Source organism: Haemaphysalis longicornis, unplaced genomic scaffold (assembly GCF_048455015.1).
Source record: "Haemaphysalis longicornis isolate Haplotype H1 unplaced genomic scaffold, Haemaphysalis longicornis Haplotype H1 scaffold_7, whole genome shotgun sequence".
Classification (NCBI taxonomy): Eukaryota; Metazoa; Arthropoda; class Arachnida; order Ixodida; family Ixodidae; genus Haemaphysalis; species Haemaphysalis longicornis.
The window spans coordinates 172,926,990-172,998,867 of record NW_027526422.1 but is presented as its reverse complement, the minus strand read 5'-3'; the positions used below and the strand labels follow the sequence as shown (position 1 = coordinate 172,998,867).

General features: G+C 50.2%; 1 protein-coding gene and 2 long non-coding RNA genes across 3 annotated transcripts; 2 read left to right on the top strand and 1 right to left on the bottom strand.

Moving 5' to 3' along the window:
• The first annotated feature begins 21,031 nt into the window (after positions 1-21,031).
• On the top strand, positions 21,032-46,539 carry LOC144145532 (uncharacterized). The gene is made up of 3 exons (XR_013317515.1): positions 21,032-21,191; positions 33,561-33,661; positions 46,278-46,539. It is a non-coding gene; the product is annotated as an uncharacterized LOC144145532 (long non-coding RNA).
• LOC144145531 (uncharacterized) lies at positions 28,214-45,443 on the bottom strand. The gene is made up of 3 exons (XR_013317514.1): positions 45,196-45,443; positions 30,477-30,534; positions 28,214-28,419 (listed from the first exon to the last, which is right to left on the bottom strand). It is a non-coding gene; the product is annotated as an uncharacterized LOC144145531 (long non-coding RNA).
• Positions 46,540-64,041: 17,502 nt separating the features above from the next.
• Positions 64,042-65,898, top strand: LOC144145530 (uncharacterized). Its single transcript, XM_077677180.1, has one exon. It carries the CDS (start codon positions 64,042-64,044, stop codon positions 65,401-65,403), a length of 1,362 nt encoding a protein of 453 aa, XP_077533306.1. The 3' UTR covers positions 65,404-65,898.
• Positions 65,899-71,878: the final 5,980 nt, after the last annotated feature.

The following is a 71,878-nucleotide window of genomic DNA, read 5'->3' as shown; positions in this document are numbered from 1 at the left end:
TTTGGTGGCTTTTCTGGGTTGTTGTTAGGAATTCGTATTTAGGAATTTATTTGGTGGAAGTCTGTTTGCTTTGTGTTTACTTTGCTTAGGGGTTGTAGCTGTACATAATAAAGGTGTGCTGTGGTAAATATGCCAACGACTCTCCCGTGTCCATTCTTCTGAGCTGGTCGAGACGTGCCACGAGACGTGACAATAGCCTCAATTGCACTCACGGAGAAGGAGATAAACTATCTCAACAGGACACGTGCCGATACTGGTTTACTGCGGTGTTGGTTCTATGCTTTTTCATGCCGGTGTTTTTTTGTTTTTTTTTTCATGTTTTGTTTTCTTCAATTTCGTTTATATTTGCCGCCATTGAAAAAAATAAAATCCAGTTGTAAGTCAGCGCATCGTGTGTCCTCTTGCTTTCGTCCTTTGTCTCCACTGTGGTTCAGCATGGGTCACCAACTCGCCCAAGTTTTCGCGTTCCAGTTACACTTCGGAAATTGTAAGGTGTCGTTACATTAACGTTAGAATTGATTTTTTTAAATTAAAATCCAGTGTCGGATAATACTAAGGCGAAATGAAGTCAGCAATTTAACATTCACATTGAACTACGTATATTGTGTGAATATGAACAACGCCGGTAGCAGATTATCTGGAGATAAATGAATTCAAAGAAACGCTCCTAGACGATTTTTTTTCAGGGAGCAGCGGCCCCATTCCAGACATGTTTAACTGAAAGTGTGGCGCTCGTTTATTACAAGTGCAACACATATGGCGCTTTCCTTTTGGGTCTTGAAATGCGCACTCAGGATACTGCGCTTCAGATATGCAAAAAGAAAGTTACTCAGCTGCACGATCATACATGTCTTGCATAATAAACCCCATTGAAAGGAACAATTCCTAGGCGTTTTGATTCAATACTAGAGTATGAGTGAAAAAAGAATGTCCAGAATACCTATTCACAACTTAGTAGAGTCCTTTGTTTAAACTCAGCACGAGTTGCATCTCGATGTTGGTGGAACACAGACGAACCCGTTTTCTTCGTCAACACTTCGTTGGCAATGTTGAAGAGCCGTACCACAAAGCTCTTGAGGGTACTACCGTGTTATACTTGAGGATAAGTTGATTCAGTCCCTCAGGCTCACGAGACTACCCCCGCATGCGCTCATAGGCATGTGCTAGCATACAACACACGCTTGACATGGAGAGTGGTTGCTTTGTGTATATTTTGTTTGACGCCCGCTGAAACACTATGTGGTGCCGTGCCCATAACTTTGACCGTACTTGATTGCTCCGTAAATTCTGGCACGCGCCGGCATCTGAGCCAGAGCGTCGATAACAGATCTTCAGAGTGTTAGTCTGCGGGATTGAGAGTTCATGGTGATCTTTTTTCCGCGGCCTTGTCTGCTGTAACATTATTCTACACTTTTTAAGTTTGGCCTCCGGGCTCTAGCTGTCGGAACGAAGGAACTCTGCCCGGCAGCAGCCACCAGCTTAGGGTTACCAGCAATGAAGGAAGTCGCGACTTCGCGACTTTCTTCAATAGAGGAAGTCGCTAAGGGGGAAAGGGGTGAGGTAGCTGACTGCAACATAGGGAGGCAACAAAATTAGCTTTTTATGGCGGTATCTTCGAGACAAATTCATTGTTTCTTAATGGTTGCGGCCTCTTGAAGTGGTACTTCATCTGGCTACATGCAGTTTGCAACAATTACTCTAGCGGGAGAATGTACTCGTAAATGTTGTCGCACTTCAACTCGAAATTCAGCATTACCTGAAGCTCTGCCTGGACAAGTTCGCGCTAACTTTGTGTTCCGGAGCGTGACGAGCCTTGTTCAGCGTGCTATGGGTCAAAAAAAGGTCCTAACCGGACGGTCCAATACAAATGCAGGACCTATACCTGGGCCGACAGGGACGGCGCGGGACTCGGGACGTTGTATGAAAGGTCGGGACAGCCCCGCACAATCGGGGACGGCTGGTACTCCCACGTGAGAATACACTACTCGGCTCGCCATCGGTCCCCGGCTGAGTGACTGGTCGGAACCGGTGAGTAACAATATACCACAGTCGTTGCACTGCTATGATGCGAAGGAAAGGTGGCGCAATGATTCCCAGCAAAAATCCAAAACCCATCTTCAAAGAAAACCTGGCAGTGGGCACATCACGAAACACATGGTCCGCTTGGTCTGTGAGAAAGTTTACCGCTGCGCGTTCGATCGCCATGGCCGTGCCGTAGGGCGGTAGAACGTCCGAGGTAAGATTCGGCTTGCATCTCTCAGGGGTGGTTGCTGTTCCGCATGACAGGACAGAGCTCTCACATTGCTTTGGGCGGCAGCAGCAATATTTCAAGAATCTGAGGCTAAGAACTTGACGCCCTTTTTTGCACGCGGCGAGCGCAACGTCGGCGTCCCTGATGTCCATTGACAGACAGCACAGAAGTCTCGTACGGCCCCTTCTGCTGGCACGGCTGCCTGTGGTGTAGATAACACGTGTGCGATGAACACGGTGCAGTCACGTCTCCTCCAGCTCGGCTTTCGCGTTTCACTGTTATGCACGACAGAAGGAGGGCGCGGCAGAAGATGAATCAAAAGGGCGCCGAAACACCTGTCTAATGCGCATCCGCAGCCGACGTGGTGACAAGGCCGTGCGCACCCGGTGCAGCCTGTCCGACAGGCTGCGGCATCGCTGCGTGGTTATTCTGTCTTTGACGTTCCAGGAAGCACGCTCTACGAAATGACGGGCATATTTGGCAGGATAAAGGAAGATAAACACAGTACCGGCTGGCGTGTGGCTTTTTGGACTAGCATGAGGGCCCTAAAGCCTTGACATCAAAAACAGCCAAATCCTAGCGATTGAACGTTTCCAGAAGGAACGCCGTTCCCTCTGTCACTCCTCCACAACCTTAACGAGTTACCGTTACAGTTCCACCCCGTCTTAATGGAACGTTGAGTTCCTCCGTTCCTCCCAAAGGAACTAGTTCCAGGAACGCCGTTCCTTGGAACGTCGTTCCGTACAACACTGGTTGTAAGACATGGCCCGTAGTACTTCGCCTTGATTTTTCCAGTAGTAGCAGCTGCGCCGACACTTCCGGATGACTGGTCGTCGTGGCACGCTTACAAAATTTCGTCTCGAAAGTCTGCGGGGATTATTGAGGAACTAGACCCGCGCCATGGCTCTGCTGAGAACACCTCTTTAATCTTCTCTTCTTTACTCGCTCATGATGATGATCTGCCCATTGGCAATTGATCCTCTTCCTTTTCGCAACATCCTCCCGCCCGCGACAGTGATGCATCTACGAATAAAAAAGACTTGAGGAGAAAAAACATGCCAGAAAAATACAATTCTAGTCAGTTCAGTAGCCTGGTTCGAATCCGCCTAGCCTTTCGGTCACCGTTCGTCAGCAGCTTAATTTTCCATCGGTGCTTTGACGCCTGATGCTGCTTTCTAATGACGGTCTTCGTTAGGATCGGCGATGAAGGTAGCGAAGCACTCTGTTGTGTTGCAGCGAAGAAAGTTCTGGCTGTCTTGCGTCGTCTTTCGCATTGTCTTTGTCGGGGTCGCACTTGTCTCGACTGAACCACCCGTGTCTGAACACGCCTTGTAAATGTGGAGGAACTAGTTGCCCCCCGCCTGACAGAATCGGGTCGTACCTTAGGCGAATGTCCACAAACTCTGCGTCTGGTGTTTAGCTTGGCAGTCCTTTTCTGTTTGCTAGGCTTGTCCCGAAGTCTTCGCCTCTTGCGCCGTTTCATGTTGGTGTTCATGGCACCACTGTTCGTGATCAGATGCATCAAAACAACGGGCTTTTGATGATTGTGCACGTACTCTGTAGGTTCTGTTAAGCGTTCTTCACTCTGTACAGAATCCATCCGTGATCCCAGCGTAGCATTTGTGGACGCGCTCAAGGTTTTTACTGGCAGTGGGATGATTTCCGCCGTTGCAGTATTCGTTGTGAGTAATGGGTCTTCGCACTCAGATACTTCATTACGGGAAGCTGTAGAGGTAATCAACGACCTACATGATGTTTGGACGGGTGCGACTTGAGTGGGTTCCAAATTATTGACGCACTGCGGGATTATCTTTTTCCGCATCAAACTCATCTTCGATATCTTATCAGTAAGCAGCCACTTTGCACTGAAAATCATATATAAGTACTCGTCAGATTCTTCGTAATCCTTTTCGTAATCCTCGATATCTAGGAGGTCTCGTATCTGTCTGTCAAGATTATTTATGTTTTCAAGCACTTCTGTAAGTGATTCGAGGAGAATTTTAAGCATACTAATTCTCGGAGTTGGTGATTCTACAAGGTTGTCTGTTGTTCTGACGAGTTCGGTTATCTTAGCACGGAGAGTGTCCATCAGCTCTTTCAGTTCACTCACGGCCTCCCTGTGCTCAGTAGGCTGAAGGTCCACAGGGAGGGTCTTCTGTATACGGTGCTGCTGCTGGACACCACCGGGTTCCCAGTGGTCGGTGCGGTGCGTCGAGCAGCCAGCCATGGGGGGCGCCGTTCGAGGGCAAGGCCCACGGGATCAGGACATCAAACGGTTTCCCGGGCTTCGCGTGCCTCGAAGTCGCTGTGCGCTGTCATCTCGGGTCCACCAGGCCGTTCCTCCCGGGTTTCACGGCACCAAAAATATTGAGGAACTAGACCCGCGCCATGGCTCTGCTGAGAACACCTCTTTAATCTTCTCTTCTTTACTCGCTCATGATGATGATCTGCCCGTTGGCAATTGATCCTCTTCCTTTTCGCAACAGGGATGACAAGGTGATAATTTGCTCCCGTTACGGGGTGAAAAATTTTCTTCACAAGGACGAGTTTTTGAGGCTGAATCCTGGTAAGTTGCGTTTGAGGGGCCTAGACACGGCGACGTTGCGACCTTGGAGGTAGTCAATCATGATGCGTATCTGGGGGTCGGCACGCTTCTCGGCGCGGCCCCTTTGTGTTTCGACTCCGAAAAACGCGCTGTCGACTTGAGGAGACCCGAGCCCTTTTTTTACATAGAAGAAAGCGAGATCTTGAACACAAACTGGTACATCGCATACACTATTAAGGACAGACACACACACACGCAAAAAGAAACACTATAGGAGAGAAAATAAAGTAGAAGTACATCAGTAAACATCAAAATGCCTTAATCGAAACTTAGTCATATTTAGAAGTGCGCTACATGAACGTACATTGCATAAAGAAAGGACACATGTCATAACCCTGAGAAAAAAATACCCTAAAAAACAATAACAAAGTTCATTGGTGCCAACATACAGTTTTCACTTTCCAAATTTGCATGGGTACTACTGCGTTCTACGCTAATTTTGTTCTAAAGTACTTTACATTGGGGCGAGTAAGTACGGGGGCGAGTAAGTAAGTACATAGCGGCGAGTATAACGAAGCATTCGCCGACAAAAATCGGTTCTCCAGAAAGGAGCGTACCGGTAATCTTAGTTCCGAGTTCTATTGACCGAAAGAGTTATTTTCAGGAGAAATTGACTGAAAAATAGGAATATCTCTGTCATAAAATCGCTAAACACGAAAGTGAAAGGTGCTTTCATAGGAGCAGTTCAAATGTTAACGGAACCTCCTTCGCAAAGGGTTCGCGAGAATGACTGGCCCAGACGAACTGACGCCGACACGCTAGAAACAGAAAAAATGTGCATGATTCCTCTTTCATAGGAACCGGGAAAACACAAAAGTGAAATGTGCCTCCACACGAGCAGTTGAATGTTTATTGCGCATCGATATGAACTAGCACATCGCTTTTTATATTTCGTCAATATGGCACCGTTATACGCATCAACGTTACACACTAGACTGCACGCGCCTGAGCATTGCGTATTTCACACTGAAACGAGAGGCGCTCGCAAACCGGCCGCCCGAAAGAAACCAAACTGGTTGTCAGCGAATCGTTTGGTGAACACACGGTCCGCTGCAGAGAAAGGAGCAGCGGACCGTGCCACGAGCGCAACATTCGCAATTCGGCGTCGACTTTACTCCGCGGTCGTTGCTTTACAGTATGGTCCCTAGAAGGGACCATAATTACAGGCTTTTTCGCAGGTTACGCAGCACGTCCCTCGTACACGTAGGCACTGCCATCGAGGCGCCTAACTTTCCTCGCATACTAGCTTCATGATGCAGTCCTTTGCTTCGCCTTTCCTAGACGGCACCACCATCGCGTTTGTCGTCTCGTTTACGCGTCCGCTCATAGCGCAGTGGGGTGCGCGTTTCGTACCTCCCGTTGCGGCGAAAGAGGATCGTGGTTCAAATCCAGGCGCATCCGCGTCAATCTAAGTTTTTCTGGCCATGTCATTTCCGTGACGGATAAGACGTCAGTCAGGTCGTGGTGGACGTCGACATAAAACACTTTCGTGTTAAAAGCCAACCGACGGCACTCTTCTCGCTTCAGAATACTTCGCGCATGTACGTGAAGTTAGAGGCCATCAGTTGTCTTGGGAGTGGAAACTAATGTGTAATTGTATTGCAGGTGCACCAAGTTTTGATACAAGTGAATGCGCCTCCTCTGCGCGCACTGTTTCTCGTAACGTGAATTTGTAGTTGGATTGTCGTTTTATAATTGCCTTGTTAACTGTTTAAACGTCGATTCACGTTTCCTGTCCATGTTTTTTTTTCTTTGTTTTGTGCAGCATGTTTGAGGCTTCGTTGAGGCCCCATGTCAAGGACGGTTTGGGACTTCATAAGACGTTTCCTCAGGTGACTCTTCTCAACCCCTCCAAAGTCATCACGGCGCACGTGCTCACAAAGAAGGCAGGCTCAACTGTATGTGTTTCCTGAGATTCACTGCCTACCTACTACCACGGCGATTGGTGGAATGGAGGTGCTACGCCATAACCAATTTTCCCTGCACCATCTTCCTCCAAAATGTATATTTACCGCGAAACTGCTGCCAAGCGTTGCTTCAGTGCTCCAAAAAATCGGACGCAATACCGCGGTGTTCACTGCCGTGGAAGGCCAGCCCTAAATGCATGCGTTGTCTGCTGCCGCCGTTGCAATCGTTTCGCTCATTGAAACAAAAAATTGTGGTTGATCCCTCTTTCATAGAAATCGGTAAAACACGAAAGTGAACGGTGCCTTCAGAGGAGCAGTTGATGGTTAAAGAAACCTCCATCATATGCGAAGAGTTCGCGAGCCTGACCGAGCCAGGCGAAGTGACGCCGACACGCAAGAAACAAAAAAATAACCGGCTCATTCCGGGACAACAAAGCCAAAAATGACATGCACAGAAACAGCAGCTTGAAACACAACGGTCACGGGAAGAACACCACAGCGGAGCCTTGCCTCAATTCACGAGCGTCCCCCGTACACGAAGGCGCTGGTATCGAGAGGGCAACTGTCGCGCTCATTAGCGTCATGATGCGCTACTTCGCTCCGCCTCTCCTAGACGGAGCACCATCGGAATGACTTATAGAGAAGGACATAAGGCGCGTTCGTAGAGCTGCTCCCGTCGCTGCTCATAGCGCAGTCGGTTGCGCGCCACCTACCTCTCGTTGCGGCGAGAGGGCATCGGCTCGAAACCGCGCTCCGCAGCGTCAATGGCACTTTTTCTGGCGACTTCACTTCCGTGACGGATATGACGTGAGTGAGATCTTGGTGTAGCCGGGCATAAAACAATTTCGTGTTAAAACACTTGCTGTAGCGACGCAGCAAAGCCAATACTTTGTTCCATTTTTTGCGGTAGCGAAGGTTTTACGTCGAAGGGATGCGGTAGCTTGAAGGCATCTTCGGGTGCGCGTCCTAAGTCGGCCAGCGCGATCACGTCACTTGATTCGTGCGTTTCTTTGAGGAACGCAATTTCAGCACACTCGTGTAAAGGCTGGTTCTCTTGGGTAAATTTGGTGAAAAAACGTGGGATTTGTTTTTCTTAAAGTGTGCCACGCCTCATGTGATGGAGACACCATGGTCGAGAAGCGAACTTTGGTCACCCTCTACGAAGCGTCGACCGGCAGACACAGCATCTAAACAGTATACGGTGATACTGAAGCTTGCGCTTGGTGGCAAGGTGACATAATCATCGGCGATCCTTACGGCTGCACGGTGTTCGGGTTCAGTGCCGACGTCATCGAGCAATCGGAGGAAAGAGTTTTTGACTTGGCCTGTAGATCAATTATTGCACCGTTGTCCATCAAATAAAAATTCCCCCGCATTTCCCCGAGGGGGAGAATGTGAAAGTGCGAATGCACGGTTGTCGGCCCGCTTGCGGCGCTTGCGCTCGACCCCCGCAGCCCACCGCCTCGCCGCCTTCTCTTCCATCTCTTCCATCGGGTTTGTAGTATCACGTGTACACCACGCAGTTATCAAGCCGCTATAATGCCGCTGAGTCGCCAACGCACGCCGCTGACGACGTAGTTTGAATGCGTTAAAGATATAAGGCGCGTTACTCACACTGATATCAGCGTGGCGTCCGTGGCTTAGTCGGTAGCGCGTCGCGCTGCGGCCGCAAAGTCCTCGGATCGAAACCTGGCACCGGATGCTGTTTCTTTTTTATATATAGAGGAGCACTGCGGACGCCGCCGCCGCCGCCGCCGGCGGTGGATGGTTTGGGGTCGCTTATAAAGTGCATTCGCACTTAAAAGTCCAGTCCGCGAGTAACTTCAGGGGAGAATTTTAGCAAAATGATGAACGCAGCAGGATACGTCGTGTCGTCTATGGTGACGCGCGATGCTCACTTTCTACTTGGAGTTAAAAGATAGCCACCTGCTTTGCGTATGTTTCGACCGTCCCATCTGGTCGTTACTTTCTTCAGCTTAGACGCGCTTGATCCGCCCATTACTGAGTAGTCGGCCCCCGTGTCTACATCACAGTCGCGGACGGTCAACTCGACGCCGGACGCCGCTTTCCTGGAGTTCCGGGTGCAGCGGGGCGTTGAATCTCGGCTTTTCCGTGTTGACGGTCGGGCACACGTGGTCGTCGTCTTCTCACCAGCCGGCCCGTTCACGTCGGGTACGCGTCGCACCATGTGGCTGTCGTCGTGTTCGGGAGTCATGTTAGGGTTAGATCGTGTCGTCGGGATCAGAGAATTCGTGAATCACAGCGTTCGGTGCGTCCTTACGTCATAGGAGTGTTTTCGTTTTTCTGCCGTTGTGCAAGTTTACCTCCAAAGGTTGCTGCTTTTAGTTTCCCCTGCGTGGGCTGGGAGACTTTCGGCGTGCGATGTCAGCATTTCTACGGTGGCTCGGTGATTGGTATAGGTAGGCCGATGGCGAACGGTTGGAACAGGCTGGGCCACGGCTGGTGTTGGATAGGTAGTCGTCGTTTTCACGTGGTCTTTGGCCAGGGAGATGGCGAGGTGCGTTGACGGAGAAACTACGCAGTCCAACCCTCTTGTATGGGCAGCGATGATAGATATGGTCGGCGTTTTCGCAGTGGTACCACAGCGGCCGATTATCGGTGGTTCGCCAAACGTCGGTCTTCCTCGGCGTCCGGTTTTGGCCTGTGGAAGGCGGTACGGTGGACGGTGGACACAGTGCACGGTGGTACGGCAGGGCTTCTCGACGACGGGTTGGATTAGGGCGGGCTTGATGAAGAGCCGCGGAGTTGGTCATAGCCTGTGGCTCACTGTGTGTTTCGGATAACAAAGAAGTGGCCAGACCGGGTTGAACATTTTTGCCGGATCACGCCAGCCAGGGAAGTGACTTGAGGTGTTGGCGTCTTCGGGAAACGCTTCCACAGCTCGTCCCTCCCCACTGCACGGACGGTCTCCATATTGTGTCGGAGCTAATAGCCCAGGCACCAATCGTCTCCAAAACCAGCGCATTGATTGGGCGGTCGTACTGCCTCGTTCCAATTTCAAGCGTCTTCTCCAACGTGGCTGCCTCAGGCACGAATTCGGCCACGGTTTTCGGGGGGTTGTGGACAAGGCATGCGAAGATTGATTGAGGGGGTTTAACGCGCCGACGCAACGCAGGCGATGAGGCGTGCCGTAGTGGAGGGCTCCGGATTAATTTTTGACCACCTCGGGATCTTTAACGTGCGCCGAAATCTCGCACACACGGGCGTTTTTGCTTTTCGCCTCCATCAGAAAAGCGGCCGCCGCGGCCGGGAATCGAACCCGCGACAAGGCATGCGAAGAGCTCTTGCTTAAAGGGACACTGAAGTGAATTTGTCAAGCTCCCGTTTTTGCTTGCACTGCGTAGACTGGCTCAAATTAGCACACTTTTCATCGTTTATCCGGTTGACAAATGGGTAATTATTTTACAAAGCGCGAAAGAAGAAAAACTACCATGCGCGGTTTGCGGCGGCCGCACCAACTAAAGCTGTGACGTTAGGAGGAGCCGCACCGTGATTGGACGATGCCCAAGGTGAGCAACCTAACAAGTTTCGGTTTCGGTTTCGGTTGTGTAAAACACAACCGGTGGCGTTGTTGGATGGGCATTCTCAATAACTCAGTAATCATCGTACCGCGCTTCTGCCATGTTGTCACCTGTAAAAATGCATACAGATAAGCCTCCCAGGACGGCTTGGAATCGTAGCATTCACTAGCCGAGGCCTACGCAGTGCATGGACGCCCTCCGCGTACCCGCAGACGCCCAAATGTCATGCGCTTTTCCCCCATATTTGGAGCTTGCCTCACTCATGCCTGTACCGTAAAAAGCGTGTTCGCACCAGGCCAAGGGTCTGTTCATTCTGGCCGGTGCCCACTGTCCGCAAGCAGTCGGTGCTTATGGCAACAGCACGCCAACGAGAACTCGCTAGCGCGCCAGTGCCAGCCTGCGCGCGTTCTGTGAACTAGTTCGTGGAGCCATGAACGTTGCGGCCCAAAAAAAGGTGAACTCAATGTAGAAAACATCGGCAGAAAACAAAAAAGTTAACTTACAAAAAAAAGCACGTACCCGCGGGGACTCGAACTCGTGACTTGCAAAACACTTGCTGCAACATACCTAGCGCCTCAGAGCACTCGGCCACGGAACGGGCTCTTCTGACCATGGTAATATAAGGTATATATTGTACAACAAGTTTACACTTTTATTTAGTTTTGGCATTTCAAGCAGCTTAGGTGACTATTTGTTGTATTGCGCTCGTGCAGTAAGCGTCCCCCGAGTTTCCACAATAGCTCAGGTCTAGCAATTGCATTTCGTAGACGGAGAAGCGTTCGCAGAAGCGTAGTCGTGCTGCTGACCGCTGTGCTTGTTCGCCCGGCGCAAAAAAGTGCTTCCCGCACCCTATTTTTACGCTGTACGGTAAAAATATCAGTTGATTTTATTTTTTTAGTACCTATATTGAATTCGCTGACTCTTCTCCCGCCTTCAAGAGGCCTTATATTTTCCTACTGGCGTACCAGTCAGCGAAGCGTCGCATGTGCGCTTGTGCAGTGCTTGTGTGAAGCGACCTTGACTTGGAGCTAGATACAGTGTACAAACTATCCAAGTAAAGAAAGGCCCATTCTTCCATTCCCAAACGTATCCTGGCTTCGTTTCAACTGAGCGAACGAATTGCGACGACCCGTCGGGGGCCGGCGGACGAAACGCTGGGCCGACTGACTCTGTCGAAGGCCGGGGAGCCGTGCAGTAGCGCAGCCAATTGCGAGCTCGGCTCCTCTCGACGTCACACGAAAACGCCGCAGAAAATGGGCGAGCATAAAGAGAGGAGGACAGCATTTTCTAATTAATTTTTCTACTTAAGAAAATCGCGTAAACGCGCCCAGAGTGGTCGTAACATGGCCTGGGGACTCCGGACTACAATTTGCGTAAGTAATCCCGCAATGTTTACATATCACTTCAGTGTCCCTTTAACCCCTCGCATCAGAAACCTTAGTTTCTTTTCTTCACTCATTTCTGGGTCCGCACGGTGAAAAAGTCGCTTCAACTCCTTGAAGAACACGAGCACGCTTTCATTGGGATGTTGCTTGCGTGTCTGCAGCAGATGATCGGCCCGTTCCTTGCCTACTAGAGCCGTGAACGTTTTCGGAACCTCGATTTTGAATAACTCCCAGGTTGTCAGCGCACGTTCGTGGTTCTCGAACCAAATCCATGCGGAGTCAAGGTAGAAAAAAACTTGCCTGAGCGTTTCGTTTTTATTCCATCGGCTAAACGTTCGCATTCTCTCGAGATGCGCCAGCCATTCCTGAGGATCTTTCGTAGATGACCCGTGAAATGACAACTGAAGCCATTCCTCAGGATCTCTCGTAGGTGACCCGGGATTTGGCATCGCCAGCCATTCCTCGGGATTTTTCGTAGATGACCCGTGAAATGATGGTAGCTTCCGGGGTTGCTGTAGAACTGCAGGAGTGCTTCCTGCGTTGGTCATCGTGGATGAGTTGTTCATAGCACTACTCGTGACGTCTTCCTCCTTCACTTTATCCGGTAGTAGTGCAAACGCCGCCTTTAGGCGTTGCTGTCGGCGGCTGACACCAGTGGGGCATAGTTGTGGACTTGAAGAGGGTTTTGATTGCATGTACCCAGCACCTCCACAAGATGTCATGGAGCCAAAGATGATGCAGTTGGCTTGAAGGAAAAACACGTTTATTGGAGCGAAGTTGGGCGCCCCTTACAACTCAAAGAATACGCAGGCGGCGAAGCACCAGTCAACAAGGTGGCGTACGCAGGGGAGTGCCAGTGAATCGATTGCCGCGGCGTCTGCTCTGCAGGAGTTTATCTTTGGGCGTGGGTGTTTCTCGAACCGTCGAATTTCATCGAGAACACTGTAGATCAAAGGTGGCTACTCTAGGCCGTTGAAGTTAGTTCAAAACGCTCTCCCTATCAAAAAAGATAACACGTGAGGCATAAAAATAAAGAATGCAACACGCGCTTCACTTGGCATACAGATAACGCAGACCGGCGCAGCCCGGCGGTAAAAACAAAACATAACTAATCAAACCCAATGCATGAATCGCGGCAATATTTCGTACTTGTTTGTGAAAAATCAAGGTCTTTGATAAAAAAATCTGTGCCAATCCATACTGCGAATGTAGTTGGAAAGCAAAGCTGTAAACAGCACCCACAACGCTTACCCATGCGACGTCACTTAAATTCACTTACTTGGCCCTACAAATAGTGAAACCAGAGAGGACTGAAATGCACTTCCCCACACCCTTCATTAGTTCAAAGAGATATTCTTGGTAAGGTTAAATCAATGCATTATGCATGATCGGTGGTTTGTTTAGTTGTATTTGTGTAGCACCTGCTTGGAAACACTTTTTTTATAAACTGTGACGAAACTCAAACCCGGTGTTAGACGATCTAACTTCTCCGTCTGCCGCTGCGGACGGAGGCGACGAGATCGGCGGCAGAGACGAGGGAGGAGGAAGCGTGGGAGGACATACTTCTATTCAGATTTCTGAACGACCCAGAGTGCGGCCTAGGGGAATGGTTCCTTCTTCACTGGAGCCCATGGGCAGACCGCGCCGCCTGTGCCCTGTCCACCAGCTGAAGCTGGGCAGGCAGAGAGGGGCTGGGCAGCAAGGTCCCCATTTTTCGTGTTGGGTAGTTGACGGAAAGAAAGGAGGGTATTGAGGGCTATAGTCGCACACCCCGATCATCTGGCGGAGTGTTCCTACTTTTGAGCAAAATCTACATTCGGCGTCGTAGCCATTAGGGTGCATTAAGTGAAGACGCGTCGGGTGTTGGAAGGAGCCGGATTGTATGAGCCGTAGGGTAGTTTGTTGTTCTCTGGAAAGGTCAGGGTAAGGCGAAGGTCGGGTCTGTCTCTGAAGGCAATAATGCTGGGTTATGTCGCTGAAGGAGACAAGTTGGTCACTGTCCTCGTGCAGCTCCATAGCACGGAGAATAAAAGCGCAGGCTTGTTAGTGGGCGTATTTGTTGCCCACCATAGCAGCATGAGCGGGTGTCCTGATGAGCTGAATAGAACCGTTTGGGGAGTGGGGTTTTAGCACACGCAGTGAACGTCAGGGCACCCAACACGACTGGCACTTATGGTAGGCTTGTTGGGAATCGGTGACTACCTTCCGAACCCCTGGTTGTGTGAGAGCCAAGGCGATGGCTGACTCTCCTGCTGCCGTCATGTCATGGGTCTTGAGTGAAATACACGCAAGGAGGTTGGTTCTGGAGGTAGCCACGATGATGGCGTACTGCTGCCTTCGATGTTGGGAGGCGTCTGTGTAAATTATCCTCACCGCGAGTGGTGTTGAGCGCTTGAGGCCTTGCTTGTCGGCGACCCTCATCGTGTGAGGGGTTCATATTTCTAAGCAAAGGGAGAGTTCTTGTCGCCAAGAGTCCGGGAGTACATCAAGTAAAGTGAAATTTTGTGCTACTCAGCCAATCTGCTGAAGGATGCGGCGACTCGCCACAGTTCTACTCAATCGGAGCTTCTGGTTCGAAAGACTGCCCTCAATCGGCTCTTCCACCGTGTTGTGGAGCCACGTTCTAAGCAGCCTCTCTATGGACGCACTCATGAGAAGACCAAGGGCCTGCTCAACGACCTTTCTAATTATATAAAGCATCTTTATGTCCTCCCTGCCGAGAAGCAGACAGGCTGGTTACGTCAGGGATTCTCGAGAGGCAAAAAGCTTGAATTAATCGAAAGCTATCGGATTCCTTGAGGCCTCACTTCTTGGTGGCAACTCGCGTGATCATGTGTATGATATGATTGACGCTGTGTTTGAGGCGCTGCAAGGATACCTCACTGTTGGTGTTGACCTGGGATGTAGGCCCATGATCTTGATGCTGGGGCTGGGGATGATGGCCTGGCCATCAAGGAGTATTAATGTCTTCCTTGATGTGTCGTGTGGCACGACAGTGGACGACAAGGAGCTGTGATTTTTTACGTGAACACTGGAGGCCACAGGCTTTAGTACATTGGCGTACTAGAAGTCAGATGCCATGCGTCGGTGGGAACTTCGTTTAATTTTTTAACTTTTAGCACATTCCTAAGGCGTCACAGGGCCACTATACGTACCGTTTTCGGACCACACAGGGGTGCGAGAGGTCACGTGACGCTATCCCGTGGCATTTAACGAGAATGCAAGGGGTAAACCCGTAGATGTGCTTCACGGGTGCACCACCTGTCTTTCCCGTTTCCGCGTCCGCTCGTAGCTACATTGGTAAGACGATGGGCTCTTGCTTTGTTATTCTAGTAGGCACAGGTACGATTCCTGGCGGGGGAAGTAAATTCTTTTATTTGTTCGCGGCAGGTTTCTGTTGACACCAATGGTCGCGAAAGAAGAACCCTTAGTGGTAGGGGTAAAAAGCTTTGCTTTAAAATCTGTCCAGAGCATCACCTTCATTTTAGCCAGCGGAAAGTGTTACAACTCACCGCATCAGTCTTTACAAATAATGGGCAGGCTACGGCTTCTGAAATTCTCCATGTATTCTCTGCTTGAGGCAGGCACTGCTGAGCGCCCTTAAAGGGACACTAAAGGCTGAATGAAATTTTCTTTTAACTGAAAGGTCATACCTTAAGTAACTCTCTTGGTTTTGTTCGACGAGCTACGATGCATTATTTGTGTAGAAATTAGTAAATAAAGGTGGCATTTTTCTCTCCGGTCTCCCTTCTATTTTTCGCAAGGTAGCCATTGTGTCACAAGGTAGTTGCGACGTACCTGTACGGTCATGGGCGCAAAAAGCTGGCGCTACGCGCTCGCACACTGCAACGGTAGCTTTTACGTCTCCAAGTCATGGCCGACGTCGACAACGTTTCTCTGGCCAAAAGGCTGGCTTGGACTTTTGTGATTTTTCTCCGACGGAACGAGAAATTATTCTAATTGCTCGAGCAGCCGCTGCGTCCACCTACCCTGTTCACTTATACCCCATCCAGCGGCATCGAGCGAAGCCCAGAATGAAGCAACAAGCGCCGTTTTGAATATCGTGCAAGCGCAGCTGCCTGGCACTCAGTTCGAGCGGACGCCTTCCCCTCACCCCGTCTGGCGATCATGGCCATCTCTATTCCATCTCTCGCGCAAATCTAGCGTGAATACGCACCCTGTTCCCGGCCACCGTGTCGACTAGTACTCGTAGGTCAGAGTCCCTATAGCTCAAACATAACAATAAGGATAGAGATAAGGGATACAAGCTTTACGGTTGGCTCATTGACAGCGGCTTGCGCCGAACCGAAAAACACAAGGTCGGATCGGTCGGCTAACCGCCTCCAGTATATACCCTGTAGCTTTCACGGGCAAAAAGGTTCAAAACGGGTGCGGGCACGCTTTGCCGATAGCAAATTCACCGCGCAGAAAGGCAGATTAGTTCAGGCGTGTCTCGTAACTACCTGCGGCACATCTTATTCCTTTTGCCACTCCCTCCCTGAGTTATTGTTTGCAAAGGCTCGGGGATTCCCCGTCGTAGGTAATGGACTTTGGTAATAGTGCAATAATGTTTTCCCAAAACAAAACTGAAAGCACGATGGCTGACCAAAGCGTGAGGGATGCAGCCTGTCTCGTGATGTCTTGTTACGATGACGTTTAGACGTTTGGGGGGGGGGGCGGGGTGCGAGTAGAGGGGTTTATTTACACAGCCTGCGTGAGGACCGTCACTGAGCGTGGTGTCCGAGCCCTGAATACCAAAAAATCACCTTGTTGCCCCGGTGTTTTCGCCGGCGGGATTTGCCTGTGATACAGTCAATGTCATCTACCGAGCAATACATTCAACCAGTTCTGTAGCCTTACAATATTAAAGCTGTAGTCTGTGTTTTTTAATTGATATCAGCTCACGGAAAGCTTTGATTTACATTAACTTCACGTTGTTAACCACTCAGGCACTCTTTATTTTACGCAAAAATTTATATATGCATCTTTAATACGCTCTCACCATTCTCAAGAAGTTCTTGCCGCTCTTACAGAAGTTGCGGCACACCCCAACTTGTCTCGACCATTTCGGGTCGCTAAGAGCTCGGGTCAACCGTTGATCGCCGTATTAGACTTAGAAGACGAGGTGAACGTAATCAGAAAGTGTGTGGTGCCTAAATACGATGCTGCGCATTCGCAGATAAAGCTTCCGGGAGAGTTCGGGCAAGAACAAATAGTAGAATTGGCTTACGGGCCGCTCACAAATGCCGAAGGACGTCCCTACGTATTTCGAAGGACGTCCCTACGAAGAACGTCCCTACGTGGTTCAGTCAGCCTTGTTGTGTACACTCACTGATGCGCTACTGAATGTAGATCAAGCACTGATCACGCCCAACGATTACGTGCAACTTCTCGAAGAAATAGTTAAATCTGACGGGGCGTCATATAAGCGGCCTGCAGTGAAATAGACCGAACTGGTAGCGGAGGCGTCAGGCCAGAGGTGCCTGGAGCAACAGGTGACTACGTGTTTGTAATGACCGATACAAACACCGAAGGCTCTTATACGGTCAATGGCAAACGAAGGAAGCTCCGGAAGACTCAGGAGGCGGGCCCGGAATCGCGGAGTACTTGGGTGCGGGCAAAAACCGGAACGCATGATATGGCCCTTAAAGGAGTACTGACACGAAATTTCAAAGCGGAGATAACTATGTAAAACGCTTCCTTTTTATCAGGAGATATCTCCCAGCAAGTTTCAACAGCAACCGTTCGGCTAAACATATTTAAAATCAATTTTAATCTTCGCCCGCACGAGAAAGCCCAGAGCGGGCCGACGTGACATCATCTGCTACGTGCCCCAAACTGCCGACGTCGGGGCTCCCGTGACGAAGCCGACGCGCTGGTTGTGGTTGGCACGCGCTGCTCGGGCGTGTGTCCACGTCATGGTTTTGGGACTGACGTCACGCTGCCCGGGCCTGTGGGGACGGCGAAGACCTCGGCCGGTCTGGACGCGCGCGTGCGCTCGCTCGCGCGCGCTTCCAGAGAGGCAGCGATACGGCAAGAATGGTGACGCCATGTGATACATGCTGTCATGGCGGCCGCTCGGCGTTTTTTTGTCGAAACCGAAACTGGCACGAATAAACGACGCCGTAAATGAATGTTTACGCTGTGATCGACCGTCTAATCTGTCATTCTATGATTAGTGGGCTGGTAGGAACGCATAGCAGCGAAAAAAACGTAACATAAAAATTTCGTGTCAGTACTCCTTTAAGGAGGAGGTATTGTATCACCAGGCGCCCATCACGGGTCGCGTGTGCAAGCAGCTAGCTAGCGCTTGCACATGACTCACGATTTACCATGGGCGCGTCATTGGCTGAAATGTCGGACGATTCCTGATTTAGGAGAGCGAAAAACGCTGCAGTGGGTGAAAAGCTCATTTTACTAGCCACGTCCGCCCCCAATACGTAAAGGTAGACTGTAGGTTGTTCAACGATAGCCAAGTGAAACCTCCGGAAAGGCAGATATAGAGGGTCCCGATAACGTCCTTGACAAGGACTGGTGCGCCGTTTCGGGCGGTAAACGTGGGATTGAATCGGCCCTCTATACCCACCTTCGGCTTGGACTCACCGCTACGGTCGTTTAGTCGTAGATTTACGCACCAGATGGCCGGATGTAGCATGCCTCCGTTCACTAACGGCAAAGGCTACTTGCGATGCGCTACCGCAGATATTTTGTCTGTGAAAGGTACCGGAGACAATTTGCTCTATACGACTACACGGCGGTCACCGTTCTTGCAGATGTACGGGAGGGTGCCGAATGGCCCCTCTCCATTCACAATAAACTTGGTCAGGAGACTAATCAGTACCGGAAATATTTGGTATACCGGCAGGATTATCTTGCAAGACTACGAAATAGCTTGGCGGAAGCTAGTGAGGAAACCGCTCGACAGATAGAGGCCGCTCAGAAGTACGTGGGACACTAGAACTTCGGAGCCACAGACAAACAATTTGTCGCAGTGGACCAGTACTATGGCTGGAGGTGGAAAGTGAAGGGAAGCTAGTGGCAAACGGAAGGGACCGGTGACTGGAATTAATAAACTGCGGCCTACAGTTACCCTGCTATGCTTGAGTACGGTTCGTGCAAAGCCGTTTACGTTGAAGTTCGGTCCGAGTAAGTGCAGTAGGAATGATATGCAGAGTTGACCGATTATTTGGAGACGTTTGGTCCTACTGTGCAGGACAAATGCGCAGACAACGCTACAGCCAGATTCACAGCCCCACACAGCGAAAGCAACTGCAATACTTAATAGCGAAGCATTCGAGGGCGTTCGCATACAAACCCGGCACCTGCAAAAGGGAAACCACAAAATAAAAATCAAAGTGGGTGAGCAAGCCGAAGGCGTATACTCCTACAGGTTGCCGGTGGCGCTGGAGCACGGAGCAGAAAGAGGGGTGAATTAGCTTCGACATTGGTGATTTATAGACCTTGTCGAAGCCATGCATGCGTGTCCACTGGTTTGCGTTCAAAGAAGGATGGCGGCATCAGCATCTACTGCGATTACATGAAGCTGATCAACATTACAGAGGCAGACGCATTCCCCATGAGCGTTCTGAGTGATCCGTGATAAACCAGGTAGCGAAGGCCAACCCGATAACGCTGCTCGACATGTTCAGGGGCTACTGTCAAATACCTCCGGATTAGTATCCGTAGTTTTTCACCGAATTTACAACTCCCTCAGGACCGTACGCATAGAAAGTCACGCTCCTTAGGCTGAAGAATGCAGCCAACACGTGTCGCAGGGTCATAAGTGATATACCAGGTCCGCGTGGTCAACACGCTTGCGCGTACATTGATGACATGACGTGGAGATATACTCGGAGAACTGAGAGGAGCACCTCTAACAAGAAGACAGGTGCTTTCGTCACTGGCGAAGGCAAGGTTGAAGCATAACGGAAGTAAATGCCGCTTTGCAAAATAACAAGTCAAAATCTTGGGTCACATCTGGAGTGGAAAGTGCTTAAACTTTGAACAGTTTCAACTGGAACCAGAAAGACAAAAACACAGGAAGAAGCCTATTATCGGTCTTATTGGGTCGTATTGGCCACATTTTGGTTGTGTTTGGTATTATTATGGTGCTACGCAAACACAAGACTGATCTAGAGAACGTCCGGGCAAGTAAGGAGATTGCTAGTTTCCTAGTTCCCGTAGATTGGCAGAACTGTTCACCTACTTACGGAATATATCCCTGAGTACTCCAACATCCTGCGTGTTGCCTGTGAGCTACTGGACTGGCCGACGTATTCCACAGAAATTACCTTGGACTACACAGGCACATAAGTCATTTGAGAAAGCCAGAGATTGTGTGCAACTGTCTGTTCTTCAAGCCCTAGATCTGGGCAAAGAATTTATCATCTGCACGGACGCATCCGATTACGCAGTAGGCGCATGCCTGGCACAGCAGGGGTCACAGCCGAAAAGGAAGCTTAGCAATCTTTTGGGCACTGTAAAAGTTGGAGGAACGGCTTTTCGGGGCTGAAGTAAGGGTAATTATTGACTACAACCCGCGCAAATACCTGACACTAACTACTCGGCAAAGCGCGAGGCTGACACGTTCGGCGTTGGTTCCACATAAGTGCATCCTGTAATCAAACCCAAAACAGACCTTCCAAGCTCGTAATGCCGACGCGACGTCGCAATTTTGGGCTTCTAGCCACTACGCACAATAGGGAATCAAGATAAAAGAGGCATGTACGCTTTGGCAGTGCATGCCCCCGACGGCGTCAAGGAGGTACGAGCCACGGACAGGGACCCCTCTGCCACGCCTGTGGAATTTTGTGAATATGTGACTGTGATGTGTGTCTGTTGCATGCGAAAATACAATTCAACAAAGATCGAGGGTATTTGTTCAGTTTGGAAGACATGTAGCCTCCGGAATGCACTCCGTCAGACCTCGAATGACTTGCCAATGACGTCGACCTCCTGCGAAAGCCAATGCGCACTTAAAAGATAGAAGTTGAAAGGGCCTAGCGAGCCTCTCTAGGGGAAATTTGACTCTCGGCCTGCGGCGGCGCCGAACGTTTACGTGTGCTTTGGCTTTAAGCCTTTACCCGCCGTCTTACAAAGGGACTTGTGGCAACCGCAGCACGGCGGTTTGAAGAAAGGTAGCTAACAATAAAAGTGCAAACCAATGTTGCGGACAAAGACCACTGACGGCGCATTACAGGAGGCACCTGCCGCATTCCTGGGAACAATCGAAAGAAGCGGCAGCAGTGACGGTGATTTACAGACCATTGTCGTTATTGGCTCGTCAGCTCGGCGCTGTATCACGGACTCCGAGCCGCAATATTACGACCGGTAGGCGCTTGCAGAGGTCGGCGGACTCACTCATGAGTCCACACACTCAGACTCATTTGGACTCAAACTCACACGTGAGTTTGAGTTTGAGTGACCGCAATGCTAGTGTAGGATGGTGAGTTTGAGCTTGAGTGAGTTAGCCTGACTGCGTTTGAGTACGCCTGAGACTGAGTGAGTTCTGAGTCCATTTTGAGTTTTGAGTGCATTTTTATTATGGAGTACATTTTGAGTTTGAGTGCATTTTGTGTTTTGAGTACATTTTGAGTACTGAGTACATTTTGAGTTTGAGTACTTTTTGAGTTTTGAGCACATTTTGAGTGTGAGTACATTTTGAGTAATGAGTACATTTTGAGTTCTGAATATATTTTGAGTTTCAGTACATTTTGAGTATTGAGTACATTTTGATTTCTTAGTACATTTTGGTTCCCAGTGCAATGAGTAGCCTAAGAGGCAGAATGGTAGGGGGTTAAGTTTCGTGTGCCGCTTTGAGCTCGCAATTCAGGTTGGCTGCGGGCTCGGCAGCATTCGCGATGGGCATCATCGGTTGGTGGGGAGGTGGACTTGGTGATGGGGGGAAGGTGTCTGATTTAGCGGCTGGGCGTGTAAATATAATCGACTGGTGTGCTACTAAAAAAGGTTTGTCGCACCTTTTCCTCTTTATGTATCCTCTAAGAAGGTGTGAGAGGGTGGTGGGAAAGCACACGGCGGCGCTTTCTTGCTGGCTGTTCGGCTGCCTGTGTTAACGGTTTGATTTGCTAGGGTCAAAAAGGAAGAGGTGAGCACAGGGCGGAAGGTGGCGGAGGATGTCCCCTCCGCTGTGTCAAATGAGTTGTCAAAAGAACTGGGCGACGCCCGTTTAGATAGAATAATGTCCGCATTATGAGATAGATTGTGTAAACATTCAAACAGATGTGGCTAAGGCGTGTAAGGTACTAAGTTAAAGGTTCCGATTAACAGAATCAAGCAAGGTATATTAAAAAAATGGTTTCTGTATATTGTCCTCAGACACTCATTAAGTCATATATCGAGTTAAAATTCAAAATGATGCCACGAGGGTGTGCGGGGAATCGAATTTAAGGTCTAGATGAGGGGAATCACGTGGGACAAAAATGCATTATGGTTGAATTGTGACCTAGTCATGGATAGTGATAGATTTGGTTAAAATTCCAATTCAAAGTGCTATGGCGTGTGGCTTATAAAATTAAAGGTCTCGATGCAGGGAATCACGTCGGACAAATGCAGAAACGCTTCCTTATTATTATCATATGACATAGTCATACTAGGTGATAAATTTGGTTACAATTCAAAATGATGCCACTAGGGTGTGCGTGGCATCAAATTGAAGGTTGCGATTAGGTCAATCACAGGAGACAAAAATGCGGTATTGCTATACCATGAGATAGTCATTGTCAGTAACTGTTTGGGTTAACATTCAAATTGATGCCACTAGGATGTGTTGGTTATCAAATTAATGTTCTCGACGAGGGGAATCACGTAGAACAAATACAAATATTCTTCTTGGTTATAGGCCTGAGATAATCATGACGAGTCTTATATTGGGGTAAAATTCGAAGTGACCCAACTCGGGCATGTAGGGTATGAGATATGCTATCTTGGTGAGGGGAATCACGTTAAACAAATAAAAAAAGGCTTCGTGGTTCTAATCATGAGATAGTCATAGTGATTCATAGATTGGGCTAAAATTCAAAGTGAGGCGGCTAAAGCAAATGGGGTATCAAATTGAAGGTTTCAATTTGGGTAATCACGTGGGACGTATAAATAATGCGTTCTGCTTAGTCATGAGGGTCATGGTTGGTCAGACTTGGTTAAAATTTCAAATGATCCTGCTTGGCTGTTTCGGGTATCAAATTAAATGTCTCGTTGAGGGGAATCACGGGGGACAAATATAAAAATGCTTTCTGGTTGTAGTTATGAGATAGTCGTGGTGAGTCATAGATTGAGTGAAAACTAAGAGTGACGCCAATAGGGCTTGTTGGGTATCAAGTTAAAAATCTCCATTAGGGAATCGCGTGGAATAAATAAAGAAATGCGTCCTCCTTATCATCATGATATTCATGGCTTGTCAATGGTTGAGTTAAAATTCAAAGTGATGCCTATAGGGCGTGTAGGGTATCAAAATATTGGATGCAACCGTTGGAAATCATGGAACTGAATAACGACCAATTAACTAAAAAATTCTTATTCAGTGACCGATAGATGTATTGCACTCGTTATTTGCTTGCATGCCATCTTGAAAGCGTGCTTGGTTCGACACATTGCAGCAACCAACATCCGCCAACAAGCCTGCGTTCCCATGAAACAGCTTAGGAACTATTGTGCTGATACGCCTCAAGTGGATTGGCGCAATCAGCGAATGCATCCAATCACGTGCGCGATAGTGCAGATTTCTCAGCATGACTTACTGCTGTCGGTGCGCGAACGTGTTGACGTTTAACACGCGCTCCCATACCTCGTACTGAGCTGGTTGTTAAACAAGGCCATGAGAGACTCCTTTAACTGTGCAGGTCGTAGACGTACATCCTCGTAAAAGTAAAATTTTTGCCGCCTCATAAGGCTATTTCCTGCTGCCAAACAGATGCAATCTATTTGATACACCAAGATTTCACGGCCGTTTGCTTGCTTAGAACTTTAGCATTTCAGCAGCAGGTTGGAACCGCGAACAGCTATTTCCTGACTCGACCGGGCGTTCTCCGCCACCGCGACGCTTTTATTTCGCGTTCGGCTCAACGTTTTCGCATACCCGAGCTGCAGCATAGGTGCCCGGATGATTTTTCCCGTCTTCCCGTCGATGGGATGAACAGAACATACCTCCAGAGAAGCGTTCAATAGGGACTGAACATGAAGGTGAATAAACAGTGCTTCCGGAAGCAGCGTACGACCGTACGTATTCTGGAAAGTTTGCTTGGTTCGAAGTCTTTCCGATTCAGCACGGTGACCGATTCGCGGCGGCACTTAGGTGGCACAGGAAATTTGTGCAGCGAATAGATTCCGCACAGGCAGACACTTTTTTTGTCGTGGTGCACTTCACACGTTTGTGGCACGAGCCCTTTGCCCTAACGCTGTTTGTTGGTGCACCCAACAATGGCGTAATCACTCCCCGACGAGTAGCTCCTGCACATTGCCAAGTAAAGGCAATGACGGCAACCTTCCCCCAGTTAAGAAAATAAACATCAATTGGGGGTGAAGAGTCGGCAGTTCTGCTTGCATGGTTAAACGTAGCCTCACAGGCAACCCCGTCAGGGCAAAGCGCTTGTGGGATGATCCACCGTCTTAGCGGGTTAGGGACAGAATTTATGGGCAAACCTAACAGCTCTCGGACGCTTTGAACGTTCTCTTGAAAGCCCTGTTGAAGTTGGCGCTGCAGACGTACCGAATAAATGACACGCACCGATCTTAGATGCCATCTGGACGACTGATATCCACGCGCGGCACGGAGCAACAGCCTGGGACAGCCACGTCGTCTGCTTGCCCCGCCGTCCCCAAAAAATGCCCGCCAGGCGGTACCGCGACCATTAGAAAATGGCCGACCCGGCAAAATTGTAGTCTTTTCAAGTTATTGAAGCGGGGTACAGTGAGCAGTGGTTGGCTCCGGATGTTGACCCATCCTGACATTAAAGAAAGTTTCCCCATTTTCATTTCCATCTTGCCCGTGTGGCTGTTCACCAGCGTTGTTTTGGTGGCTACGCGGGCATTTTTACAGACATTGCGAGCCTCAGGGTGTCGACGAGGCCACATTTTAAAGATGGCCTGGTCAAATACTGCAAGCGCGATTGATCCCTCCGAAGCACCAAATGAGGGTTTTTGAATTGTAAGGGCCTTGGGCACTTGGTGAAGTAGAACGTTTATTCTACAATACAGCCGTCTACGAACACTCATCCAGGAACCAACGATGATGATGGTGAGTCCATAAAAAGACGAAGTGTTCGTCGAAGTATTTGATAATGGCGATGATGTAGAAGTAAAATAAATGAATTTTCCCTCTTTAGAGCTTCGCGCTTGCAATATTGCCGTGCTTCAAAACTGAACTTCCCATTACTAAGTAGCATGTGTTCGCTTCAGCTACACGCGAATCCCGACACAGAAACGAATAATAGTACAGTCCGATGAGCTTACGACACAACTCCTAATTTTTACTTATGAAGTGAGTGCACATATTGATCTTACGATGCGGTCATTTTCTGGTTTATATTTTCTCTCTCAAACCCTTCCCTTTGGCACCACAATTCCTTTTGTTTCTGCAAACAATTTCCCCAGTTTACTCCTAACTAGTAGTGATCAGAGGGATGCCCTTTTTATCTGCCCCACATAATTTTATTCATCAAAACCTTTAATTTGATATCCCACACACTCTGCCGGAATTGCTCTGAATTTCTACCAAATTTATGACTTACCATGACCATCGCATGAGAATAACGAGGAAGCATGTCTTATTTGTCCCAAGTGATTCCCCTCATCAAGACTTCCAATTTGATACCCCATACCTCGCAGCGGCATCACTTTGATTTTTAACCCAATCGATGACTCACCATTACTATGTCAGGATTTGTATTTCTCTCACGTGATTTCTCTCATTGAGACCTTCAATTTCACACTCCACACGCCCTAGCGCACATCACTTTGAATGGTAACCTTATCTATGACTCACACTGATTGTGTCACAATTATAACCAGGAAGCATTTTTTGTCCCACGCGAATCACCACACCGACACCTTCAATTCGATGCGGGGGACACACTAGCGACATCCTCATAAATTTTAAATCATTGTATGATTCATCGTGACTATGTCATTACTACCAGGATGTATTTTTATTTATCCACCGTTATTTCCCTAATTGAAACATTTAATTTGAGAAAGCATACGCCTACGAGTCATCATTATGAAGTCCAACCGTTATTATGACTCACGGTAACTAAGTCATCGTTATGACCACGAAGCATTTTTGTTTGTCCCACATGATTTCCCTCCTCGAGACCTTCAATTTGATACCCCACATGCCCTAGCGGCACATCACTTTGAATTTTAACCCAATCTGTGGCTATCTATGACTCCTGCGTTACACGGTTCGCCATTTTCGATATTTTTTCTTATTAATTCTTTTTTTTATTTTTGAAAATTTGGTTTAATAAATTTTGTACATTTACACTTTTATAATGATCCCAGGTGATATCTGCATTTTTGTGGAAATGCAGGGCGTTACACGATCGTGGCAGGGAGAGGACGAGGAGGGTACTCGGCAAAGAATGCTACGCATTAAAAAAGCAAAGGCATAGCCATGAACTCCTCACGCGTCAGAGATTCGGGGGACAGTTCGTTTTGATACAAGGTGTTTTTTCAGGATGCAGAGCAAGAATGCACGAAACCGTAACCCAAACAGCCTCGAAATAAATGAACTGAGCAGTGAGCGCACGTTCCCTCGCCCAATCTTGTTTGTTTCGCCCCAGGCCCCCAGTACACCATCGAGTCTGAACCGCCTCTGTCATGAACACGAACTTGGGGCCTGCATTAAGAGTTTGGTATCCAATATATACGTACAATTGCTTGCAACCAGCGCTAATCATCATGGCCTGCAGGTATAGCTGTATTAAATCTGAAACGAAAATTGTTTCCCACCGCACAGGAGTTATGGTGTGATCTCATACCGAATTTGCACCCGTAATATTTTTACCACGCATGAATTTTAAAACTCTCAATGCTGATGAAATCAGAGTACATCTCAACCTGAGTAAATTCGTAGCACGAAAGAGTTCTGAGTCTATTTGACTTCTGAATTCATTTGAGTTTTCAGTCCATTTCGACTTCTGACTTCATTTTGAGTTGAGTACATTTTGAATTTTGAGTCCATTTGAGTTTGAGTGCATTTTGAGTTTCAGTACATTTTGAGTACTGAGTACATTTCGAGTTTGTGTACATTCCGACTTTTGAGTAAATTTTGAGTTTGAGTACATTGTGAGTACTGAGTATTTTTTGAGTTTGAGTACACTTTGAGTACTGAGTACATTTTGAGTTGGAGTACATTTTGAGTTATGGTTACATTTTGAGTTTGAGTACATTCAGAGTTTCGAGTACAATTTGAGTTTGGGTACATTTTGAGTACTGAGCACATTTTGAGTTTATTTCGAGTTTTAGTCCGAGGAAGTTCTCAGTTTTGCGCTCACTGTGAGTCTGAGTTTGAGTGAGTGGTAATTCGAAAAAAAATTTCGTGAGGGAGTTTGAGTGAGCCGCGCAAACTTTGCCGAGGTATGGGCGCTTAACCTTGAGAACCCCGAGGTCCAAGGCAAAAAGGCATGAAGTGCAAGCAACGAATGATCCATGAAAACAAGGCTGCGATTGCATCGTCCTTCGACCACGTTGTTTTTGCTTGTACCCACTGCGGCACCTATTTACGGGGTATTTAGGAACACTTCAATTCGTTTTAGGACTTTTTTCTTGCTTACTTTTTCACAGTTAATAAGCTGGAACATATTACCGTACGCTTCTTTAGAATGCCAAAAAGCTCAATTAATATATTGCATTTTGTTGTTCGTAATGGGGTGAGGGAGTAGTATCAAAATTTTCCCTGGGACATTACCTCAGCATTCAGTTGGACTTGGCAGAAACCGTCTAAGTTGCCCAAAAGTAATTGTTATCGGATTTCCCGCAAACGCCCCTGTCCGCCACGGCATGAACCCGCACGAATGGATTGCTGGCGGACATAATATGGTTATCTGTGTTCAACCTTGAGAAACCTGTCCTCAGGCAATGTGCTTTTGCTTACATTGTTGTGCACATTTTATCTTTTTGTTAAACGCGCACCGTTCACAAATGAACTTCCTTATTTTCTTTTTATTTCCTGTGGGACAGCAGGAGAGATAGTTAATGCCAGAACACTTCACGCAGCGCATGCTCTATACCTTCGTTCGAGTGAGACTGCAGTGCTCCCTCTGTAACTACTTTATTGAGAATACTGTGTGCAGACACGGAATTAATATGGTCGTGCTATCTTTTCAAACATAGTTGACACCAACGACTCAAAACGTCTGTTCATGTGTGTATTGTGTGCTGCACCGGTCCGCTGTGGGAGGGACGTAGCATAAGTAGCTTATAACACAACTTGTGACAAAAACAGTCAACTCCCAGGAAGCAACGTTTAGGCCGACTCAAAGGCCTCAAACGCTTTTATTATTTTTAGAAAAAACGTGTGCTGATAATTGCGTGACTACCTTCGAGGTGCCGTGCCGTAGTCACCCCTAGGCCCCATATAATAAAGGTTGATAAACCAAGACGGCAGTCGAAATCTTGCATCGAAGCAATAACCATGTTGTGGAAAGTCGCCTCTTCTGAAGCATCTGCATCCCCGATTGCAGCCGCTTCGCTGAGCTTTCACATTCGGATTGCACTGAAAGGCAAAGTAGAATGAGAGACGATGAACACAACGGCCTAAGGATGGGTCAACAATAATGTCTATAACACTGGCTTTTAAAGCGAAGCGTTCGTGTTCTCACTGATGCCGTTTTTAACGAGAAAACGCCAGCTGAGATAAAAAAAAGCATCAAATGGCCGAAATCGCACCTGGGTCCCGGACGTTATGGAGCCTGCGTCTATCCGAATGCTCCATTTCCACATGGCAGAAACTCAGTTCAAACTCAGACGACAACAAGAGAATCACTCGCGAAAAAGCTTCGCGATCGACCATCGTCGTCGTTAGACGGAGGGGTGCATGATTGATTCTCTTAATCATGGTTCATACACGTGCTCTGCTCCGATCGTTGAAAGTGGTGAAATGTAATACATGATGAAAAAATTATTTACAGCAAAATCTGTACTACTCGCTAGCACAGGGCGTTGAAGATTGCCTCTTTTTTCCCAATACACCTCTCCCGCTTCATCACACTTATTACAGAAGAAAGCTGCCTAGCTCGCAAGTAACAGTATCAGTACCCAAACTCAATTCACAGTAACGGACTTACAGATGTGCCCATTCATCATGGAAACATTCCCGCACTACATAGCTCTGTTGTGCCTTTATTGTTACTTGTAAAAAGAACGAAAGCATGTGCATACCTAAAATTGGGCACACTCAATGCCCAAAAAAGCATTCGGGAGTAATTTTCCATTCGGGAGCATTCGGGAGTAACACCATAATAAAGTTGTGTACCCAAGGCATAAAGATGCATCGATCCTTTACTATCAAGAGTGAGATTCAACGCCCTCCCGCAATGTCATTTTACGGTGGTAACCTCCACGTTGTAGAAATCCGCAATTTCGGGGAGGCGATTTGTGAACGCACGCGATTTCCTCGTCCTCACGTCCACAAGTCCGAATAGCATTCGTGATGTTTCGAACAGCTTTTATACCTAATACAGTACTCCCGCCCTACAGCCCGCCAAGAAAGAACACTAACTGTTTCATGTATTATTTATCTGACCTATAAAATTATGGCATTCATCTTCTGCCCCATACTTCATTGCCGGAAAAACGCATCGGTTTTATACCAGCTGTCTGGGTAACAGAGGGAGCTTACTATTCAGTATCTTGGAATTTTTATTCAAGACAGCCCACCACATACTTATTCTGTGGTTATTTTTTTTTCTGTGATTTCGAGTGGTTGTTATGCCTTGCGAAAATTGTCAACAATAAGTTCCATATTTACGAATGATATCTCGTTACTCACATTAAATGTAGGAGCGATATAAATTTGCTAAACAATGATTCAACTGCCGCAATTCTGTAGCCGTTTTCTAGGCATGAAGGTGTTTGTTAAAGTAGTAATACATAATTTATAATGCGAATTTTCTAAATAAATGTAAGCGAATGCTTTCCTTCAAACGAAAAAAAAAACAGTGACGGAGCGGGTACTTATATAAATTTCAATGAAACCAAATATTGTTTCAAAATACAGCAAGTTACAATCGAGACACCAGCGGCATGCTCCAAGTGCAGATGAATGCATCTGTGGAGGTAGAGCTCGTCACTCGCACGCATAGTTTTGTTTGATTCACCGGTGGCCCCCCAGTTTCTCACTCTGTTAGTTAATTACAGCTAGCAACTCTGTACTAAAGTTACACGTTATGCCGGTCAGCTTATTTGGAGCCGGTTACGAAGTGAAATATTGCTACTACAAGCACTGCAAACTGTGTCATCCAGAATGCCAGCCTCAATCGAACAGCAGTGCAATAAACTCTTAAGTCTAGTACATTTTGTTGTTAGCGGGATCATTTACACACATAATGCAAACATGGCAGAGTGATCGCTGTAGGTTTTAAGCACACTGTACCGAGAAAACAACGGACTTTTCTTTCATATTTTATTGGAGCAAAAACCTGAAACGAGCGCTGAAGTGAAACGTCCAACGTAGTTCAGAGTAGAATATATATTTTGGTGACCTTGGAACAATGACACCAAATCTGCGTTCAGTAAAAACATGGTTCTCTTCAGAACATGGAGGCTACTTACGGGACCAAGGCAGCGTTGATGGAATATCCAATGTTGCCCAGGTGCCCAGCTAGTACACCTGCGAGAGCGAAACGCATGTTCAAGTCTTTCAGGCTACGCGCTGAGATTGTGTTGATTACAATGCATAAAAATTAACATGGTTTGTCGGGCATTTAAAACGAAGGAAACCTGTGAATGTGAGGGTTTTTTATACGATGTATCAAAAGCACAAAATAAAATAAACATTTGTGACTTTTTGTGCGTTTTCAATCTCCGCCGAAGATATATCTCGACCGTGAGGAATGCCTAAGTGGAGGGCTCCATGATTTTTCACCTCCTCAGTATTCTTAAGTAGCCCTAAAATCTCGACAGACAGGCGTGTTTTCGCCTCCATAATAATTGGTCGCCGTTACCGGGATTCAATTCGCGTCTTTCGGTTCACCCGAAATACGCCATAGAGACTTAGCATCAAGGTAATGTAGTATATAGGAACACGAATAGACAAAGACCAATACTTATAAGGTGAACAAAGACCGAACAGATTGCACGTAGATTAACCAATAGATTCACGAATAACTGCGCTAAATGACCATTTTATTTGATGCAAAGCGATTTAAGTCACACGCCAGTAAGTTTCGCCTGCGTTCCGTTTTCGAAAGAAGTGGGACTCTATAAGGTAGTTTTATAATGTAAAATTATTCGTATTAAAATTATGCCGCAATCAGTCGCTACCCTTAGCTCCTTTGTTCCGGAAGTTCTCTTAGATTTTTCTCAAAAAGAACGTTGAGGAAACGAACGTCATTATAAGCAGGACGGGTTGCATTGGTGGTACCACTGAATCCATACAACACTGGTCGTCGGGGCCTTTGGCCGTCTGGAAGCAAATCTTTGTGACGGTTGTTGCTCGATGACCCCAACTTTCTTTGTCGTAATCTCCAACGCAACAGCAAAATCTTAGTGTTGTAATCCGAATGGGTGCTAAGCTATAACGTGGTCTCACGAACGAGGTAAAAAATGACGTGAAAGATAGACATTGTTAGAGGTCCGTACTAAAGCATAAGCATTTCTACGCCAGTTCTATTATGGTTAGGTTACTTTTAATTCGATCAACCTTGTTCACTTCCACCATAATGACGGTACATGCGTTACCTTTGCCAAATACGCACTCTCCTGCAGATGCAGACCCTTATTGATTGATTGTAGGGTTTTAACGCGCCGACGCAACGCAGGCGACGAGGCGCGCCGTAGTGGAGGGCTCCGGATTAATTTTGACCACCTGGGGATCTTTAACGTGCGCCGAAATCTCATAGATGCAGATCCTTACATGGTTGATGTATTTTCAAATTTTTAGAGGGAACGTTCTATTAACTCCACGTAGAAGCTCAGACGACGACGCGTTTCTCGTAGCGGCAAAGTGACCTTTGAGCCCAACCAAGTTCAAGCCACTGTACCCTCATCCACACAAAGAGCTCACAAAAGAAAAAGAACGCCACCTTCGAAACATCCAAACAAACATTTTCCCCACCCGACTAGAGCCCACATTGTGGCCCCCAACCTGTACTCCTCGTAATGCCGCTTCTGTGAGGCTCCGGGCACGCTCTACCATATTGTGTGGGGATGCGGTAAATACCCCAACCTATCCCCCTGCCCTTCCACTCCCCTGAGCACTGGTAGAGAGCACTGTACAGCTCGGACCCTGACGACCAGCTTTGGCTGGTTAAGAAAGCCCAAGAAGGCGGAAGGTCTCAAGGGGAGCTGAAATAAGGACTCTTCCCCAATGCGAACTGCTTCATATGGACGTTTATTCCTCCTCCTCTCCAATCCCGCACCTTGACTGGTTGCGGGATGAAAGTGTCTCGTTACTCGATGATTCCAAAGACACAGGGGAAAGAGCAAGGGCGCGTACCATCCGGAAATGGTACGAGGACCCGCTATCTGTATCTAATTTCATTGCGTGTTCGCGCCTGCAGCTGCACTGCGCTATGCGGGTCTGTGTTTTCTTCATGTTGCGTTAGTGCGTTCCTATCATGTTTGTGCGTGCTGCAAGTTCTTGGGTGCTCCAATTCTGTCTAAGAAAGTTGCCTCGGGCAGGTAACGGCAGGTGCCGGAGAACGGACTGCGCGTGGGCGCCGCGCTATCAGTGACTCAACCTCGGTGGCTGCAAACGATTCTTCGTGTTGAGACTTGCCCCGGCGAAGCGGACGGCGCAGCCGAGGTCTCCTCTCCCCTCTGTTTAAGAGTCAACGAGCGCCTTTACTGCTGGATCTCACGAGCTCGGGAAAGAGCCTTGTGTGTGTCGGTATTATTTTCGGGCCATGTGCACAGAAGCACTCGGGACGCCCCGCAGCCGTTATGGCTTTTAGGGGCGAAGCACCATAAGGCCGAGGCTTGTCGGGCGTCCGGCGTCCGTGCTCACGGCACAGCACCGTGTAAATCGAAACATTTCTGAACAAAAGGTTCACAAAAGGTTAGCAAGAACGAAATAAAAGGTTCGCAAAGGGTTAGAGAGAGCGAGAGGGAGGGACGGAGAGAGAGAGAGAGAGAGAGAGAGAGAGAGACGCACAGTACCGTGTACATCGAAAAATCTGTAAACGAAAGGTTGACAAAATGGTTACCAAGAACAAAATAAAAGATTCACAAAATATGATAGACAGAGAGTGTGTGTGTGTGCTCGTGAAGAGCCGTGCTGCGCATGCGCGAGGAGCATTGTATTGGATTGGATTGAGTTAAATTTGGATTGGATTGGATTGGATTGAAATGGATTGGAATAAATTGAATTCAATTGCATTGCATTGGATTGGATTGGAAATCCTTTTAGCAGCAGTAAGCATTCTAACGGGTTATTTACAGTAAGAACGATCCCCAGTGCTTCGCCCACTCGTTATGATTGACTTCGCGGGGATGCGCGAATTTTTTAGTGAGTATAAAAACCCACCCTGTTGGTGGGTAGTTCGATTCGTTTGGCCGAGCGAATGCATGCTGTCCCTCTGCTCGAGTCCCACGGTAACTTCGCCCGGAAAGGTATAGTTCCTGTATTCCTTCGACTAATCTTTCGTGATGCAGAAAACCATTTAGGTTGCCTTCATCTTTTGTTGTCATCACCAGGGCAGCAGACTTTGCTGGCCGCCCTTCATCACCATACCACGCATGGCGGAGGCGACGGAACCTGGTACGGTGGCGCCTTCCTGAATGTAACATTGTGCACGGTATGTGCATTCTCTTGTACACTATTCTGCAGGTGTTAACAGCGCAGTGACAGCAAGAGGACCGAGCTTTCGTTCGAAAGATTTGTTGAATAGCGTTTTTTCATGCTTCCCGTTTTTTTTAATGCATTTTTCAGTTGCCCAGGTTGTTCGAGTGCTGCGTCTTCGAAATATATTTTTTAATTTTTCTCGAAATTGTTCTCCCTTTTATTTTTTGTTCACCTAGACCAGTTATCTAAATGTTCGCTATATTAGTAATCAAATGTTCTAACGTCACAATTAATGCCGTTTTGATCAAAGGCAGGCAGTTTAATATTTCTCATTCGGCACTTTTAATCCTGTCTTTTCCCTTGGAGGTTATGATAAGGTGAACATTTTTTGTTAGTTCATTATTATTGGTAGTTTTGTTTTTCTTCTTTAGTGTTAGTAACAAATTCGAATAATTATCGATAAATTCACGCTAATAAAAAGATTCCATTCACATTGCAAGTTATGCATGTTTTTTGGAAAGTTCAGGTTGTTATACGGCTCGTGCTTTCCTACGGTTTATTATTCGTCTTTCTGCCTGTTTTTAAAAAGGAAAGCGTTACATCTTAAGGTGACTTGCAAAGAGTGACCTGCAAAACAACAATTGTTGCGAAAATCTGAAGCCAGCTCCACGCCTGTGAAACCTGGAGTAACAGCGGGGCTGACATGGGCACGCAGGCCGCCACCCTCCGCTGCGGCGGGGGTCACTGAAAACGCCACTCGCCGTGGTATGAACACTCGAAGCTGACCCACGGACGCCTCGTACTTTATCGGTGCAAATGTGTGTGATGGTAATGGTGGTGGTGGTGCCAAAAGATATGGCTTATACCCACTCAGGGGGTTGGCCAGGAAAGGGGCGCTCACAGAGAGAAATTACAAAGCAATTAAAGAAACACATTTAAGGAATGAAATAAAGTATTAGGGAAATATATACAAAAAAACTGTCCGAACATGAGACGTAGTATCAGGAAGCGTTGAAACCGACATAAAATAAAATACAAAATAAAGGAAAGAAAGCATGAAAAGTATGTAGACAAATAAAACAATTAGGGAAGTTGGTGAAGGAGAGGCAGTGGGCGGGACGGCACTGATGGGAGTGATCATACACGCAGGGATCTTTTTGAGGGAAGCCCGGCATGGCCCTGGGCTAGCACGGGAGACGGCCAGATTCCGAGATGAATAAGTGCACGGCGGAGCAAAGATCTGCGCGGCTAAAACCCAGTGCATTTGCCCCGAACGATAAGATTAGAGGAACAGACAGGGGGAAGGCCAATCGGTTAAAGCTGTTTTCTATGTATCTTTTTCGTATGGAGGATTACCTTTGGCAGGTGAGGAAAAAATTTTGAGCCGTTTCTAATTCGTTACAGAATGCACAGAGTGCTGAAGGGGCCAGAGTGCAGCGATACAAGCAATAATTTGGGACACCAAATTGCGCCAAATACCCCAGCTCACGCGCCGAGAACCACACTGGACGGCAGTCAAAGCGGTGGTGCCATCTGTCGGCTCAGCAGGATGCCTTCACCTATCGTGACGAGCATCAACGGACATTCATCATCAGCCAATCTACGCCCGCTGCACGGCAGAGGCCTCTTTGCATAGATCTCCAATTATCTGGGTCCGGTGCTAACTGCGACCACTTTATTCCCGCAAACGTCTTCATCTTATCTGCCCATCTAATCTACTGCCGCCCCTGCCACGCTTTCGTTCTCTAAGCATCCAGTCTATTATCCTTAATGACCAACGGTTTTCTTGTCTTCGCATTACATGCCCTACCCACGCCCACTTCTTCTTAAGCTCTTAACAAGCACGTGTTAAGGACATAGTAGTCCTTAACACGTGCTTGTTCCCTGGCCCACTCCGCTATCTTCTTGACCAATGTTACACCTATCATCTTCCGTTTCATTGCTTGCTGCGTCGTCCTCAATTTAAGTTGAAGCCTGTTAGTGAGCCTCCAAATTTCTGCCCCTGCCCCGTACATGAGTACCGGTAAGATGGATCTGTCATACACTTTATTCTTCAGGGACAATGTTAGGTTACCATTCATTATCTGAGAATGCCTGCCGAATGCACTCCACCCCATTCTTATCCTTCTAATTATTTCTGCCTCATTATTGGGATCCGGGGTAAGAACTTGACCTAAGTAGGTATATTCGCTTACCACTTCCTCTGCCTCGCCACCTATCCCAAACCACTGTACTCTAACGAGGTTATCGAGCCTTTAACTTTCTGCATATTATTTTCCGACCCATGGTTCTACTCTGCTTGTTCTGTGCGGGAACCATGCTTTGCAATTCGTCCCCTGAGTTACTTAGCAAGGCAACGTCATCAGCAAATCTCAAATCACTGAGGTATTTTTCAGTACCCCTTACGCCCACCTGTTACGAATCTAATATTCGTAATGGCTCTTCGGCACATTCTCTGACTAACATTGGAGAGATTGTTTCTCCTTGGCCGACGCCCTTCCTTATAGGTATTATACTGATCTCCTTATGGAGGACGATGGTAGCTGTGAACACATTGTAGATATCCCGTTAGTATGCTTATGTAATGCTCGTCTACAACTTGATTCCGCAATGCCTGAATGACTGCTCATGTTTCGACCCAGTCAAACGCTTTCTCATAATCTATGAAGGCTATATTTAGGGGCTGAGTATACTCCGCGCACTTCCCTATCACCTGATTGATCGTGTGAATATGGTGCAGTCGCCAGCAAACGTTAGCGGGATGGGCAGCGCGTGGCCGAGCTGCGCTGATGATGATGATGATGATGATGATTAGTGGCTTTCCCTTTGAATCGGGGCGTCGGTTGTCAGCAACCGACTTGCCTGGTTTATTACGTTTACATGTCCTACTCCCAGGTTAACCTATAGATTTGCTTCCTCCCTCCCATCTCTCCCTCTTTTCTGTTTTAAACTCATCGCCCCCACCCCCTTTTTTCTCCCCTCGCTGTTCTAAATTCTCGTCCGCATGATTACTCCACCTGCGTACCCATCCCTTCCCTGCTTTTCCTCCACCACCACTCCAGTCGCCTCTTCGTCACCTCTATGGCCTTGAAGTTGAGGTTCCCCCTCGCCCCAAATCCCAAGGCCTCCGCCAGCGTCGTTTCCCCCTCACCCCGCGGTGGCCGTATCTCTGTGCAGCTCCTGACAATATGGTCTATAGTTTCCCGATCACTGCCGCAGCATGCACACGTTTCATCCTGCTGCCTGTAGCTACCCGTGTATGCCCGGGTTCTCAGGCACCCTGCCCGTGCCTCGAAGAGCAACGCACTGCCTCTCGTATTGCCATAGAATCCCTCCATCTTAATTTGCCGTTTCTCTGTCCTATAAGTCTCCAGGGTTTTTTTCGCTTCCATTCTCTCTGCCCACTTCGTCGTCTCTGCTGCCTTTACCTGCTTTTTAACTGTTGTGTAAACCCCGCTTTCCCCTACCGACTTTCCGTACCGCTTGGTCAGCTGTCTGGTCCTCCGTCTCCACCGCGTGTCCACGCTCCTCAAATACAGGTACTTAAACACCCTCGCGGCCCATTTTTCGTCCTCCATGTCACGAAGTCGTTCCTCAAACTTTATCTTGCTCTCCGCCTCCCTCGCCTCAAAAGACGACCAGCCCATATCCCCTTGTACCGCTTCATTTGTAGTTTTACTGTGGGCCCCTAGGGCCAATCTGCCTACCGCCCTCTGATTTACTTCCAGGCCCGCTTGGGTCTCTGACTTCATGCACAGAACCGAATTAGCGAAAGTTAATCCTGGTACCATGACCTCTTTCCAGACTCCCCTTACCACCTCGTATTTGCGTATCCCCAGAGGGCTCTATGCTTCATTATAGCCGCGTTCCGTCTTCCTTTCGTCTTAAGGTGAGCTTCATGCGCCTGCGTGTAATCTTCGCTATTGTTCAGCCATACTCCTAAATATTTATACTGATTCACCAATGGTATTTCTACTTGCTGCACTGATACTGTTTTGTGCTCCTCGCCGTCATTAAAGACCATGATCTCTGATTTTTCTCTGATAAAGGATAGCCCTATGCGCGTCGCTTCTTCACCGCATATATCCATCAAGCCCTGCATACTTATCTGGTTGTCCGCCATCAACAATATGTCGTCTGCATACATTAGTCCCGGAACCCGTTGTTCCACCACCTGCCCGTTTTTCATGTAGGATAAGTCGAACCCCATCGTGCTGACTTCTAGCTTCCTTTCTAACCCCGTCATGTAGACATGAACAGCAGCGGAGAGAGAGGACATCCTTGTTTCAGCCCCTTGTAGGTGTATACAGGCCTATTGTATGTTTCCCCCTCCCACACTATTTGCACTTGGTTCTCCCGGTATAGCTCCCTGAGTAAGCTAATGAATTCTGCCCCAAGTCCCTCGTCCTCCAGGATACTCCAAAGCCGCTCCCTGTCTACATTATCATAAGCCGCTTTAATGTCCAGAAAGGCTAACCACAAAGGTCGGTTTTGCATCTTCGCCACCTCTATGCATTGGCTTACCACGAATAAGTTGTCGTCTAGTCTTCTGTCCTTTCGAAACCCATTTTGAAGCTCCCCTAATATCCTATTTTCTTCCATCCACTGCTCTAGTTCGAACTTCACTGCCTGCATTGCTAACCTGTACAGCACTGACGTGACGGTTACTGGCCTATACGAGCTTGGGTTTGTTCTGACTCCTTTGCCCTTGTACACTAAGTTCATCCTGCTCATTTGCCACGCGGCCGGTATTGCCTTTTCTTCTATCCTTGTTCTGATGGCTTGCAGTAGCTTTCCCTTGCTCGTTGGTCCTAACTGGTTAATCAACTCCATCGGTATCCCATCCGTGCCTGCCGCAGTATTCTTGGGGACCTTTTCCTCTCCTCTTTTCCATTTCAGCTTGTCCCCATCTATCTCCAGACATTTCGGCCTACACGCCGCAACATCTCTGTGTCGCTGCGGGGCCTCTTCATCCACCTTACCGAACTTCTCCGTGATGATTTTGTGCAGGTATGCTAATGCTTCCTCTCCCTTGAGCATCTGCCCCTGCTCGTTTTCTATAGCACCGCCGTCTGTGGGACTCGCACGTTTCCCTAATGCCTGCACATGGTTCCAAAACCTTTTCGGCGCGTCTCTACCCCTTCCTCGTATTTGCGCTACCCATCGCTCGCTGTCCCCCTTTATTTTCGCCTGCACTAATTGCTGCACTTCCTGTTTCATTTTCTTATACTGCTCCCATTTTAGGTCCACCTCCTCCTTATGTCTCCCCATCCTCTTGGCCTGCCTGTGCTATCTAGACTCCTGTTTACGCCTCTCTATCGCCGCCTTTATTTCTTTGTTCCACCAGCTTTTGGGTGTTTTTTTCCCTCTCCATCGATTGGCTCCCTCTGCCTTGACTATTTTTTTCTGCATAGTCTTGATGAGCCTGTCATATTCCCACTCTTCTCCAGGATTTCTTTCTATGTCCGCCTCTATGCTTTTGGCTATATCCGCAATATGTTTGCTGTTTAACTTTGTGCGCTGCCCCGGTCGACCCGTTTTTTCGCCCCCCAGTTTCCCAAAACTCAGGTTTATACGCTTGTGGTCACTGCCCAGACTGTGGCCCCCTTCCTCATCTATGGTCATGCCATCCAACCATTCATAAAGTCCCTCTGAAATAAGGCAGTAGTCAATACTCGACTGTCTCCTACCACACTCCCACGTTATTTGACCCTCGCATTTTTGTTCCCTATTTACTATGATCAGCTTCTGGTACTCACACATATCTAGCATTAGATTTCCGTTGAAGTCGGTGTACCCGTCTAGATCTTCAATGTGGGCGTTCATGTCCCCTACCAATAGTACCTCCCCGGAACGTTTCAAATCTTCGAAGTCCTTTTTTAGACACGCCACCAGTTTTTCGTTTTGTTCTTTGCTATCCTTACCCGTCCACAGGTAAGACACCCCTAAAGCCATCTCTCTACCCTCCACTATCCCTTTCATCCACACATGTTCTTTACAGTCTTCTTTCACTCTCTTCCAATTAGTCCCCTGCCGTACCAGCAAAACTGCATTGCGGCGCCCTCTGCAGGCAGCCAGCGGGCGCCCGGTCGAGACTCAAGGAACTGGCATGTTAGGCGCTCTTTGCGCATGCCTGTCCTTTAGTAGTTAAGGGGCATCTGTGATAACTCGCGTGCCCGCGACATGCTTTCGATATTTGCGGCAGCCTCTGGGGCACCGTGAGACCATTCCCGTCGTTCTGCGATCACTGCTGCAGCAGAACACGTCGCCCGCGGCCACCGTTTGCGCCGAGCGCAGCATTGAATGAATGTTATCTTCCCCGAGGCACTGCTGATTTAGCACGAATTATGTTCTAATTTTAACCTAAGCCCCTATAAACTCTCAGCTGAGCGAGAATTGGCATTCGCGGCTCATCCTGTAGCTACCGCAATTGATGTTGGTGCGTGCTCTGGGACCATGCCGCCCCGCGCTCCGGAGTACCAAAGAAGGAATATCGCCCGCCTTACGTGCAGCTCTAAGTAGACAGTGACGCGAGTTCAAGTGGCAACTTGAGAGCGCAAGTGGCAAGTGCAAGTGGCAAATGGCAAGTGGTGAGAGCAAGTGGCAATCAATTACAGACTCAGATGAGTGCGAATCACTTTTACAGGCGTCCGCTATAACAAAAAACAAACTGAGAACTGTTGAGTGCAGTACAAATACTCCACTTCGTAAGGAAAGTTTTTCCTATGAGGAGTAGGGTGAGCACCACTTGTGACAGGCGGAACACACACCTAAGTTTAAATGAAGAGAAATGGGAAAAAACTCCCACCTCACCTCGCGGGAACCCCTGTGTAGATGCGACGCATAGACGGAGCGGCGAAGGGACCGCGTTTTATAGCGCGCATAACGTTGAGGGGACTGCGTAAGCCGGTCCCAGTCGATGACGACGTTGGCGTACTTGTAAAGCGGCGTGGACTCTAGGTATTTGAGCCAAGAGTGGATGTTGCTTCGCCGGAGAACGGCACACCGGTTATATGCGCAGCGCGCCCGAAGGAGAGGAAACCGCGGAAGAGAGAGTACTTCACATGCGCCGGCTCCAGCGCGTCTGCCGCGGCTATGACGCAACACAATCCAACACAATCCACTTTAATCCAATCCAATCCAAATCCAATCCAATCCAAGCTAAGCCAAGACAAGCCAATGAAATCCAATCCAATCCAGTCGAATCCAATTCAATGCCCCTCGCGAGAGAGTGTTCGCTATCGGAGAGGAGAGGGGGTGAGCGACGGAGAGCGCAGCTGGCGCGGCGAGGAGAATGGGGGAGGGGCGGACAACGCCGACGACGACGACGCCGGAGGGACAAGGCGAGTGAATCAGATGCTCTGCATCTAAAAAGTTTGGAGCCCTTCCAGACTGCGATGAAGGATGACAAGCCGAGCTGGGCGAAATCCAAAGAGGTCACGAAAGAAGCAGGTTGTGGGTAAGAGTTCCGCTTACTTCCTAGTTATTCAGGTGAATGGAAGCAATCCGGAATAATTTTTTTCTATAGGTCAAACACGGGGATGCAACTGGCTCGCAAAACGTTGCAATCGTCTGCGCGGCTAATTATCATACAATTTGGTCTGGGGCAGTTCCGACAAAACCAGCGTTACAGCCGTTTCCTGTATCCATACCTCCTCCTTTGAATGTCATGTACTGACAGCAAACGGGAATTCCCTATCGTTTACAGCTTCCCTATAAACTAACTGTGGCAAGTAAATGTGAGTTCGCGTAATGATAACGTCATCCTCGCGGCCAAGTTCGGTATGATGTTTTTATATTATACCTACAGTGGACAAGAAAGTTTGCTTTGCCGCAATATTCACCAGAAAGTTTACTTTGCCGCAATATTAAATTTGCGACTCGACTTTTTTCTATGCACCCCGCCACCGGACGCAGTTTCCCACAGGCAGCCTAAATAACTCCTGTAAAGTAAATTTAGTCGTCGACCAATGCATCACTTGGAAGACAAGATTTATGCAACCGTGCGCGCCGCGCAAACGGTGGCCGTTAGTGGCGTGTTTTGTTGCACCAGCGATAGCAGAACGACGGCGATGGTCACGCGGCGCCACAGCGGCTGCCACGAATATCGAAAACATGTCGCGGGCACACCACGGATCTGAAATGCCCCGCAACTAATAAAAGACAGCCATGTCCAAAGCGCGCCTAGCACGCCAGTTCCTTGAGCCTCGACCCAGCGCCCGCTGGCTGCAGATGGCAACGTAATGCAGTTTGCGCCGCTCGGCCACACGCTGCACATCCCGCAAACTTTTGCTGACAACTTTCGTTACTCATTGCGGGGGTGTTGCTTAGTAGAATGCCACCAGGATCGACAAGTGGCTACGTCCGGGTGTAGTGGAGACATTACGCCTGTTGCCGGTGATCATTAAAGTATCTTTCACTTCACTTCACTTGCTGACAACTGTAGAACTGAATAGCCTTTACGAAGCCATGCTTTTTCATTAGGTTGACTGAAATCTAAGGGGGCAGAAATTCTTTTGTTGACTTCCTTGGTAAGTACCTTGTAGACGACTGACAGTAAGCTGATCGGGCTGTAATTTTCCGAGTCCTTCATTGAACCTGGCCTATGGATTGGGTTGATGTTCGCGTTCTTCCTAGATTAGGGTACACTCCCGGTCATTAGGCATTTTCGGAGACAGGTTTGCAAGTTTTCTAGTACTATTTGCCCGCCATCCTTCAAGACGTCTGCTGTTATCTTATCCTCACCAGGTACTTTGCCCCCCTTCTATTTCATTCCAAAGCCTTTTTTACTTCTTCTGTCATTGCTGGTGGGATGTCTATCTCCTCTTAACTACCTCCTCGTTTGGTATTATCCTGGATGTCGTTGCTAGAGATCTGACGGATGTACAGTTCTCTATGGAACTCCTCCGCTACTATAAATATTTCATCCCTATCTGTTATGACATTGCCTTGCTGGTCTTTCAGTGCATACATCTGACTATTAGCAATGACTAGACGCCTCTTCACTTCTTTCAGGCTGCCTCCGTTCTTTACAGCATGCTCGATCTTCTCCATATTGTGCTTCCGTATATCAGATGTCTTTCGCTTTTTTTGATTAACTTATAAGGCACCCCTAGTTCTATTCTGTCACCTGGGGTGGAGATTGTCATGCTTTGCCGTTTTTCAATAAAGATTTCGCCTCATGGGAAAGTTTGCCAGTATCCTGTCTAGCTAACGTAACTCCTACTTCTACTGCACCTGCGTGATAATGCGTTGTAAGACTGTCGCTGGCTTCGTGTGTCGCAAGCTCTCCCACCTTGGTTAGAGCTTAATGCAGCGCGATCCTCAATTCTTCGACTTTCTGTCTTACTGTTATCTCATTGACCCGCTTCTTGCGGACTATCGGGTTGCGGTCTCACTTCGCATATAGCCTAATTCGAGATCTTACCATACGGTGGTCGTTAAACCTGACCTTTACGACCACTTCCACATCCTCCACGACCCCAGGGTTATTCCATAAGCATAAAGTCTGTTTCATTTTTATGCTCCCGATTCGGGCTCCCCCACGTCCACTTGCGGCTCTGCCGTTCGCAAAAGAAGGTATTCATGATGCGTAGATTATTCCGTTCGGCGAACTCGACGATTTCGTCCCCTCTGGTATTTCTACAACCCAGACCATAGTTCCAATCTGCCTTCTCTCCAGCCTGATTCTTGCCTACTTCAGCATTGAAATTTCCCATAACTAGGGTACACTGTGTTTTTTCTATACCCGTTGCTAATTCCACATCCTCACAGAAGCGTTCAACAAGCTGGTCGTCACGGCTGGATGTGGGCGCGTAACCCTGCGCTAAAGTGAGTTTTTTCCTCCTATTAGGCATAATTACAAGACCTGCTACCCTTTCGTTAATGGTATAGTATTCTATACTGTAATACTACAACGCTATAGTGTTCTATAATAATGCTATACGTTATTACTATACCAATGGTTCCACTGAACGCGCGACAGAAAATGGGCCAAACATGAAAAGCCTATGCGCTGTCAAACACAAGCGGGATTGCAATACGAAGCAAAGTCTGTTATTGTCTGTTTTTATCGCAATTAATGTCTGCTCGCCTCGCCCAATGTGTTACAGAAACGACTCTAAAGCGCACTGTCATCGGAGTAATACTCGCCATCACTGGTTTTTAGGAGATATTGGTTTTGTCCCTACACATTGAAACAACGGCCAAAATTCGCTAGCAACGCCCCCCTCTCTCACTCCCCCCAAAGCTCAACCTACTTGCCATCAAGTGCACACAATATTGACAGTCCTCTTTAATGCCACTTATTCTGTGCTTTGCGTTGGAGTTACGTTTTGTGTTCTAAAATAGCCTTTATTAGCTTGAGGTCTATTTTTCACACTTTGACATACCGAAAAAGGACTGAGATAAATGTTGATACCAGATATATACAACCGTGCAAACAAGACAAACGAGTTTTCACATACGATTTCTTCATGTCAGCCGCAAACAATGTTCCCTTAGTACAGAACATTGCACCATCCTATATTTTAATGGAGATTTCCGCGAAACACATTTGCAAGACCAGTGCGTGCTTAAAGCATCGAGATAGTATAGATCCCGGGAACCAGTGAAACACCGGACGACGAGAAGCCACAAGCAGCGGTGCGAGGTGCCGTTCATACCGCGCTGCCACAATCATGGCTTTCCCACCCCGAACAACCGCATCCACTGAAGTACAAAAACTTCGCGACCGCAGCAAAAGCCACCGCTAGACACGCTTTCATGACTTCATCAACTCGGCCAAACTAACCGTAAACTAGAGCGCCCACTCCCGCAACACATTGAATTCCTAGTAACACAAGTCTAGACGAAGGTCTTCCGGTCGCCAACTCTGCTTCGAAAAGGCTCATGACACCCGCATACCTCCTCAACTGCGACAAGTATGGCATTTCGGCGTACGCCGAGCACCTTCTTTGGAACACCCAGAAAAACGAAGCTCCAATTGATTCGGCGCGTTATGAAAGCACCTGTAAACTCCGGATGCGCTGTGCCAAAGGCTACCAGGGCTGCGTCACCCCTACGTATCACAAATAGGTTCAATATGTGCTCCCTTTTCTGTGCCCCTTTCGAGTCCCGCTTACTAGCCGTATAAAATATTAGGTGAAAAATATCCCTACAAGATCACCCCTCTTCTTATTTCTGAACGGTCTCTTCCTCTTTCGGGCTTGTAGCTTTTTACCCTTTGCGTATACAATAAACGTACGTCAATCAACTAATAATATATTCATGTGTTGTGCGAAGGTGTGCTCGCATCGAACAAATGTTGGGTGTCTTGCAATTAACGCTTAAAATAATATTTGAGAGCCTCTTTTCTAAATAACGCATTTCCTTACTATTCTGGAGGCACTGTTAGCCGCACCTGGTTTCCTTTTTTAGGCGACCGAAAACCACTGGCATGATCTCTTCTGCAGAGACACTTCGATGCTATTATTAGGTAGATACAAAAATACCGATCTTTTGCTTGATACGGACCACTAAAATAATTGACCTAACTCGTGTACTCACAGAGCAGATGTTACCATACCGCAAACCAGGATAATGTGGAACAGGTTCATGTTTAAAAGTACTTGGGAGAACACACAAGCGCAGACCCTGCAGCACACCTCCAGAGCAAGTTTATAATATGTGCACTGTTCTTATATTGTTAGTGCAGTGTCGATTACAATGCAGCATGCAAACGAACGAATGCACACCCTCTAAGATTTGTTTTAGTGTTGCGTTAGCAACTTCTACCCTGAGGTCATTGGGTGTTATGTGCATGGACACACGCGGACAATAGGCTCATCACTTAGACTTCCACCTGTCTGCGCTATATTTCCCGAAATCTTGCATGCTGTGCCCGCAAAGCAGCTGGCGTGACGTACCTTCGAAAAATATTGCTTTGTTTATCGTAGCTATTTATACTGCCAAAAGCATATGCGAAGTTCATGACCAAACATTACGCAAACCTGCGACTTGTTTTCATGTTACGGGAATAATTTTATCCAGGACTGTTATAAAATCTATTTTGCGATTGGAGTCGCAAATAAATCTGGCGAGTTGATATTGGTGCATGGTGAAACAACGCTAGGAAAGGAACAACGACAACAGGCAGGTACAAATAAAACAGGACGGCATACTACTGTCAACTAAGCTTCCTATCAACTATATAGTTAGGCACAGATATACATGGGGAACTGATACATATCTCACCCATTTTCACCATGGGAGCAGCCTCCACAATTTCACGTGTCCTTTGGTCCCGGTGTGCAAATAAAATTGAAGTTTCATTGAACACAAGTTTGCGCCGACAAGGCAATGCACGTATAGGTGTGAAAGCTCATCGGCTTTCAAGGGCCTTTCGTACTTATGGAGGCGTATATTGAGACAGCGCCCTGTTTTATCGATATAAAAAGGTTTGGATCGTCAGCATCAGCTTAGCACGTTTCACGCTTGTGTTCAAAAGTTAACCAAACAGAATATATTGAGTACGCTTTGGTTGTTGGAGGGGCAAGAGAGGCCACAACGGGAAATGTGTTATTCGTCCCTTGCATGCAATAGTGGATCAAGCACAAGTTAGGTTCTCATTTCTGGTGTCTCTATTGCAGGTATTGCAGCCTTCCAAGGGGTTCTGAAACGTCCTCCACCGATATAAGCTGTTTATTTTTCCCATTCATGTGATAACCGCACTACCACCGTTACCTGCGGTCTGCGCAGCTTGCCAAACGGTCACCGTGGAGGCGAGGGGGACAATAACTATGTAGCCCCGAAGCAGCGAGCCCAGTGAATCGGTGATACCGGAATAAAAACTGGGGGGGTTAGACATCTACTGCTTGGCAGTAATACACAGCTATGCTGAAAATAAGTAAAGTGCTAATGAAAAACAATGCGGTGTTTCAGTCCTTTCAAGTCCTGTCCACACACATCACGAGCAGTGAGCGCTCTCATGGATGACCACGCGGTGCGTCAGCTGCGGCAGCCTCCTTGCGGGGCTGACCTGAACCCCACTAATAATGTCCGAGCCTCCAGGAATAATGAAAATGCACCTCGCCAAAAAAAATGACTGCGGCCGCACGGATGACGAGTGGTGGAGTGTAGCCGGAGAGGCATGGGAACGTCTTCGCTCCCTCTCAGAAATTGTAAAGTCTTTTTACGAGTCGCTCCCCCGATACATTGGTGAGGTCATGGAAGGCGACGGCAACTTTGCACAGTCGGCTTGCAGAAAATCACTCGCAGTATCGCCTATATTTCTTTAAGAAGCGCATAAACCATCGCGGCTGTTTTTAGGGTTGGATGTTACCTGCACGTTCTTCACATCGCCCACTTGCCGATATGCCAATTTTCTTTACAGGCAAATAAAAAGAGCGCCAGACATCATATAAAGATGAACGGCGCCGTAGCGCAAGATCTGTTGCACGCTTTCGGCCGCTGCCGGAAATCGTGCCGCTCGATTAGAGCACCGCGCAAAGCGCCGCCGGGTGTCCCCTTTGAGAGAAACGAAGCGCTGCGGCCGAGATCCGCAAAACTGACATGCATTTACGAGACGAGAACGCGCATGCGCCCTCAGCTATCTCGACAGCAGGCGCTCGGACGGAAGGCGCCGCGCCGATAGTTCTCGCACACCGCTCCTTTGGCCCGATTTATTTTGTGACGCACAGTACATCTTGCCAGAAAAATTGAAACTATCTAAGCAAGCACCTGTCCTCAGGTGTCACGTCCTCCGTCTGAATTTTTTCATCTCTATAGGGTGGCTTAATGTGGAGTACCAATTGCCTCGGACACAGGTTATTACGTTTGTTAACCAGCACACCCAAGAAATATTGAAAATGTCGATATTTTATGCGACATGCCCTCACCAGTGATACAATGACGGAGACAACAAAAACCTAGCTATCAGTGTTACAGCTGCAGTTATTATTCAAGTTACATGATCACATGAAGCTAAAGCCACCCCTACAACCACAGATCCACCCCTACAGAGCCACCCCTACAGAGCCACCCCTGAAGCTAGAGCCACCCCTACAACCACAGAGTCAGGTTTCATGGGAGCGGTTTAGGCCGGCAGATCCCAATCCCACGAAGAAGATACCGGGACTGCATAGTTATACGTGGCGCGAAAGGGGCGGGGTGGGCTCCACTGCTCATTCCTTCTTCTGTTTTTCCTAATATCTATATTATTTGTTTTAGCTCGACGCGCCAGCACAGACGCCAGTCCGGCAACACCAGTTACACTGGCCGCGATCGACCGCTTCCCGGACAGCGAGGTTAGTTCAAGCCCCTCAGCTGCCGGAGACGCGATCGAGTGCTCCCAAACTATCGCCGAAGAGGCGGCGGTGGTCGCCGAGCTGCAGCAGGCCAACGCCGCAGTGGTGGCGACACTCGAGACGCTTCGTCGGCAGCTAGAGCACCTGCGGGGACTGCACGGGCGTCGGACGACTCGGGGCGAGCGCGGTCAGCTGGCCATGGCGCTTGCCGCGTTCGTAATGGACGAACTGGACGCCGTTCACCCCGAACAAGAACGTTGCAGTCGGCGCGCAGGCGGGGAGACGGGCGACGCCATGTTTGACGGGTCGGGGAGGGACTCCGCCATAGCGACGGCCATTCGGCCCCTCCTTGCGGCGGCGGCAGCAGAGGGGACGACGCAGGCGCCATCTGGGGAGCCGCTGCCGAACCTGCCGAACCCTATCATTGCCCCCATCGCTGGCGAGACGACTGCCGCGCCACCTGGGGACGAGCACGAGAGGCAGCCTACTGCCACCACTGCGCTCAGCCGGCTGAGCCAACGTTACTAGAATAAACTCAGTTTCGGAGCTCCGCATCTCCGCCAGCGGAGGAGGGTGGGCCAAACGGCGGTCGCGAGAACTAGCGGCGCTGCAGTCAAGTCTTGCGCTACTCTCAAGGCGTCGTCTGCTACTGCGGCGGCGGCGGCGTGCCGCGGTGGGCCGCCGCAGAGTTGCCCGCAGCGGCTTTATAGTAGTGCTATGGCCAAACGTAAACATTTATCATCCTTGCAGTCGACAAACTTCAAAATTAGTCACCTTTCCAGTTGACACCACGCATCACATTTGCGCACTGTTTACGTAGATATGCATACGGTCGTCTGTATGCATTGACTTGCGTGCGTTGCTCATTGGTTGGCTGATTCGACGGTGGGCATATATTTGAGCTGTGTAGATTGCGTGTAACTTCCATATACGGGAGTTTCTTAGCGAGTGACCATTTTCAGCGTAGTTCCGATAACTACTGAGCTGTCTCATCTCGACCAAAAACGACCCAACACGTTTGTAAGATAGTGACTTTATATTTTATTTATTTATTTATTTAAGGTCACCCTCAAGGCCCGGGTAGGGCGTTAAAGAGGGGCGTGGGTATAATAGGTACAGATTTATAATGAGCAGACAAGAAAAACAAGCGTGCAATGCAAAATAATGAAGTAACAACAAAACAATGTACTGAAGACAAGATGCACAAACAGGGTATGTGCAAAAAAGTGGACTTACACAATATACAAGAACATTGTAGAAAAAAATATTCATGTTTCCTGCTATTTACAAAAAAGGCGTTATAGAAAAACAGTTACCATGCTTTACACGATTTTACACTATTTTACAATGCTTTACAAGTTTTCGTGACGGCTATCTTTAGAGCAGAGTGCAAAATGTTACAGCAACTTCACCTTTTTTCTGGCATTTTTTACTTTTCAGACAGCTGTAGTTCCTGATTGCTTTTCTTGCAAAAAAAGAACATTCGCATCACAATGTAAAACTTAACTACTTTAGCCATCATATCTTGATCATGAGCAGTGCAGCCCAAAGAAGGCAGTGGAAACCACTCCAACTTTTCAAGGATCAAACGCGTAATGGCACCGGGCGCGAGCTCCCACTTTCCGCGTGCTATCAAAACTTCTTGTCCGGCAACAACATGACGGTAGTGCTTTACAATGTCGTCATCTTCAAAATGAATGTCACAGACTTTGCATTTCGCAGTTAGCTTTTTATCTTTGCGGTGTAAAGCTTGCTCCCGCCTTTTGAATTCCGTAGGGCCCTTTGGTGGCCCGAAGAAGTCGCGTGAAGTGGAGTAGCCGTTGCGGTAGCCACTCTTGCACCCCGGCGCAAAGCAAGTCGGCATGCCGAACCGTGGGTGACTCTCTTGCTCCTCCTACGCTTTGTACATGACGTACGTGTCTTCGTGCAAGCTCCTTCGCATGGCCGAAAACAGTTCCAAAAATGATTGACGAGCAAAGCGTACACACTCGCTGCCAACGTTACTAGTAATGTTGGTCGCTGCAAAGCACGCGCACATGCACCGACGAGCCTAATGAAAACCTTCTGGAGTGAAGGAGGCGCCCGCTATTGACGCCGACGCTCGCCAGGCAAAACAACACGTGTTTTGCCTGGCTTCAGGCAAAACACGTGAGGGTGGTCGTTCCGGCCCGCATGGCAGTACGACAGTTTTTGTGAACCTCATCAGTGGGAGGTCCCGTTAACCAGCTTCCGGTGCAGAGTTCCTGTGCTGAATTTTTATGGGCTCCGGGCTGGTCTCACCTTCTACGGCCTTTCGAATTAATTCCGGGTGAATAAAAATCATATACCCCTTTGTTGCTTCCACCGAGTACCTGACTATTGCAATGTTTCAAGCGAATACGCATTACGCCCGCGAACGGCTGAATGCGTATTCGATCATATAAATCGCGTACGGCTAATATGGAATTGCTTAAACAACTGCCCTATGCAGCTCAGCTCCTTTGGAAGGTAGTAGGGTTGTTGTTTTTTGACACCCCTTTCCTTTTACGCAACCAAAAAATGCTTTCAGGTGGTTATGAGACATCTTGTGCGTGAGCAAATGCTGCAGCTTCCCTGTTTCCACAAGCCTGTCAAAAGTTGCCATGACACTGTTCATACGTATGGGGAGTCCTAAAAATACGATTTTCTTGAGGCCCTCAATTGCTGATTGTCCTTGTGCATCCTGGAGTCCTGTTATGTACAATTCAGCCTTTAAAAGTCCTCATGGAATCCTCATTCGCCTTTCGCAGAGGTGCCTTGTACGATCAGGTGGAGGGATTTCTTGAGTTCAAAACATCAAAAAGGCGGTCAAAGATCCTTATGAACTTAGGCGTAAAATCCGCACCTTTAAATTGTGGATTAAAGCTTTAACGTGATTTCGCAAAAGTCGAGTGCATCCGCAAGAGATGAACTGAGCGTCAGAACTGTAGGCGAACTTTCATCTTCGGTGATCTAATGTCTCGTATGCACCACAAACAGCGCTGAGGCCGGAGGAGGTGAGACGAGCCCGGCGCATATAAAAGTTGAGAATAGGAACTCTACATCGGAAGCTGGTTAACGGAACCTCGGACTGACGAGATTCGCAAAAACTGTTGTGTTGCTGGACAGGCATAAAGGCACGGCTTACAAACGTGTTGGTGCATTTTTCGTCGAGATAAGACAGCTCAGTACTTATCGAAACTACGCTGAAAATGGTCACTAGCTAAGAAACTCCCGTATATGGAAGTTAAACGCAATCTACACATATCAAATATAGGCCCACCGTCGATTCTTAGCCAGCCAATGAGCAACGCATGCAAGTCAATGCGCATACAGACGATCGTATGCATATCTACTCAAACAGTGCATAAATGGGATGCGGTAACGTCGACTGGAAGGATGAAGATGTTTAAGCTTGTCGACCGGGAAGATGATATATGTTTAAGTTTAGCAATAGCAGTAATAGAAAGCCGCCACGGCGGCCCGCCGCGGACGGCTGCTGCGGCGGCCCGCCGAAGTAGCAGACGACGTCCCGAGAGTAGCGCAAGACTCGACTACAGCGCCACTAGTTCTCCCGCCCGCCACGCGGCCCGCCTCTCCGGCGGAGCTTTCAAACTGAGTTTATTCTAGTAACGTTGGGCTGAGCTACAGGGACGCAGTTCGGATGGTTCGGGACGCACCAACCACGCCTCACAGCCGGCCGCGTGGTACAGCCCCCGAGGGGATACGCGGCAGGCTGGCCGGGGCGCACCTCGACCCCCCCGCAGCGGCCGGCAGTGCTGAGCGCGCCAAGGGCTCCACGGGCGCGGACGCAACAGAAGCGCAGCCTCCACCCCTGGCGGCCAGAAGCGGAAGCCTCCAAAACAAACAAGCCGACGAAGGATCCTGGCAGCTGTATTTGTCGCGCTCGCAGCGCAGGAGGGCCGCCCGCAAGAGAAGGAACGATGGGCCCATGCTCCCGGCCCGTCCCACAGCCCTCGGCACGGTCCTCTTCCGCACGAAGGTCTCCTCTACGGCGTTCGGGGAGCAGAAGAGCGACGCCATCGCCAGGCAGCTCACGAAGCTGCCTGGGGTCATCGACGTTCACGTAAACGCTCGCCGCAACGTCGTAGCAGCGGACGCGGCCACATCGGACGCTCTGGAGGCTCTCCTGACCACAACCAACATCTGCGGCATGGAGGTGAGCCCCCGAGAGCCAGCGTCGCGCAGTACGGGCGTCATAGTGGTCGACGACGAGACGATCACGACCGAGGACATCGTCGCCTCCCTCGAGACGCCTGTAGCTGTGCAGTCGGCTGTTCGCAGGGGGACTGCGGTGTATCTGCGCTTCGCGGCGCCGATACCCCCTGCGGAGGTCGCGCTGGACAAGCGGCGACGACCGGTGAGGCCTTGCAAACCAAGGCCGCTGCAGTGTGGCAAATGTGGGCGGCTCGATCACGCCACCGCGAGCTGCAATCGCGAGAGGAGGTGCTGGCGATGTGGGGCCCCCATATGAGGGCAGCCTGCAGGGCTGAGAAGCCCTCCTGCTCAAATTGCGGGGGTCCTCACCCGGTGCTGGACCATTCGTGCCCGCTCTGGCGGGAAGAGCGCCGCGTATGTGCAGCGCTAGCGCGGGCGCAGGCGCCTGCCTCTCGCGTCGCAGTTCGCGCAGCACTACGAGCGGCGGCACACCCCGGGCTGGCCCCTGCCACGGCGGTTACGACGCAGCAGCACCCGGACAGCAGCGACGGCAACAGCCGACGTGGAGTGGTGGCCCAGCAGCAGAACAAAGTCCAGGCAGCTCCCGGCAGCATCCAGGCAGCATCTGCGCGGCCGAAACGAGGACGATGGAGTCGACGGCAGCAGCAGGAGGGCCTGACACTCGTGCTTCACACCCTGGGGGAGTTGCTGCCTGCGGACTCTCACCTGCGTCCCCTGTGCGCCCAGGCTGCGCAGGGACATCAGCACCCCGAGCACCGCCATGGCTAGGAGCCGCCGCAAGCAGCTTCAAGTGCCCACAGTGCTGCAATGGAACGTGAACGCGCTTCGCCCCCGTCACGCAGAACTGAGCGCATATCTGCTGCAGCACGGGCCCGACGTGGTAGCACTGCAGGAGAGCTACGTGCGCGTGGGAGAAGGCTCGGAGCTGAGGCTGCCTGGATATACGGGCTACCACAGTCCCACGGCCTGCGACAACGCGCAGTGCTCGTTGGTGGCGTGCAGCGAGCCAGCCCATCCTCCAGGACCCTCGCGCGCGTCAGTGTTCGTGCGCGACTGCGTGCAGCACGCGGTGCTGGACACCAGTGGGGTGACAACAACTGTGCAAGAGTGCGTGGCAGTGACATTACGGCTAGGCACGGGTGGTGACATGACTGTGTGCAGTGTCTATGTGCGTCCATGCCAGAGCTGGGACTCGGGCCTCCTGGATCATCTGGTGTCTCTAAGCGCAGACCGCCATCTCCTCTGTGGTGATTTCAACACCCACCACACTGCTTGGGGAGATGGCAGGATCGACACGCGGGGAGAGCAGCTGTGGGACACCATGCTGCGCCTCAACCTCACTGCACTGAACACCGGTGAGTGCACCTTTAGGCGTGGCAGTCGCACTGCCACTGCCATCGACCTCAGCCTGGTGTCAGCCGGGGTTGAGGCCACCTGGAGGCGGGAGCCCAGCACATGGGGCTCCGACCATTACCCGCTGCACATTGCACCACCCGGGAAGCCGGCCAGACGGCCCGCACTGCACCACATCACCCACTGGGACCAGTTCCGGCGCTGCCTTGCTGAGGAGGAGCTGGGGGAGGGAGCAGAGATGTTCCGGGGCTTGGTTCGCTGCGCCAGGCGAGCCACGCGGAGCTGCACCGTCGCCGAGGGGACCACCACCATGCCAGACCTGAAGCTGCTGCAGCTGCGGGCGGTACGGAACCGAGCGGAGCGTAGGGCGCAGCGCTCGGGGGACAGGGCAGACTGGACGGAGTACCGTCGCGTGGATGCTGCCTGCCGACGACATGCCCACCGCCTCAACCGGCAACGGTGGGCCGAGCTGTGTGTCAGCTCGGAGGCAGACCCGCGCTGCCGTCGACTCTGGGGCATCTTCCGCTCCATCTTGAAGCCCCGGATAAACCGCAACCCTCTGGCCGCCCTGGCCATCCGAAAGCAGGCAAGCTTTGGGGAGCTGGCCGAACTCTTTGCGGATCACTTCCTGCCAAAGCACCGGACGGAACCAAGGCCCGCGGCTGCGCTGGAGGAGCCCGAGGGACGTCACCCGCTCAACGACGCCCCCATCACGGAGGGCGAACTCCGCAGTGCCCTCCGAAGCTGCAAGCGCAAGTCGGCGCCAGGGGCAGACGGCCTCACCTACCAGATGATCTGCAACCTGGACGAGGTGGGGTTCGGCAAGCTCCTGATGGCCTACAACCGCATCTGGGAGACGGGGCAGCTGCCGCCCGAGTGGCTGCCCGCCATCCTGAGGCCCATACTCAAGCCGGGGAAGGGCCTTTGGGCGGTCACGGCATATCGTCCCGTGGCCCTCACCTCCTGCGGGTGCAAGCTGCTGGAGCGGGTGGCGCTGCGCAGGATGGAGGCCATCGTGGTGAGGAAGAGGCGATCCCGGAGCAGCTCACGGGGTTTCGGAAGCACCGAGCGGCGACCGACTCCATCACTGACGTGGTGACGGCCCTGGAACACGCCCGTGCCACCAGGCAGGTGGCTGCCCTGGTGCTGCTCGATGTGAAGGGTGCTTTCGACAACCTGCAGCGCCCCGCCATCTCCTTGGCCATGGAGGAGGCCGGCATTGCGGGGAAGCTGCGGGGCTTCGTCGAGGCGTTCCTAACGGGCCGGACGGCGCAGGTGCATGTGGGGAACGTCTTGTCGGCACCTCGGCCAGCGGATATCGGCACCCCACAGGGCTCCGTCATCAGCCCCTTCCTCTTCAACCTGGTAATGGCAGCCCTGCCAGGCTGCCTGCCCAGAGGGGGGGGGCACAGGGTACACATGTCGGTGTACGCCCACGACATTGCCCTGTGGGTGCTTGGACCGAAAGGAGACGGCAGGGCGGTCATGCAGCAGCTGCAGGCGGCTATGGATGCGGTGCGGTGCAAGCTTGAAGGTGTCGGCCTGCAGCTGTCGGCTGCAAAGACAGAGGCCATGCTTGTGCACCCGAGCGCAGCCGCCCGCGGACGGACGAGGAAACTCCGCATAGACGGCGAGGAGCTCGAGTGGAAGACCAGGGTGAGCTACCTGGGGCTCACCCTGGACCACAGGGTGGACTTCCGCCAGGCCGCCAAGGAGCTACGTGCCAGGGCACAGCTGGCCACCTCGGCCGTGCGGAAGATGGTCACCCGGGACAAAGGCTGCTCCCAGCAGACCGCCCTGCGGCTGTACAGCGCCTCGGCCGTGGGGCTACTGATGTACGCGCTGCCGCTGGTCACCCTGCGGAGACCCAACTGGCGGCAGCTGGAGGGCGACCATCGAAAGGGCGTCCGCGCCTGCCTGGGCCTGCCCCGAAACTCGCAGTGCGACAGGACGCTGGCTGAGGCAGGGGTGTGGACGCTGGAGATGACGGCCGAGCAGAGGGCCCTGGGCCACATTGACCGGCTGCGCCGAGCCGAGGGGGGCGGCCCCCTGCTGCAGCGACTGCGCACCCACCGGCACTCGCGCATGGGGCACATGCTGGCCCGGTACGAGCAGGTGGTGGGCACCACAGACTTGGGGCCCTCCAGGCGCCCTCCGGACCTGGCGGCCGAGCTGCACCTGGAGATTCCGGGCCTGCGCAGCAAGCGGCGAACGCCCCACTGCGGGTTGCTGCAGCTGACCCGGGCCGTCGTCTGGAAAGAACTGGAGGGCCACACCCTGGCGTACTCGGATGGCTCTGTGCGGCGGCGGCAGGGATCCGCTACAGCGGCCGCCGTGCTGGGGCAGGCAACCCGGCAGGCCCGGCTGCACTACGCCGCATCCTCGGCCACGGCAGAGCTTGTGGGGTCCAGCTGGGCCTGGACCTGCTGCTGGAGCTGGAGCCCGCACCCGAGCGCTGCGCCCTGCTGTGCGACTCCCGGGTGGCTCTGCTGCGCATCCGGGAGGGCGACCCGCACTCCCCTCTGGTTCGAGGAGTGCGCGAGAAGGCGGAGCGGCTGGCAGGCAGGGGTGCCCGGCTGCGGCTGCAGTGGGTGCCCGGGCACATCGGGCTCGAGGGCAACGAGCGGGCGGTAGAGCTGGCCGCTGAGGCCCACGAGCTGACGCCCGCGGCCACGGATGCCCAGGCAGCGGTGGACGACTCCCGCCTGCTTATACAGCGGCACCTGCGGGCACAGCACCCGGACCCACGGCTGGCTGCTGGAGAGGCCCCACCACCTGTGCGGGCTGCGCGGCTGCCCCGACAGCAGCGTTCGGCAATCCTGCGCCTCCGCGTGGGGGCGGTGTGGACGGCGGAACGAAAGCACCGCCTGGGGCTGGCAGACAGCCCTGCCTGCCGGCACTGCCGCGCACCTGTCCAGTCCCTGCCGCACCTGCTCTTCGAGTGCCCCGAGTATGCGGCAGGGAGGCCGGAACTGCTGGCCGCCCTGGGAGAAAGGGCTCGGCCGCTAGACGAGCTACTATGGCCGCCGGGCAACACCAGGGAGAGGGACAGCGTCCACGAGGCGCTGGGCGGCTACCTGGATGCCTCAGGGCTCCGCCTGGCACTTGACTCTCTGGCACAGTGACTGTGTGAACTTTTACGAGACTGTGCTAACATGTTTTTTTTTCCTTGCTCCAGACTTTGTGTGGGTGTGGGAGTGAGTGTTAACTTGTAAATATGCCCCTCTCTCTCTTGTGTTCTGTAAACATGTCACCTCTATCATCTGTCTCTCCTCTCTATGAATCTGTCATCCTCTGCCCCAACCCCCACACCAGCAGGCGTTCCGGTGTCCACCCCTAGGTGTGACAATTTACGCCTGCTGGTGGTCCTTCCTTTCCTTTTTCTTGTCAATAAATTCATTCATTGCACTATATTGATATCATGACAATGTCATTTAAAATGGTATCATGTATATAACGAAAAATATATGGTCTCTTCACGGCTACTTTCTAACACCCTACCGTGCTCCCGTAGGATGTCCACACTTGTGCCCGTATGTAGCCGCCATGCGTTCTTTGCGCGCAAACTTCCAATCCAAAACGTTAGAAAATTTATCCTGCTGGGTGATCCTGAAAGGGATTGCCGATAGCAACAATGAATTTGTCGCTTCACATATATATTTTTCTAGTTTCCAGCAGTTTCCTAGGCAATGTGCCGGTAGCTGGAGTCTCGTGGCGTTGTCATGTCATGCAAGTCGCACAAGTGAGGTCCAAAGTGCTTTATGATGTCAATCTCTAAATGAATTATTCTTTCTTTCTTCCTTTTTAAATGCAGAGCATTTCAGTAACTCACGATGTCACCCGCTTTGGCGTCCGTAGTCCGCATCGCTCCACCTACACTATATAAAAAGCCAATTTGGAAGTGCCGCAAGTCGTAGTCTGGGCTTGCGCTTGTTGGTCAGGTGAGGGTGGACCTGCCGGCGACGTGTAATCCACGGATGCCGTTGAAAGGCGTGGTGGTGTGGTCAAAGGCGTTTCTATACCGTAGTGGTATAGGACAGCGGCCTTCAAGTCGTCATACGCACCGGGTCCTAGGGTCGGCAGCTGGATCTGCTCAACGAGGTCAGCAGGTGGCTTCTGTAGTGTCACGAGGTACCTGATTTCCGGGGAGCAGATGTCGTTTACATAAAAAACATCCCCCTCGCGAGGGGCACGATCAAATGCAGAGCATTTCCGCGGGGGCGCGCCTGCAAGTCGTATGGATTACGTATTGGTTGTTGTAATTGTTGTCGTCCAGCGTAGACATTGTCGATGAAGTCGCTGTTGAAACGTGAAACGTGCCTTGAACCCCCTGCCGCGGCTATGACGCAACGTGGAGCGGCTATGACGCAACGTGGCGCGGCTATGACGCAACACAATCCAACACAATCCACTTTAATCCAATCCAAACCAATCCAATCCAAGCCAAGCCAAGCCAATCCAATCCAAGCCAATCCAATCGAATCCAATCCAATGACCCTCGTGAGAGAGTGTTATAGCGTCAAAATCGCGCCACCACACGAACGCGTGATGTTGACGTCACGATCACGCCACAGATGTTAGCGACCGGAGCACGCGCGAACGACATATGTGGTTTAAGCCACGGTGTAAGAATATTTAGGTGTTGACACTCGCCGGCCACCGCGGCGGAGAACGCGGCCAGATCGTGTTCGTCCTTAGTATATGCGCAGACCGCAGCGGTGCGGTGGCGCTGCGAATGAGGGGCCGGCTAACGCTTGCGGAGTAGCGGGCGCAGCTGCGGTGGATGCGCGGCGTCCTTGACTTTCCGTGTCATCCACGCTGCGTTTCGGTGTTTTCTGCTGCCAGAGTGAGGAGTAGACATTATGATTCAGCTTCCACGTTGTGTTCGTCACCGATCACTGCGGCACCAGCCGCAGTGAGCGTAGTGGAACTCATGCGGTACAGCAAGGCGACGCAGTGCGCGGATATCGCGGCCCATGTGCTTTTCGATGGCAAATCTCTGTGAACGGCACTTGTAATGCATTGTGTTTTCTCCAGCAAGAAAGACGACTTGTAGTTAAAAATGTGTGTTACACATAACGGCTATTTTGGCTTTCGTGGAACAAAAAAAATTCCCCCGCATTTCCCCGAAGGGGAGTATGAGGAAGTGCGAAGCACGGGGTGATGCTATGAGGGGGAGTTTGTTAAAGTTTGGTGGCATTTTGCCCGTTAGTTTTATTAACACCCCCTCGTGATCACGTTCGGCTTAACACGCCTCGTTTGTCCCTCTGCGGAAATCTTGGTGAATTAACGTGCATGTTCGAGAGATGTTCGAGAGGGAATGTAATCACGCACACACACACACACACACACGCAAAGTAAAGTGAAACGACAGTATTTATTTCAGCACCCGCTGACGACGTAGTTTGAATGCGTTAAAGATATAAGGCGCGGTCCTAACACTGATATCAGCGAACTGGCAAAATGAGTGAGAACGCGGTATTCCTGCACGCGGATCCTTCGGCCAGACCGTACGGCATCGACGACATCGTCGCAGCGATATCTGCGGTGGCGGACCTGAAGACCATCACCAACATGGGGCCCTTTCAGTTTAATCACGTGTGGATGGTGACCTTCAGGACGGAGAAAGAAATGCAGCAGCTGGCATCGCTAACGGAGATCAAGGCCAAAGGGAGGAGGTGCCTGGTCATCAACCCCAACCAGCAGGAAAAAGAGGTCAAGATCCATTGGATGCCGCCCAAAGCCCCGGACGAGCTGTTCACACGACAGTTCGCCAGCTTCGGCCGAGTACTGCGCGTCATGAGAGAAGGGTGGCGCCGCCCCGGCATAGAGCACATGACCAGCACCACGAGGGTGGTGCACATCATCCCCAGGGAGCCCAACTCGCTCGACGCAGTGCCGCATCAAGCCCTGATCAATGGGAGCCCTATACTGATCGACGTACCCGGCCGACCACCCATGTGCCTGCGGTGCCGCCAGATCGGTCACATCCGGAAGATGTGCACGACACCGTGGTGCCGCGCCAGCCGTTCGTTCGAGCATTCGCAGGCAGACTGCTCGCAGTCATACGCAGCCAGGGCTAGGCAACCTGAGGCAGCGCAATCTCTAGAAGAATAAATGGATGCCGAAGAGATGGCGGCCATGTCTGTGCCACTGACAGCAGCCTCAAACCCGCCGAGCGAGGAGGAGCCCTCTCCGGCGGCCCTCACCCACCCTCCGGCAGTCGAGACGAGCCGGATTACCGCAGCGTCCAACACTACGGCGGTCGGCGGTGCAATGGGAAAAGAGGGAGTGCCGCAGGCACACAACACCCTTTCCCCGCTGCCACAATGCAGCGACGGGGCCCACGAGAGCGGCGCGGCCGGCGAACTCAAGGAACCGGTCGCCGAGCGCGATGCTGAGGCTTCCCCGACCGTTGCCCCAACGCCACCTGTTGCCCCGACCAACCCCAAGCCCACGGCGGACGCCGAACAGCGGAGTGAGGAGGCGAAAACCACCGATGTGGAGGGGGAGGAGGCGGCCTCCCTGAACGACCAGCCAGGAGGGACCAGCTGTGACGACGCGGACGAGGAGCTCCCGACGAAGGTCGCCGCAGCACCGCGCACGGGAGTTGAGACGCGACGGAAGGCACGCGGGAAACACGGCAGTGCAGCCACCTCCAAGCCAAGCCAGGGAGACACCGGGTCAACAAACCTTGGGGGAAGCTCAACAGGCGGAAGGAGTTGAAAGCCCAGTCGGTAAGCGCCTCTCTCACCATGACAGCACACCAGAACGCAGTAACGCTAGCCACGTAAATGTGGTGAGCCTAACCTCACATAAAAGAAAACATTGGCTGGCCGACCTTCTAAACGAAAAAAATACAGACGTGGCTTTTCTACAAGAAACCAAATTTACCTCACGAGAGGACGCCCAAAATTTCGTTCGTTTTTTTGGCCACCAATTTTGGTGTTTTTACACCCTCACTCCTACGCGAGCGGGTGGAACCGCAATCCTAATCCGGAAGCATGATTTCTTAACCGTAATTGACTGCGAGCTGGCAAAAGACGGGCGTTTTTGTATCGTCGACGTCCTGGTGGGAGGGGAACTTACACGCTTTGTGTGCGTTTATGCGCCGAATGACCAGGCGGCGCGTGCCGACTTCTTTTCCTCCATTCGGGACATTCTCGTGGTTCCGGGTCGTCTCGTCCTGGCAGGCGATTTTAACTGTGTTGTCAATGCCAGCGACAAAGCGGGTGCTAGGGGTGTAGTGGACCCATCGGCACGTATCTTGAAAGCTATCCTTCGCGAAGGTGACCTGATTGACGTGGCCCTGCAGCGCGGGTGGTCGACCACTCGCTTCACCAGGTGGCGTGGCACGTCACAAGCTCGGTTAGATCGGGTCTACTTGACGGGTGACGCGCTATCACTGGTGACCGATTACACCGTCACCCCTATCGCTTTCTCGGACCATGGCCTCGTAGCATGCTCCCTCAAAATCAGGCCTGAAATCAAAAGAAAGCTCGGCAGTCGTTGGCTGATGAACGCTATGGTCCTTGACAACGCTGCCTTCGTCGACCGCATAAGAGGGGAGATAGAAGCGCTTAACGCTTCAGCCGTCGACGAGGTGGCGTGGGAGCGTTTTAAAAAGCGCGTCAAAGGAGCAGCCATTGCGGTCGGGCAACAGGAGGCGCGAGACAAAAAGGTGAAATTAAGTCGGCTAGTAGAATGTCTGCGCTCTCTTGTAGAGGCGGATGAGGAGAGGCCGGGAGAGTTCGCTGGGGATATTCGCAGCATCAAGGAAGAAATCCGGTCTGAGCTCGAGAAACGATATTGGAGAGCTCTTGTGCGGAGCAGGGAGCAGCGAGTAGTGTCCGAGGCACAGCCATCGAAGCTTTTCGGTGCTTTCGAGAGAGCAGGGACCGCCGCTAAAACAATTTCCGAGGTGAACCACTCTGGTAGCATTGCTAGTGGGAGCGGGGAGGTGGCGACTGCCTTCTGTGAGTACTACGGTAAGCTGTTTTCCTTGCGCTCGAAGCTTGACGATCCCCCACCGGACGTCCTTGGTGAGCTGCCAACGATGCCAGATGAGGTTAGAGTCATAATAAACAGCCCGATAACGGTCAAAGAGGTAAAACACGCGATAAAAAAACTGTCAAAAAATAAGTCACCGGGGCCTGACAGGATTGTTTCTGAATTCTACCAGGTATTCCGTGAAGAGATAAGCCCTGTTCTGGTATCTGTCTTCGACAACATCCAGAACACAAAAGTGCTGCCACCTTCAATGCGGAACAGTAATTTGTGCCTCATACCCAAAAAATCCGTCCAAGATACGGTACCGAATGTGGAAGACTTCAGGCCCATCAGTTTACTGTCGACAGACTATAAAATCCTAGCACGTATCCTGGCCCGATGACTCGAGAGGGCCCTCAGTGGTGTGGTGGGCCCACATCAGACATGCGGATTTAGGGGCCGCTCCATTAACACCAATTTGCATCGCATGCGGACGGTCTGCGAGGTGGCAGAGTCAGGCACTTACCCCTTAGCTGTCCTTCAACTCGACCTTAAATGGCCTTCGACCAGGTAGACCACACCTTTCTGTTCATGCTCCTTAGTCAATGTGGGATCGGAGATGCAATGGTAGATTGGATAAAGACCTGCTACACAGAAATAACTACACGCATCATCACGAATGGGGAAGTGGGGCCGCCAATCAACATCGGACGGTCAGTCAGGCAGGGCTGCCCCATGTCCCCTATTCTATTCGCACTGTACATAGAACCTCTCTGCAGGATGGCAATAGCGTCCAAGTCGATCCGAGGCTTCGTCCTTGGAGACGAAGAACTAAAGGTCCTGGCCTATGCGGACGATGTTGCCTTTGTGTGCACATCGAGAGAGCAGGCGGGGGAGGTTGTTGCACTGGCCGATGAATTCTGTCGATTCTCCGGGGCTCAGCTCAACCTTTTGAAGTCGGAGGGAGCATGGCTCGGCGAATGGCTCACCAAACCCCAACAACTCTACGGAGTTCGATGGAGGGGGGCCAACACCCGCTACCTTGGGGTAAACCTATATACCGGCGCAGCCATCGCCCCCCGGTGGCAGACAAAACTGGCAGCGGCTGGAAGGAATTTGGAGCCCTGGAGAGCGCGACATATTGCCCTCTTTTCTAGGGCACATGTTTGCAACGCCGTGGAATATCCGGCCATCTTGTACGCGGCCCGCGTCTCGACTATTGATGCAGGCTCAGTGTCCAAGCTACACCGGTTGTTTGCGGTTTTCGTCTGGAGATCCACGTATGAACCCATGCGCCGCACTAACATTTTCTGGAGCGCCGAAGCCGGGGGTCTTGGACTCGTTAACATGGAACTCAAACTGATTGTACAGAGATTTGTGTACTTCCGAGATCGCAGTGATGGCTTCCTCCAGGCGGTTTTCCAAAGTGTAGGCGCCCTACACCTGGCCCCTTGGCTCGTAACAACAGCAGACCTTGCACACGGCACCCATGCAACAGGCTTTTACAGGGAAGTGGCGGGGGCACTGGTCCTCTTGCAGGAACTCTTCTCCTGGGAGTATTTGTGCGCAGTGAAGCCGAGGAAGCTCTACTGGGATTTGGTAGAACAGACCCTCCCACCCCCCTTATACCGCTCCCCACCTTTAGGCCGCCTTAAAAGTGACGTCTTACGGCGTGTGCGGAAACTCCCCGTTCCAACAAGCTCGAAGGACTTCTTTTTCCGTCTGCACGCAGGGATACTCACAACTAAGGCAAGGCAGGAAGAGCGGGGTTTCTTCCTCCCTGGAGGGGCCAACTGTCCGCTGTGCGGAAGGCGGGAGACGGGCGAGCATGTATTCTTAGAGTGCAATACGGCATCGTATTTCTGGGACGAGCTGCAGTGCTCTTTTGGCATACAATGGCAGCTCACGTGGTCCAACCTAAGGTTCTTGGACGCAGCCACGGAACTCCCACACCTTCGAGATTGCGTCCACGTCATGGGACTCCACTCGCTTTGGAGGGCAAGGGTGGATGCTGTTGAATGCGCTGAACACCCTCGGCCGGCGTGGAGGCATTTTGCTCAGAAGGCGCAGTGGGCAGTGGCCGCCCTTGACGGGCCTGACTCGGACACCGAGCTGCGTGATGCACTGGCGCAGGGTTCGCGTGTCCTTTCAGAATTTAAGGTAAAGGAGCGGAGGAGATGGGACTCAATTGATGGGTAGGACCGGGAAACACTCCTGCTCACCTCTGCTTGCCCAGAGCCTTCTGCCCCTCCCTCTACTCCGATCCCATTCCCTTCAAGCGGTGCACAAAAAGCACTGTCATCCATTGGACAACGTTCGTGCTAGTGTAATTACCGCCCAAACTCTGCGGCTGTGCCAGCATTGCGATGCCACTAGCTTACACTTGCCGGCAGAAAATGCTTACGCCATGCTAGCATAAAGGCAGTAAGCGCCTATTTTTCTACATGCGTAGAGCTGCTATTGTGTACGACAAATACCCTGCAATCACCTGATGTGATCCTGTATTTATCTCTGTAAATAAAGTTTTTTGTTATCAAGAAGACGCCGTTCCGAGCGGCTGTGTTTCTCTATGCTCTCAGCTGGAAACAGCGCATCGGCCACTGGCCGAGGTACTACTTCGTCCGGAACTAACATGGATACGTACAAGATCATCCTTCCCCGTCTGCCAACCGGTAATGTTGTCTTGAACACTGTCTTCCTGCATGCGGACTTGAAAGGCCGGCCATACCGTGCTCCCGATTTTAGGGATGCTCTGGCTCGCGTGATCAACCTCCGCGACGTCTTGTGTATAGGGCAATACCAAATGAGCCACGTGTGGATGGTTACTTGCGTCTCGAGCACCGTCAAGCAGAAGCTAGTCCAGCTGGAGAAGTTCATCGTCAAAGGATTGCAGTGTATGGTGTTTGACCCGGATACAAAGAATGTTAAGATGAAGCTACTTTGGGTGCCACGTCACATGGAAAACCGTAGAGTAACAGAAGCGTTCGAACCATTTGGAACCACCCAATCCATTACCAGAGAAATGTGGCGGTGTCCGGGAATGGACCATATGGAGACTGGAGCTCGCGAGGTGTCCCTTACACTAAAGGATGGAGTATCGGTCTCTGATGTGCCGCATATGATGGACATTTATGGGAGCCAGTGTCTTGTACTAATTCCTGGAAAGCCACCTCTTTGTTTGCGGTGCAGCAGGATTGGGCACGTGCGACGGCAGTGCCGAACACCCCGGTGCAACGAGTGTCGCCGATATGGTCATACCGCAGAAAGGTGCGTCATGACATACGCAGACAAGCTTCGTCATGGCCAGGAATCAACTACTGAAGATGACGTCTCCGCTCATGTCATGGATGTGACGGAGGTCGTTGACGCATCAGGTGAAGTTGGCCAGTCGGTGCTATCGGAAAATCCGGAGGCTGGGCCTCAAGATTCTTCGGCAGTGGATCGCAGGGAACTGGAGCCCTACCCTGTGCCACCTGATCGCGAGCGGCAGGATGATTCCCAGTCTAGTAAGCAGAACCGGGAAGAGGAAATGGACACGCATTCGACAGCTTCGAATGACGCTTCAGGGGAGGTTCATGCTGCGGTACCTTTACCTGCCAGCGATGATGACAGCAGTGATGCCTCGTGCGGAGATGGTGGAGATGACAGTTCCGTTACCTTGCCGTCCGCATCCTGGGCGGATGCTGTGGCTCTACCAGAGGATGTTCCGGGTGGTAACAGCGGATCGGTGAAGAGGCCAGCTCCTGCCGACGGCGAGGACAAGTCATCGAGCGCTGGCAAAAAGCAAGCGTCCAATGCTCAAGATTCTTCCGACATGGCTGTGGTGACTAGTGGTCTTGTGACGCGGGCTGGCTCCAAAAAGTCAGGAAAATCACTGTCATCCAAGACCACCCGCAAGGGTGCCACATCTGGAGGTGAAAAGGTCGCTTGAGAAGCTCCAACAAAATGGCAAGTGTCACAGCATTTCACGCTGCCACACTTAACGTGAGAGGTCTAAGAAACAGGAGAAGGCAATACCAGCTTTTACGCCTCCTTAAACGGATGGGCGTGGACATTGCGGCCATCCAGGAGACAAAGCTCTGCAGTGATGAGGACACGGCGGCTGCATTAGAACCCTTTTTAGAACATTACAGCGTATGTGTTAGTCCCTCTGCAGGCTTGTCTGGTGGATGTTTTTTGGTTATTAGCAAGAAAGTTGAGTTTTCCAGTCTCTCCTGTAGTATAGATGATGCTGGGCGTTTTATTTGCTGTGACCTTGTTATGATAGGAGTTGAATGGCGTATCATATGCATTTATGCTCCAGTGAATTGTCGGGAACGTAACTCCTTTTTTATGTCACTAGGGAATTTTCTACGCACACAACGGAAAATCCTCCTCATGGGGGATTTTAATTGTGTCTGCTGTGAGCGAGACCGATCTAGACCACGTTCACAATACGACCAAAGTGCAGCCACCCTGTCTTATTTAGTGCATGATAATGGTCTTGTTGATGTTGGTCAGGTAAAAGGGAGTACCATGCACTTTACTCACTTTCAGAGCAATTCGAATGCCCGTCTTGACCGCATATACATTTCAGCAGAAGAGATGCCTAGAATTTCTGACTATATTGTACGCCCGATCTTCTTCACAGACCACTGCATGGTATCTGTTTGCTTAGGACGAGCAAGACCGCGTAGCGTGCTGCCTCAATGGGATCTGTGGAAGCTTAATACCTCTTTATTGGCCGATGGAATATTTTGTAAACGTATATCCGATTGCTTGACTAGTATTCTTGAAACACACAGTCTTCCTTTATATCAGAAATGGGATTTATTCAAACAGGAGGTAAGGGATTGCGCAATAGAAGAGTCCGCACGCCTTTCGTTTTTAAAACGTTTTTATGTACGGGAACTAACTCATACATTGGTAGCGCTTCATGAACTCGAAGCGGTCAGCCCGGGATCGGGTGTAGAGGAAATTGGCATTGTTAAGGCACAACTTCAGCAATATGTTACCGAAAAATACCATGGCGCTCTAATTCGGTCGAAAACTGAAAAATTCTTTGATAGTTACCCCACTCGTCGTTCACTAAATGATGAGCGGGAGTCAGCACTTGCAAAGGAGGTAATCGAAATTCAACATAACGGTATTAAGTACACTGAAGCAGCTGAAATTGCTAGTGCTTTCCACGACCACTACAGCACGCTATTTGCGGGGTCAAGTCTATTAGCTCGGGGGCAAGAATTTAGTTCCCTCATTGATTTACTCCCAAAGCTGACAGACGATGAGTGCGCTCTGGTTTCTGGGCCTATTACACTCGAAGAAGTTAAGGCTGCCATATCTGACCTCAAGACAAACAAGACCCCGGGGCCCGATGGTTTGAGTGGAGAGTTTTATCAAAAGTTCTCTGATATCCTTGCTCCCGTTCTGTTAAACATATTCACAGCAGCATACGACCATGATGTTTTGCCGCCAACCTTTTATTTAGGACACACAGTTTTAATTCCGAAAACGCAAGATGAACAAAAGCTGAAATCGGTTGACGGCTATCGGCCAATATCTCTCTGCAATGTAGATTATAAAATTTTCGCAAAAATTTTATCCAGGCGCCTTCAACTTGTCATCACTAGCTTAGTAGGACCTCATCAAACTTGCGGTATTAGAGGTAGGAGCATTCAAACAAACATACATGTTGCCCGTTCAATATTGGAGTGTGTGTCTGATTCGGCAGAGCAGGTGGCCCTTATCCAAATTGACCTTTCAAAGGCATTTGATCGCGTTTCTCATGATTTTCTATTCGCACTATTGGCAGCGGTAAATTTAGGGGATGTGTTGTTAAAAGGCATTCAGCTTTGTTACAAACAGTGCACCACACAACTGGTCGTCAACCGCGTTCTGTCTAAACCAGTTTCGATTAAGTCGTCTGTTAGACAGGGCTGCCCCCTTTCACCCTTGTTGTTTGCCTTATACCTCGAACCTCTGTGCCTTAGTATTCAGCAGAGTGAAAGAGTACGGGGCTTTTCATCGCTATCCTGTGAGGTTAAGGTCCTTGCTTACGCGGATGACATTGCCTATTTTTGTGCTGATAAAAAAAGCGTTCAAGAAGCCCTTATTCTCACCAGGCAGTTTTGTGGCGCGTCTGGAGCAGCTGTGAATATGGAAAAAACAAAGGGATTTTGGTTTGGTGAATGGGGTGCGAAACCGTCCTTATTTGGTGGCATTACTTGGGATAAGGACGCACTTCAATACCTAGGTGTACCTTTGCACCAAATACGAAACATCGGGCCTCATTGGTCATTGGCACTCCAAAAAGTCAAGCGAGCCTCTCAGGCATGGATGGGGCGAGAACTTTCTGTGTTTGCGCGTGCGCACGTTTGTAATGTCTTCCTTGTCGCAAAGCTTGTTTATGTGCTGCAAGTACTCCACTGTGCGCGTTCCAAAGTGCAAGCTCTGCATAGAGTTTTTGCAACATTTGTGTGGGGGTCCCAATGGGAACCTATGAGTAGGGACAATTTGTTTCTTCCATTAGTGTCTGGGGGTGCTGGGCTGATACATTTGTTTGTACACCAGCTTGTATCTCAGTTTTTCTTCTATAAGGTGACGCATCATCCACTTCTGCTCAACGTTATTCAACAGCGCATAAGTTTTCATTTACCGTTTTTGCTTGTCTCCACTGGTGAAGTCAGTACGAAACCGCCATGGGGGTTTTTAAAGGAGGTGGTTGACACCTTCAATTTCCTTACTGCGAGGTTTTCCCTGCAATATCTGTTTACCCTTTCCAGGAAGGCTTTGACGAACACTTTATTAGAGAGTCTGTTCCCAGTGCCGGTTTATCGCCAGCCTTACATTGGCCACCATAAGGACAGTGTTTTGAAGCGGGTCACACGTATGTGTCTTCCTCCAAATGCAAAAACGTTTTTCTTTAAGCTGCATACATCAACACTCCCAGTGAAAACATGGTTGCGCGAGAAAGGAATGTCTATTCCTTAATCTGACAATTGCCGTTTATGCAATCAACCTGAAACCATTGATCATTGTTTTGTTTTGTGCCGGGATGCGGTGTTTTTCTGGGATGTGTTGCAACGAACTCTTAAAAAGGACATGGACATTACCCCTTATACAATTCGGTTCTTGCCTTTTAGAGATGTTACTGGAGTGCCCTATGATATGTTTGTTGTGATCGGATTGTATAGCTTGTGGAAGTGCCGCATGACGGACAGGCACGCGGAACCCCCTCGCCCAACAAAGTCCATTTTTCGGGAGCAAACTGCATTGGTGCGGAGCATTTATGCGGCGCAAAGTGACCCACCAGAATGGCTGCATCTGTTGGACGCGTGCGTCTGCTTGCCAGAGTTTTAACGGACGGCTTATTTTAGCTGCAGTGATGTGCATCTTCTTGGATGACTCCTAACTTTCGTAGGCTGTATTAAGGGAAGTTTTCCATGCAGTAAAGAAAAAAAATCGCGTCCGTGGCTTAGTCGGTAGAGCGTCGCGCTGCGGCCGCAAAGTCCTCGGATCGAAACCTGGCGCCGGACGCTGTTTTTTTTATATATAGTGTAGTGGCCTCGCTGGCGCGCCGAGAGAGGGTGTTGCGAGCTGGAGAGTAGTAAATGGGCTTTTTGGAGAGTAGGCGAGGGGGGAGAGGAGGCGCTATGCGAGCGCCCTCACGCGTGGGAAATCCGGCGCCGTTGCTAGGCACGGTAGCTAGCTCCGTTGCTAGGCTGCGGACGGGGGACGGCGGTGGAAGCAGGAGTAGGCCCGACTAAGAAGTGCTTCGCACTTAATAATTTTTTATGGATAATGTAAACAAGGATAACAAAAATGTTGGTTTGTTCAGAAGAATGGTTCTTATACGTATCTGTATTTTTGTGCAAATATTACGTCGACGAAACAAATAACACAGACATTACTAAAGCAGAAAAACGACAATTGTTTCGCCGCAGGATCCATTTATTTTTATTTCCTCCCTGTGGCGTATAGCAACCCCGGAAAATAATTTCTGGATACGCCACTGTGGAAAATAATTGACGCCGCAATGCAAGGCTTCAAATTAAAACGAAATTGGATTATTCAAATCGTACACAACACGGGCACCAGTTGCATTCTTTCGCTGATGCCGCAGTCAGTGTTACACTTATGTTGTTCGATCGAGCTCCCTGATCAGTAAAATCCCCCAATATCAAACGTCTGGAGGTCACAAGGTCCCCGGACGAAATAATTGACGCTTCCGCAAATTTTTGACAAAAAAAACCGTGCATAGATAAGGACGCAGAAAGGAAACCGAAACATGAGCTCTTGTATTTTTCTTTATTCGCCCTTGTCTACGTGCAGTCTTTTTTTGTCAAAATGTGCGAAAGAACCAGTTAGCCCAAGTTCCAAATTTATTAGAAATAATTGAGGCTACCCATGCCGGTATCTTTCATGTGTTTTCAAAGAAGCATTTACACATGCACACCACACGCCGTATGCCCTGGCAGCGATGCGGTTAAGTTTATACAGCCATCGCGGGCCCAGTTTTTACCCTCTGCACATTTTGGTTTAACATAATACGTTGATAAAGCTGTATAATTTGCCATGACCCTACTAAGTTCGGTGGAGAATTTTGTGGTCCACGAAGTCGCCTTACGACACCGACTGCCCTTATTCCAAACTGACGTCCGCCAATCCCAGTTTAGAGTCGCGTCAGTATTTTATATGTGGGCGTGCACGCCTGTGTTGCCGTGAGATAGACAACCGCTCAGCACCGTCGGTATCGTCGTGAAAGCCGAGCTTGATAGAGAAACGCCTGGGAAATTTTCACTGATCATTTTCGCGACGAGTAGGCAGCACTGCAGTGCCTTAGCCATTAAAATGTCGCATATGTATTGTCTTGGTTTAGCTTCGTTCCGGGCCCTCGCGCGTACAACGGCGCAGGCGTCACGCTACACAGCAAAACAACGCGGGTTGTGTGCCTAGCTATGGAGGTAGCATTTCTGATACAGTCGAAATACGAAAGCGTCACTGACTTCCCTGGACACGTTAAAGAACCACAGTTGGACGAATTTTACCATATTCTCTACACGGCGGGCATTACTACCTCACACCTTGGGCGATTTACACTGTTCAAGCGACATTTTATGCTACGCGTAGGCTCTTCGGCCCAAAAGGGCGAGCGTGTGCGTTTAACACAACCTTTTATTTTAAAAGGCGGTAAAGTAACCACGCTCTCGGGAGTCGTGCGGATGAGCAAAAAAAAATTATTCGCAATAGAAGCGTTTCGACAACTAGCTCGAAAGGGTCGCACGACCGCGTTCTCGCTGCTGTTCCGCGCACTGCTGCAGTTTCTGTGAGTAAAAATAAAACTAGCCTGAAATTATTTGGTGTCGACAACATTTTCAATCTGTCTGTGCCTCTCTGCAATTAAAAAACTTCACGTACACGCCGCTCAACCGAACGATCCCACAGCACCTGCATTACGGCTGCCGTCGCTCGGCGAGCAGACAGGCCCTCGTGGCAGGGCGCACTCTGGCGCCGTTCTGGAGAAGCGCATGGAGAGGCGAACAAGATTTGGCCGCGCCACCGCGCGCAGTGTCAACACCTAAATATTGCCGCGAACCATACATTGGGTTTTGTTTATTTGTGTTTTGCTTTTACCGCCCGGCTGCGCCGGTCTGCGTTATCTCTGCGCCAAGGGAAGCGCGTGGTCCATTCTTTCTTTCTGTGCCGCATGTACGTGTTATCTGTTGTGATAGGGAGAGCATTCCGATCTAACGTGAACAGCCCAGAATAATCTTCTTGGATCTACTATGTTCTCGATGCGAATCGACGTTTCGAGAACCACGCGCGCCGAAAGATAAAAGCCTGCAGTGCGGACGCCGGGGCATTCGATTCGACGACAGTCGCCTGTGCAAGTCACTTTGTTGACCGCTGCTTCGCCGCCTCTGTATTCTTTTCAGTTGTTAGGGGAGCACAAGTTCGCTCCAATAAACGTGTTTCTCATTCAAGACAACTGCTTCGTCCTTGTCTTCGTGACATCTGGTGGAGGTGCTGGGTACGCACCCTTCATGCCCACTACAACCTCGAAAAGCCGCCAAGCCAGTCCAACAAGAGCCAGCCCCCGCCTGCAAGATTTACCGCCCGAGTTCGGTTTGATGCCAGAAGGGCCCAAGAAAAGGAACGCTGCAACCAACACCATGGTGCAAGAAACAACGTCGCCAATCGTCCTGCAGCAGCCCCGGGAACCGCCATCGTTCCGAGGAGCGCCCGCAGAAGACCCAGAAGAATGGTTGGACAAACTGGAGCGCGTCCGGAAATTCAACAGGTGGGACGACGCAGAAACGTTCCGGCACGTTTTCTTTTACTTGGAAGATTCGGCTCGCACTTGGTTCGAGAACCACGAGAGCTCCTTGACAAACTGGACTCAGTTCAAAAGCGAGTTTACTAAGACC

Bases quoted from the DNA above. Each gene is read 5' to 3' on its own strand.
- LOC144145530 (XM_077677180.1), top strand. From the start codon at position 64,042: ATGCTCTCAGCTGGAAACAGCGCATCGGCCACTGGCCGAGGTACTACT.